Source organism: Pleurodeles waltl, chromosome 11 (genome assembly GCF_031143425.1).
Source record: "Pleurodeles waltl isolate 20211129_DDA chromosome 11, aPleWal1.hap1.20221129, whole genome shotgun sequence".
Lineage (NCBI taxonomy): Eukaryota > Metazoa > Chordata > Amphibia > Caudata > Salamandridae > Pleurodeles > Pleurodeles waltl.
This window is the reverse complement of record NC_090450.1, coordinates 252,813,426-252,884,985: the sequence shown is the minus strand read 5'-3', so window position 1 is coordinate 252,884,985 and position 71,560 is coordinate 252,813,426.

Here is a 71,560-nt window from a genome sequence, read left to right as displayed (position 1 = left end):
TACCTCACTTGTATGGGTAGGCCTAGCGCCCGCGACAGGAAACGCCCCAAAGCGCAACGTGGACACATCCAAATTTTTGGAAGAAAACAGAGGTTTTTTTTGCGAAATGCCTACCTGTAGATTTTGGCCTCTAGCTCAGCCGGCACCTAGGGAAACCTACCAAACCTGTGCATTTCTGAAAACTAGAGACCTAGGGGAATCCAAGGAGGGGTGACTTGCGGGGCTCGGGCCAGGATCTGTTACCCAGAATCCTTTGCAAACCTCAAAATTTGGCTAAAAAAACTCATGGTCCTCACATTTCTGTGGCAGAAAGTTCTGGAATCTGAGAGGAGCCACAAATTTCCTTCCACCCAGCGTTCCCCCAAGTCTCCCAATAAAAATGATACCTCACTTGTGTGGGTAGGCCTAGCGCCAGCAACAGGAAACGCCCCAAAGCGCAACGTGGACACATCCAAATTTTTGGAAGAAAACAGAGGTTTTTTTTGCGAAATGCCTACCTGTAGATTTTGGCCTCTAGCTCAGCCGGCACCTAGGGAAACCTACGAAACCTGTGCATTTCTGAAAACTAGAGACCTAGGGGAATCCAAGGAGGGGTGACTTGCGGGGCTCGGACCAGGTTCTGTTACCCAGAATCCTTTGCAAACCTCAAAATTTGGCTAAATAAACACATGTTCCTCGCATTTCTGTGACAGAAAGTTCTGGAATCTGAGAGGAGCCACAAATTTCCTTCCACCCAGCGTTCCCCCAAGTCTCCCGATAAAAATGATACCTCACTTGTGTGGGTAGGCCTAGCGCCCGCGACAGGAAACGCCCCAAAGCGCAACATGGACACATCCAAATTTTTGGAAGAAAACAGAGGTGTTTTTTGCGAAGTGCCTACCTGTAGATTTTGGCCTCTAGCTCAGCCGGCACCTAGGGAAACCTACCAAACCTGTGCATTTCTGAAAACTAGAGACCTAGGGGAATCCAAGGAGGGGTGACTTGCGGGGCTCGGACCAGGTTCTGTTACCCAGAATCCTTTGCAAACCTCAAAATTTGGCTAAAAAAACACATGTTCCTCGCATTTCTGTGGCAGAAAGTTCTGGAATCTGAGAGGAGCCACAAATTTCCTTCCACCCAGCGTTCCCCCAAGTCTCCCGATAAAAATGATACCTCACTTGTGTGGGTAGGCCTAGCGCCCGCGACAGGAAACGCCCCAAAGCGCAACGTGGACACATCCAAATTTTTGGAAGAAAACAGAGGTGTTTTTTGCGAAGTGCCTACCTGTAGATTTTGGCCTCTAGCTCAGCCGGCACCTAGGGAAACCTACCAAACCTGTGCATTTCTGAAAACTAGAGACCTAGGGGAATCCAAGGAGTGGTGACTTGCAGGGCTCGGACCAGGTTCTGTTACCCAGAATCCTTTGCAAACCTCAAAATTTGGCTAAAAAAACTCATGGTCCTCGCATTTCTGTGGCAGAAAGTTCTGGAATCTGAGAGGAGCCACAAATTTCCTTCCACCCAGCGTTCCCCCAAGTCTCCCGATAAAAATGATACCTCACTTGTGTGGGTAGGCCTAGCGGCCGCGACAGGAGACGCCCCAAAGCGCAACGTGGACACATCCAAATTTTTGGAAGAAAGCAGAGGTGTTTTTTGCGAAGTGCCTACCTGTAGATTTTGGCCTCTAGCTCAGCCGGCACCTAGGGAAACCTACCAAACCTGTGCATTTCTGAAGACTAGAGACCTAGGGGAATCCAAGGAGGGGTGACTTGCGGGGCTCGGACCAGGTTCTGTTACCCAGAATCCTTTGCAAACCTTAAAATTTGGCTAAAAAAACACATGTTCCTCGCATTTCTGTGACAGAAAATTCTGGAATCTGAGAGGAGCCACAAATTTCCTTCCACCCAGCGTTCCCCCAAGTCTCCCGATAAAAATGATACCTCACTTGTGTGGGTAGGCCTAGCGCCCGCGACAGGAAACGCCCCAAAGCGCAACGTGGACACTTCCAAATTTTTGGACGAAAACAGAGGTGTTTTTTGCAAAGTGCCTACCTGTAGATTTTGGCCTCTAGCTCAGCCGGCACCTAGGGAAACCTACCAAACCTGTGCATTTCTGAAAACTAGCGACCTAGGGGAATCCAAGGAGGGGTGACTTGCGGGGCTCGGACCAGGTTCTGTTACCCAGAATCCTTTGCAAACCTCAAAATTTGGCTAAAAAAACTCATGGTCCTCGCATTTCTGTGGCAGAAAGTTCTGGAATCTGAGAGGAGCCACAAATTTCCTTCCACCCAGCGTTCCCCCAAGACTCCCGATAAAAATGATACCTCACTTGTATGGGTAGGCCTAGCGCCCGCGACAGGAAACGCCCCAAAGCGCAACGTGGACACATCCAAATTTTTGGAAGAAAACAGAGGTTTTTTTTGCGAAATGCCTACCTGTAGATTTTGGCCTCTAGCTCAGCCGGCACCTAGGGAAACCTACCAAACCTGTGCATTTCTGAAAACTAGAGACCTAGGGGAATCCAAGGAGGGGTGACTTGCGGGGCTCGGACCAGGTTCTGTTACCCAGAATCCTTTGCAAACCTCAAAATTTGGCTAAATAAACACATGTTCCTCGCATTTCTGTGACAGAAAGTTCTGGAATCTGAGAGGAGCCACAAATTTCCTTCCACCCAGCGTTCCCCCAAGTCTCCCGATAAAAATGATACCTCACTTGTGTGGGTAGGCCTAGCGCCCGCGACAGGAAACGCCCCAAAGCGCAACATGGACACATCCAAATTTTTGGAAGAAAACAGAGGTGTTTTTTGCGAAGTGCCTACCTGTAGATTTTGGCCTCTAGCTCAGCCGGCACCTAGGGAAACCTACCAAACCTGTGCATTTCTGAAAACTAGAGACCTAGGGGAATCCAAGGAGGGGTGACTTGCGGGGCTCGGACCAGGTTCTGTTACCCAGAATCCTTTGCAAACCTCAAAATTTGGCTAAAAAAACACATGTTCCTCGCATTTCTGTGGCAGAAAGTTCTGGAATCTGAGAGGAGCCACAAATTTCCTTCCACCCAGCGTTCCCCCAAGTCTCCCGATAAAAATGATACCTCACTTGTGTGGGTAGGCCTAGCGCCCGCGACAGGAAACGCCCCAAAGCGCAACGTGGACACATCCAAATTTTTGGAAGAAAACAGAGGTGTTTTTTGCGAAGTGCCTACCTGTAGATTTTGGCCTCTAGCTCAGCCGGCACCTAGGGAAACCTACCAAACCTGTGCATTTCTGAAAACTAGAGACCTAGGGGAATCCAAGGAGTGGTGACTTGCAGGGCTCGGACCAGGTTCTGTTACCCAGAATCCTTTGCAAACCTCAAAATTTGGCTAAAAAAACTCATGGTCCTTGCATTTCTGTGGCAGTAAGTTCTGGAATCTGAGAGGAGCCACAAATTTCCTTCCACCCAGCGTTCCCCCAAGTCTCCCGATAAAAATGATACCTCACTTGTGTGGGTAGGCCTAGCGGCCGCGACAGGAGACGCCCCAAAGCGCAACGTGGACACATCCAAATTTTTGGAAGAAAGCAGAGGTGTTTTTTGCGAAGTGCCTACCTGTAGATTTTGGCCTCTAGCTCAGCCGGCACCTAGGGAAACCTACCAAACCTGTGCATTTCTGAAGACTAGAGACCTAGGGGAATCCAAGGAGGGGTGACTTGCGGGGCTCGGACCAGGTTCTGTTACCCAGAATCCTTTGCAAACCTTAAAATTTGGCTAAAAAAACACATGTTCCTCGCATTTCTGTGACAGAAAATTCTGGAATCTGAGAGGAGCCACAAATTTCCTTCCACCCAGCGTTCCCCCAAGTCTCCCGATAAAAATGATCCCTCACTTGTGTGGGTAGGCCTAGCGCCCGCGACAGGAAACGCCCCAAAGCGCAACGTGGACACTTCCAAATTTTTGGAAGAAAACAGAGGTGTTTTTTGCAAAGTGCCTACCTGTAGATTTTGGCCTCTAGCTCAGCCGGCACCTAGGGAAACCTACCAAACCTGTGCATTTCTGAAAACTAGCGACCTAGGGGAATCCAAGGAGGGGTGACTTGCGGGGCTCGGACCAGGTTCTGTTACCCAGAATCCTTTGCAAACCTCAAAATTTGGCTAAAAAAACTCATGGTCCTCGCATTTCTGTGGCAGAAAGTTCTGGAATCTGAGAGGAGCCACAAATTTCCTTCCACCCAGCGTTCCCCCAAGACTCCCGATAAAAATGATACCTCACTTGTATGGGTAGGCCTAGCGCCCGCGACAGGAAACGCCCCAAAGCGCAACGTGGACACATCCAAATTTTTGGAAGAAAACAGAGGTGTTTTTTGCGAAGTGCCTACCTGTAGATTTTGGCCTCTAGCTCAGCCGGCACCTAGGGAAACCTACCAAACCTGTGCATTTCTGAAAACTAGAGACCTAGGGGAATCCAAGGAGGGGTGACTTGCTGGGCTCGGACCAGGTTCTGTTACCCAGAATCCTTTGCAAACCTCAAAATTTGACTAAAAAAACACATGTTCCTCGCATTTCTGTGACAGAAAGTTCTGGAATCTGAGAGGAGCCACAAATTTCCTTCCACCCAGCGCTCCTCCAAGTCTCCCGATAAAAATGATACCTCACTTGTGTGGGTAGGCCTAGCGGCCGCGACAGGAAACGCCCCAAAGCGCAACATGGACACATCCAAATTTTTGGAAGAAAACAGAGGTGTTTTTTGCGAAGTGCCTACCTGTAGATTTTGGCCTCTAGCTCAGCCGGCACATAGGGAAACCTACCAAACCTGTGCATTTCTGAAAACTAGAGACCTAGGGGAATCCAAGGAGGGGTGACTTGCGGGGCTCGGACCAGGTTCTGTTACCCAGAATCCTTTGCAAACCTCAAAATTTGGCTAAATAAACACATGTTCCTCGCATTTCTGTGACAGAAAGTTCTGGAATCTGAGAGGAGCCACAAATTTCCTTCCACCCAGCGTTCCCCCAAGTCTCCCGATAAAAATGATACCTCACTTGTGTGGGTAGGCCTAGCGCCCGCGACAGGAAACGCCCCAAAGCGCAACATGGACACATCCAAATTTTTGGAAGAAAACAGAGGTGTTTTTTGCGAAGTGCCTACCTGTAGATTTTGGCCTCTAGCTCAGCCGGCACCTAGGGAAACCTACCAAACCTGTGCATTTCTGAAAACTAGAGACCTAGGGGAATCCAAGGAGTGGTGACTTGCAGGGCTCGGACCAGGTTCTGTTACCCAGAATCCTTTGCAAACCTCAAAATTTGGCTAAAAAAACTCATGGTCCTCGCATTTCTGTGGCAGAAAGTTCTGGAATCTGAGAGGAGCCACAAATTTCCTTCCACCCAGCGTTCCCCCAAGTCTCTCGATAAAAGTGATACCTCACTTGTGTGGGTAGGCCTAGCGCCCGCGACAGGAAACACCCCAAAGCGCAACGTGGACACATCCAAATTTTTGGAAGAAAACAGAGGTGTTTTTTGCGAAGTGCCTACCTGTAGATTTTGGCCTCTAGCTCAGCCGGCACCTAGGGAAACCTACCAAACCTGTGCATTTCTGAAAACTAGAGACCTAGGGGAATCCAAGGAGGGGTGACTTGCTGGGCTCGGACCAGGTTCTGTTACCCAGAATCCTTTGCAAACCTCAAAATTTGACTAAAAAAACACATGTTCCTCGCATTTCTGTGACAGAAAGTTCTGGAATCTGAGAGGAGCCACAAATTTCCTTCCACCCAGCGCTCCTCCAAGTCTCCCGATAAAAATGATACCTCACTTGTGTGGGTAGGCCTAGCGGCCGCGACAGGAAACGCCCCAAAGCGCAACATGGACACATCCAAATTTTTGGAAGAAAACAGAGGTGTTTTTTGCGAAGTGCCTACCTGTAGATTTTGGCCTCTAGCTCAGCCGGCACATAGGGAAACCTACCAAACCTGTGCATTTCTGAAAACTAGAGACCTAGGGGAATCCAAGGAGGGGTGACTTGCGGGGCTCGGACCAGGTTCTGTTACCCAGAATCCTTTGCAAACCTCAAAATTTGGCTAAATAAACACATGTTCCTCGCATTTCTGTGACAGAAAGTTCTGGAATCTGAGAGGAGCCACAAATTTCCTTCCACCCAGCGTTCCCCCAAGTCTCCCGATAAAAATGATACCTCACTTGTGTGGGTAGGCCTAGCGCCCGCGACAGGAAACGCCCCAAAGCGCAACATGGACACATCCAAATTTTTGGAAGAAAACAGAGGTGTTTTTTGCGAAGTGCCTACCTGTAGATTTTGGCCTCTAGCTCAGCCGGCACCTAGGGAAACCTACCAAACCTGTGCATTTCTGAAAACTAGAGACCTAGGGGAATCCAAGGAGGGGTGACTTGCGGGGCTCGGACCAGGTTCTGTTACCCAGAATCCTTTGCAAACCTCAAAATTTGGCTAAAAAAACACATGTTCCTCGCATTTCTGTGGCAGAAAGTTCTGGAATCTGAGAGGAGCCACAAATTTCCTTCCACCCAGCGTTCCCCCAAGTCTCCCGATAAAAATGATACCTCACTTGTGTGGGTAGGCCTAGCGCCCGCGACAGGAAACGCCCCAAAGCGCAACGTGGACACATCCAAATTTTTGGAAGAAAACAGAGGTGTTTTTTGCGAAGTGCCTACCTGTAGATTTTGGCCTCTAGCTCAGCCGGCACCTAGGGAAACCTACCAAACCTGTGCATTTCTGAAAACTAGAGACCTAGGGGAATCCAAGGAGTGGTGACTTGCAGGGCTCGGACCAGGTTCTGTTACCCAGAATCCTTTGCAAACCTCAAAATTTGGCTAAAAAAACTCATGGTCCTCGCATTTCTGTGGCAGAAAGTTCTGGAATCTGAGAGGAGCCACAAATTTCCTTCCACCCAGCGTTCCCCCAAGTCTCCCGATAAAAATGATACCTCACTTGTGTGGGTAGGCCTAGCGGCCGCGACAGGAGACGCCCCAAAGCGCAACGTGGACACATCCAAATTTTTGGAAGAAAGCAGAGGTGTTTTTTGCGAAGTGCCTACCTGTAGATTTTGGCCTCTAGCTCAGCCGGCACCTAGGGAAACCTACCAAACCTGTGCATTTCTGAAGACTAGAGACCTAGGGGAATCCAAGGAGGGGTGACTTGCGGGGCTCGGACCAGGTTCTGTTACCCAGAATCCTTTGCAAACCTTAAAATTTGGCTAAAAAAACACATGTTCCTCGCATTTCTGTGACAGAAAATTCTGGAATCTGAGAGGAGCCACAAATTTCCTTCCACCCAGCGTTCCCCCAAGTCTCCCGATAAAAATGATACCTCACTTGTGTGGGTAGGCCTAGCGCCCGCGACAGGAAACGCCCCAAAGCGCAATGTGGACACTTCCAAATTTTTGGAAGAAAACAGAGGTGTTTTTTGCAAAGTGCCTATCTGTAGATTTTGGCCTCTAGCTCAGCCGGCACCTAGGGAAACCTACCAAACCTGTGCATTTCTGAAAACTAGCGACCTAGGGGAATCCAAGGAGGGGTGACTTGCGGGGCTCGGACCAGGTTCTGTTACCCAGAATCCTTTGCAAACCTCAAAATTTGGCTAAAAAAACTCATGGTCCTCGCATTTCTGTGGCAGAAAGTTCTGGAATCTGAGAGGAGCCACAAATTTCCTTCCACCCAGCGTTCCCCCAAGACTCCCGATAAAAATGATACCTCACTTGTATGGGTAGGCCTAGCGCCCGCGACAGGAAACGCCCCAAAGCGCAACGTGGACACATCCAAATTTTTGGAAGAAAACAGAGGTGTTTTTTGCGAAGTGCCTACCTGTAGATTTTGGCCTCTAGCTCAGCCGGCACCTAGGGAAACCTACCAAACCTGTGCATTTCTGAAAACTAGAGACCTAGGGGAATCCAAGGAGGGGTGACTTGCTGGGCTCGGACCAGGTTCTGTTACCCAGAATCCTTTGCAAACCTCAAAATTTGACTAAAAAAACAAATGTTCCTCGCATTTCTGTGACAGAAAGTTCTGGAATCTGAGAGGAGCCAAAAATTTCCTTTCACCCAGCGCTCCTCCAAGTCTCCCGATAAAAATGATACCTCACTTGTGTGGGTAGGCCTAGCGGCCGCGACAGGAAACGCCCCAAGGCGCAACATGGACACATCCAAATTTTTGGAAGAAAACAGAGGTGTTTTTTGCGAAGTGCCTACCTGTAGATTTTGGCCTCTAGCTCAGCCGGCACATAGGGAAACCTACCAAACCTGTGCATTTCTGAAAACTAGAGACCTAGGGGAATCCAAGGAGGGGTGACTTGCGGGGCTCGGACCAGGTTCTGTTACCCAGAATCCTTTGCAAACCTCAAAATTTGGCTAAAAAAACACATGTTCCTCGCATTTCTGTGGCAGAAAGTTCTGGAATCTGAGAGGAGCCACAAATTTCCTTCCACCCAGCGTTCCCCCAAGTCTCCCGATAAAAATGATACCTCACTTGTGTGGGTAGGCCTAGCGGCCGCGACAGGAGACGCCCCAAAGCGCAACGTGGACACATCCAAATTTTTGGAAGAAAGCAGAGGTGTTTTTTGCGAAGTGCCTACCTGTAGATTTTGGCCTCTAGCTCAGCCGGCACCTAGGGAAACCTACCAAACCTGTGCATTTCTGAAGACTAGAGACCTAGGGGAATCCAAGGAGGGGTGACTTGCGGGGCTCGGACCAGGTTCTGTTACCCAGAATCCTTTGCAAACCTTAAAATTTGGCTAAAAAAACACATGTTCCTCGCATTTCTGTGACAGAAAATTCTGGAATCTGAGAGGAGCCACAAATTTCCTTCCACCCAGCGTTCCCCCAAGTCTCCCGATAAAAATGATACCTCACTTGTGTGGGTAGGCCTAGCGCCCGCGACAGGAAACGCCCCAAAGCGCAACGTGGACACTTCCAAATTTTTGGAAGAAAACAGAGGTGTTTTTTGCAAAGTGCCTACCTGTAGATTTTGGCCTCTAGCTCAGCCGGCACCTAGGGAAACCAACCAAACCTGTGCATTTCTGAAAACTAGCGACCTAGGGGAATCCAAGGAGGGGTGACTTGCGGGGCTCGGACCAGGTTCTGTTACCCAGAATCCTTTGCAAACCTCAAAATTTGGCTAAAAAAACTCATGGTCCTCGCATTTCTGTGGCAGAAAGTTCTGGAATCTGAGAGGAGCCACAAATTTCCTTCCACCCAGCGTTCCCCCAAGACTCCCGATAAAAATGATACCTCACTTGTATGGGTAGGCCTAGCGCCCGCGACAGGAAACGCCCCAAAGCGCAACGTGGACACATCCAAATTTTTGGAAGAAAACAGAGGTTTTTTTTGCGAAATGCCTACCTGTAGATTTTGGCCTCTAGCTCAGCCGGCACCTAGGGAAACCTACCAAACCTGTGCATTTCTGAAAACTAGAGACCTAGGGGAATCCAAGGAGGGGTGACTTGCGGGGCTCGGACCAGGTTCTGTTACCCAGAATCCTTTGCAAACCTCAAAATTTGGCTAAATAAACACATGTTCCTCGCATTTCTGTGACAGAAAGTTCTGGAATCTGAGAGGAGCCACAAATTTCCTTCCACCCAGCGTTCCCCCAAGTCTCCCGATAAAAATGATACCTCACTTGTGTGGGTAGGCCTAGCGCCCGCGACAGGAAACGCCCCAAAGCGCAACATGGACACATCCAAATTTTTGGAAGAAAACAGAGGTGTTTTTTGCGAAGTGCCTACCTGTAGATTTTGGCCTCTAGCTCAGCCGGCACCTAGGGAAACCTACCAAACCTGTGCATTTCTGAAAACTAGAGACCTAGGGGAATCCAAGGAGGGGTGACTTGCGGGGCTCGGACCAGGTTCTGTTACCCAGAATCCTTTGCAAACCTCAAAATTTGGCTAAAAAAACACATGTTCCTCGCATTTCTGTGGCAGAAAGTTCTGGAATCTGAGAGGAGCCACAAATTTCCTTCCACCCAGCGTTCCCCCAAGTCTCCCGATAAAAATGATACCTCACTTGTGTGGGTAGGCCTAGCGCCCGCGACAGGAAACGCCCCAAAGCGCAACGTGGACACATCCAAATTTTTGGAAGAAAACAGAGGTGTTTTTTGCGAAGTGCCTACCTGTAGATTTTGGCCTCTAGCTCAGCCGGCACCTAGGGAAACCTACCAAACCTGTGCATTTCTGAAAACTAGAGACCTAGGGGAATCCAAGGAGTGGTGACTTGCAGGGCTCGGACCAGGTTCTGTTACCCAGAATCCTTTGCAAACCTCAAAATTTGGCTAAAAAAACTCATGGTCCTCGCATTTCTGTGGCAGAAAGTTCTGGAATCTGAGAGGAGCCACAAATTTCCTTCCACCCAGCGTTCCCCCAAGTCTCCCGATAAAAATGATACCTCACTTGTGTGGGTAGGCCTAGCGGCCGCGACAGGAGACGCCCCAAAGCGCAACGTGGACACATCCAAATTTTTGGAAGAAAGCAGAGGTGTTTTTTGCGAAGTGCCTACCTGTAGATTTTGGCCTCTAGCTCAGCCGGCACCTAGGGAAACCTACCAAACCTGTGCATTTCTGAAGACTAGAGACCTAGGGGAATCCAAGGAGGGGTGACTTGCGGGGCTCGGACCAGGTTCTGTTACCCAGAATCCTTTGCAAACCTTAAAATTTGGCTAAAAAAACACATGTTCCTCGCATTTCTGTGACAGAAAATTCTGGAATCTGAGAGGAGCCACAAATTTCCTTCCACCCAGCGTTCCCCCAAGTCTCCCGATAAAAATGATACCTCACTTGTGTGGGTAGGCCTAGCGCCCGCGACAGGAAACGCCCCAAAGCGCAACGTGGACACTTCCAAATTTTTGGAAGAAAACAGAGGTGTTTTTTGCAAAGTGCCTATCTGTAGATTTTGGCCTCTAGCTCAGCCGGCACCTAGGGAAACCTACCAAACCTGTGCATTTCTGAAAACTAGCGACCTAGGGGAATCCAAGGAGGGGTGACTTGCGGGGCTCGGACCAGGTTCTGTTACCCAGAATCCTTTGCAAACCTCAAAATTTGGCTAAAAAAACTCATGGTCCTCGCATTTCTGTGGCAGAAAGTTCTGGAATCTGAGAGGAGCCACAAATTTCCTTCCACCCAGCGTTCCCCCAAGACTCCCGATAAAAATGATACCTCACTTGTATGGGTAGGCCTAGCGCCCGCGACAGGAAACGCCCCAAAGCGCAACGTGGACACATCCAAATTTTTGGAAGAAAACAGAGGTGTTTTTTGCGAAGTGCCTACCTGTAGATTTTGGCCTCTAGCTCAGCCGGCACCTAGGGAAACCTACCAAACCTGTGCATTTCTGAAAACTAGAGACCTAGGGGAATCCAAGGAGGGGTGACTTGCTGGGCTCGGACCAGGTTCTGTTACCCAGAATCCTTTGCAAACCTCAAAATTTGACTAAAAAAACAAATGTTCCTCGCATTTCTGTGACAGAAAGTTCTGGAATCTGAGAGGAGCCAAAAATTTCCTTCCACCCAGCGCTCCTCCAAGTCTCCCGATAAAAATGATACCTCACTTGTGTGGGTAGGCCTAGCGGCCGCGACAGGAAACGCCCCAAGGCGCAACATGGACACATCCAAATTTTTGGAAGAAAACAGAGGTGTTTTTTGCGAAGTGCCTACCTGTAGATTTTGGCCTCTAGCTCAGCCGGCACATAGGGAAACCTACCAAACCTGTGCATTTCTGAAAACTAGAGACCTAGGGGAATCCAAGGAGGGGTGACTTGCGGGGCTCGGACCAGGTTCTGTTACCCAGAATCCTTTGCAAACCTCAAAATTTGGCTAAAAAAACACATGTTCCTCGCATTTCTGTGGCAGAAAGTTCTGGAATCTGAGAGGAGCCACAAATTTCCTTCCACCCAGCGTTCCCCCAAGTCTCCCGATAAAAATGATACCTCACTTGTGTGGGTAGGCCTAGCGGCCGCGACAGGAGACGCCCCAAAGCGCAACGTGGACACATCCAAATTTTTGGAAGAAAGCAGAGGTGTTTTTTGCGAAGTGCCTACCTGTAGATTTTGGCCTCTAGCTCAGCCGGCACCTAGGGAAACCTACCAAACCTGTGCATTTCTGAAGACTAGAGACCTAGGGGAATCCAAGGAGGGGTGACTTGCGGGGCTCGGACCAGGTTCTGTTACCCAGAATCCTTTGCAAACCTTAAAATTTGGCTAAAAAAACACATGTTCCTCGCATTTCTGTGACAGAAAATTCTGGAATCTGAGAGGAGCCACAAATTTCCTTCCACCCAGCGTTCCCCCAAGTCTCCCGATAAAAATGATACCTCACTTGTGTGGGTAGGCCTAGCGCCCGCGACAGGAAACGCCCCAAAGCGCAACGTGGACACTTCCAAATTTTTGGAAGAAAACAGAGGTGTTTTTTGCAAAGTGCCTACCTGTAGATTTTGGCCTCTAGCTCAGCCGGCACCTAGGGAAACCAACCAAACCTGTGCATTTCTGAAAACTAGCGACCTAGGGGAATCCAAGGAGGGGTGACTTGCGGGGCTCGGACCAGGTTCTGTTACCCAGAATCCTTTGCAAACCTCAAAATTTGGCTAAAAAAACTCATGGTCCTCGCATTTCTGTGGCAGAAAGTTCTGGAATCTGAGAGGAGCCACAAATTTCCTTCCACCCAGCGTTCCCCCAAGACTCCCGATAAAAATGATACCTCACTTGTATGGGTAGGCCTAGCGCCCGCGACAGGAAACGCCCCAAAGCGCAACGTGGACACATCCAAATTTTTGGAAGAAAACAGAGGTGTTTTTTGCGAAGTGCCTACCTGTAGATTTTGGCCTCTAGCTCAGCCGGCACCTAGGGAAACCTACCAAACCTGTGCATTTCTGAAAACTAGAGACCTAGGGGAATCCAAGGAGTGGTGACTTGCAGGGCTCGGACCAGGTTCTGTTACCCAGAATCCTTTGCAAACCTCAAAATTTGGCTAAAAAAACTCATGGTCCTCGCATTTCTGTGGCAGAAAGTTCTGGAATCTGAGAGGAGCCACAAATTTCCTTCCACCCAGCGTTCCCCCAAGTCTCTCGATAAAAGTGATACCTCACTTGTGTGGGTAGGCCTAGCGCCCGCGACAGGAAACACCCCAAAGCGCAACGTGGACACATCCAAATTTTTGGAAGAAAACAGAGGTGTTTTTTGCAAAGTGCCTACCTGTAGATTTTGGCCTCTAGCTCAGCCGGCACCTTGGGAAACCTACCAAACCTGTGCATTTCTGAAAACTAGAGACCTAGGGGAATCCAAGGAGGGGTGACTTGCGGGGCTCGGGCCAGGTTCTGTTACCCAGAATCCTTTGCAAACCTCAAAATTTGGCTAAAAAACTCATGGTCCTCACATTTCTGTGGCAGAAAGTTCTGGAATCTGAGAGGAGCCACAAATTTCCTTCCACCCAGCGTTCCCCCAAGTCTCCCAATAAAAATGATACCTCACTTGTGTGGGTAGGCCTAGCGCCAGCGACAGGAAACGCCCCAAAGCGCAACGTGGACACATCCAAATTTTTGGAAGAAAACAGAGGTGTTTTTTGCGAAGTGCCTACCTGTAGATTTTGGCTTCTAGCTCAGCCGGCACCTAGGGAAACCTACCAAACCTGTGCATTTCTGAAACTAGAGACCTAGGGGAATCCAAGGAGGGGTGACTTGCGGGGCTCGGACCAGGTTCTGTTACCCAGAATCCTTTGCAAACCTCAAAATGTGGCTAAAAAAACACATGTTCCTCGCATTTCTGTGGCAGAAAGTTCTGGAATCTGAGAGGAGCCACAAATTTCCTTCCACCCAGCGTTCCCCCAAGTCTCCCGATAAAAATGATACCTCACTTGTGTGGGTAGGCCTAGCGGCCGCGACAGGTGACACCCCAAAGCGCAACGTGGACACATCCAAATTTTTGGAAGAAAACAGAGGTGTTTTTTGCGAAGTGCCTACCTGTAGATTTTGGCCTCTAGCTCAGCCGGCACCTAGGGAAACCTACCAAACCTGTACATTTCTGAAGACTAGAGGCCTAGGGTAATCCAGGGAGGGGTGACTTGCGGGGCTCGGACCAGGTTCTGTTACCCAGAATCCTTTGCAAACCTCAAAATTTGGCTAAAAAAACACATGTTCCTCGCATTTCTGTGGCAGAAAGTTCTGGAATCTGAGAGGAGCCACAAATTTCCTTCCACCCAGCGTTCCCCCAAGTCTCCCAATAAAAATGATACCTCACTTGTGTGGGTAGGCCTAGCGCCAGCAACAGGAAACGCCCCAAAGCGCAACGTGGACACATCCAAATTTTTGGAAGAAAACAGAGGTTTTTTTTGCGAAATGCCTACCTGTAGATTTTGGCCTCTAGCTCAGCCGGCACCTAGGGAAACCTACCAAACCTGTGCATTTCTGAAACTAGAGACCTAGGGGAATCCAAGGAGGGGTGACTTGCGGGGCTCGGGCCAGGATATGTTACCCAGAATCCTTTGCAAACCTCAAAATGTGGCTAAAAAAACACATGTTCCTCGCATTTCTGTGGCAGAAAGTTCTGGAATCTGAGAGGAGCCACAAATTTCCTTCCACCCAGCGTTCCCCCAAGTCTCCCGATAAAAATGATACCTCACTTGTGTGGGTAGGCCTAGCGGCCGCGACAGGAGACGCCCCAAAGCGCAACGTGGACACATCCAAATTTTTGGAAGAAAGCAGAGGTGTTTTTTGCGAAGTGCCTACCTGTAGATTTTGGCCTCTAGCTCAGCCGGCACCTAGGGAAACCTACCAAACCTGTGCATTTCTGAAGACTAGAGACCTAGGGGAATCCAAGGAGGGGTGACTTGCGGGGCTCGGACCAGGTTCTGTTACCCAGAATCCTTTGCAAACCTTAAAATTTGGCTAAAAAAACACATGTTCCTTGCATTTCTGTGACAGAAAATTCTGGAATCTGAGAGGAGCCACAAATTTCCTTCCACCCAGCGTTCCCCCAAGTCTCCCGATAAAAATTATACCTCACTTGTGTGGGTAGGCCTAGCGCCCGCGACAGGAAACGCCCCAAAGCGCAACGTGGACACTTCCAAATTTTTGGAAGAAAACAGAGGTGTTTTTTGCAAAGTGCCTACCTGTAGATTTTGGCCTCTAGCTCAGCCGGCACCTAGGGAAACCTACCAAACCTGTGCATTTCTGAAAACTAGCGACCTAGGGGAATCCAAGGAGGGGTGACTTGCGGGGCTCGGACCAGGTTCTGTTACCCAGAATCCTTTGCAAACCTCAAAATTTGGCTAAAAAAACTCATGGTCCTCGCATTTCTGTGGCAGAAAGTTCTGGAATCTGAGAGGAGCCACAAATTTCCTTCCACCCAGCGTTCCCCCAAGACTCCCGATAAAAATGATACCTCACTTGTATGGGTAGGCCTAGCGCCCGCAACAGGAAACGCCCCAAAGCGCAACGTGGACACATCCAAATTTTTGGAAGAAAACAGAGGTGTTTTTTGCGAAGTGCCTACCTGTAGATTTTGGCCTCTAGCTCAGCCGGCACCTAGGGAAACCTACCAAACCTGTGCATTTCTGAAAACTAGAGACCTAGGGGAATCCAAGGAGGGGTGACTTGCGGGGCTCGGACCAGGTTCTGTTACCCAGAATCCTTTGCAAACCTCAAAATTTGACTAAAAAAACACATGTTCCTCGCATTTCTGTGACAGAAAGTTCTGGAATCTGAGAGGAGCCACAAATTTCCTTCCACCCAGCGCTCCTCCAAGTCTCCCGATAAAAATGGTACCTCACTTGTGTGGGTAGGCCTAGCGGCCGCGACAGGAAACGCCCCAAAGCGCAACATGGACACATCCAAATTTTTGGAAGAAAACAGAGGTGTTTTTTGCGAAGTGCCTACCTGTAGATTTTGGCCTCTAGCTCAGCCGGCACCTAAGGAAACCTACCAAACCTGTGCATTTCTGAAAACTAGAGACCTAGGGGAATCCAAGGAGGGGTGACTTGCGGGGCTCGGACCAGGTTCTGTTACCCAGAATCCTTTGCAAACCTCAAAATTTGGCTAAATAAACACATGTTCCTCGCATTTCTGTGACAGAAAGTTCTGGAATCTGAGAGGAGCCACAAATTTCCTTCCACCCAGCGTTTCCCCAAGTCTCCCAATAAAAATGATACCTCACTTGTGTGGGTAGGCCTAGCGCCCGCGACAGGAAACGCCCCAAAGCGCAACATGGACACATCCAAATTTTTGGAAGAAAACAGAGGTGTTTTTTGCGAAGTGCCTACCTGTAGATTTTGGCCTCTAGCTCAGCCGGCACCTAGGGAAACCTACCAAACCTGTGCATTTCTGAAAACTAGAGACCTAGGGGAATCCAAGGAGGTGTGACTTGCGGGGCTCGGACCAGGTTCTGTTACCCAGAATCCTTTGCAAACCTCAAAATTTGGCTAAAAAAACACATGTTCCTCGCATTTCTGTGGCAGAAAGTTCTGGAATCTGAGAGGAGCCACAAATTTCCTTCCACCCAGCGTTCCCCCAAGTCTCCCGATAAAAATGATACCTCACTTGTGTGGGTAGGCCTAGCGCCCGCGAAAGGAAACGCCCCAAAGCGCAACGTGGACACATCCAAATTTTTGGAAGAAAACAGAGGTGTTTTTTGCGAAGTGCCTAACTGCAGATTTTGGCCTCTAGCTCAGCCGGCACCTAGGGAAACCTACCAAACCTGTGCATTTCTGAAAACTAGAGACCTAGGGGAATCCAAGGAGTGGTGACTTGCAGGGCTCGGACCAGGTTCTGTTACCCAGAATCCTTTGCAAACCTCAAAATTTGGCTAAAAAAACTCATGGTCCTCGCATTTCTGTGACAGAAAGTTCTGGAATCTGAGAGGAGCCACAAATTTCCTTCCACCCAGCGTTTCCCCAAGTCTCCCAATAAAAAATGATACCTCACTTGTGTGGGTAGGCCTAGCGCCCGCGACAGGAAACGCCCCAAAGCGCAACATGGACACATCCAAATTTTTGGAAGAAAACAGAGGTGTTTTTTGCGAAGTGCCTAACTGCAGATTTTGGCCTCTAGCTCAGCCGGCACCTAGGGAAACCTACCAAACCTGTGCATTTCTGAAAACTAGAGACCTAGGGGAATCCAAGGAGTGGTGACTTGCAGGGCTCGGACCAGGTTCTGTTACCCAGAATCCTTTGCAAACCTCAAAATTTGGCTAAAAAAAACTCATGGTCCTCGCATTTCTGTGGCAGAAAGTTCTGGAATCTGAGAGGAGCCACAAATTTCCTTCCACCCAGCGTTCCCCCAAGTCTCTCGATAAAAGTGATACCTCACTTGTGTGGGTAGGCCTAGCGCCCGCGACAGGAAACACCCCAAAGCGCAACGTGGACACATCCAAATTTTTGGAAGAAAACAGAGGTGTTTTTTGCGAAGTGCCTACCTTTAGATTTTGGCCTCTAGCTCAGCCGGCACCTAGGGAAACCTACCAAACCTGTGCATTTCTGAAAACTAGAGACCTAGGGGAATCCAAGGAGGGGTGACTTGCGGGGCTCGGGCCAGGTTCTGTTACCCAGAATCCTTTGCAAACCTCAAAATTTGGCTAAAAAACTCATGGTCCTCACATTTCTGTGGCAGAAAGTTCTGGAATCTGAGAGGAGCCACAAATTTCCTTCCACCCAGCGTTCCCCCAAGTCTCCCGATAAAAATGATACCTCACTTCTGTGGGTAGGCCTAGCGGCCGCGACAGGTAACACCCCAAAGCGCAACGTGGACACATCCAAATTTTTGGAAGAAAACAGAGGTGTTTTTTGCGAAGTGCCTACCTGTAGATTTTGGCCTCTAGCTCAGCCGGCACCTAGGGAAACCTACCGAGCCTGTGCATTTCTGAAACTAGAGACGTAGGGGAATCCAAGGAGGGGTGACTTGCGGGGCTCGGACCAGGTTCTGTTACCCAGAATCCTTTGCAAACCTCAAAATGTGGCAAAAAAAACACATGTTCCTCGCATTTCTGTGGCAGAAAGTTCTGGAATCTGAGAGGAGCCACAAATTTCCTTCCACCCAGCGTTCCCCCAAGTCTCCCGATAAAAATGATACCTCACTTCTGTGGGTAGGCCTAGCGGCCGCGACAGGTAACGCCCCAAAGCGCAACGTGGACACATCCAAATTTTTGGAAGAAAACAGAGGTGTTTTTTGCGAAGTGCCTACCTGTAGATTTTGACCTCTAGCTCAGCGGGCACCTAGGGAAACCTACCAAACTTGTACATTTCTGAAGACTAGAGGCCTAGGGGAATCCAGGGAGGGGTGACTTGCGGGGCTCGGACCAGGTTCTGTTACCCAGAATCCTTTGCAAACCTCAAAATTTGGCTAAAAAAACACATGTTCCTCGCATTTCTGTGGCAGAAAGTTCTGGAATCTGAGAGGAGCCACATATTTCCTTCCACCCAGCATCCCCCCAAGTCTCCCAATAAAAATGATACCTCACTTGTGTGGGTAGGCCTAGCCCCCGCGACAGGAAACACCCCAAAGCGCAACGTGGACACATCCACATTTTTGGAAGAAAACAGAGGTGTTTTTTGCAAAGTGCCTACCTGTAGATTTTGGCCTCTAGCTCAGCCGGCACCTTGGGAAACCTACCAAACTTGTGCATTTCTGAAAACTAGAGACCTAGGGGAATCCAAGGAGGGGTGACTTGCGGGGCTCGGGCCAGGTTCTGTTACCCAGAATCCTTTGCAAACCTCAAAATTTGGCTAAAAAACTCATGGTCCTCACATTTCTGTGGCAGAAAGTTCTGGAATCTGAGAGGAGCCACAAATTTCCTTCCACCCAGCGTTCCCCCAAGTCTCCCAATAAAAATGATACCTCACTTGTGTGGGTAGGCCTAGCGCCAGCGACAGGAAACGCCCCAAAGCGCAACGTGGACACATCCAAATTTTTGGAAGAAAACAGAGGTGTTTTTTGCGAAGTGCCTACCTGTAGATTTTGGCCTCTAGCTCAGCCGGCACCTAGGGAAACCTACCAAACCTGTGCATTTCTGAAACTAGAGACCTAGGGGAATCCAAGGAGGGGTGACTTGCGGGGCTCGGACCAGGTTCTGTTACCCAGAATCCTTTGCAAACCTCAAAATGTGGCTAAAAAAACACATGTTCCTCGCATTTCTGTGGCAGAAAGTTCTGGAATCTGAGAGGAGCCACAAATTTCCTTCCACCCAGCGTTCCCCCAAGTCTCCCGATAAAAATGATACCTCACTTGTGTGGGTAGGCCTAGCGGCCGCGACAGGTAACACCCCAAAGCGCAACGTGGACACATCCAAATTTTTGGAAGAAAACAGAGGTGTTTTTTGCGAAGTGCCTACCTGTAGATTTTGGCCTCTAGCTCAGCCGGCACCTAGGGAAACCTACCAAACCTGTACATTTCTGAAGACTAGAGGCCTAGGGGAATCCAGGGAGGGGTGACTTGCGGGGCTCGGACCAGGTTCTGTTACCCAGAATCCTTTGCAAACCTCAAAATTTGGCTAAAAAAACACATGTTCCTCGCATTTCTGTGGCAGAAAGTTCTGGAATCTGAGAGGAGCCACAAATTTCCTTCCACCCAGCATCCCCCCAAGTCTCCCAATAAAAATGATACCTCACTTGTGTGGGTAGGCCTAGCCCCGCGACAGGAAACACCCCAAAGCGCAACGTGGACACATCCAAATTTTTGGAAGAAAACAGAGGTGTTTTTTGCGAAGTGCCTACCTGTAGATTTTGGCCTCTAGCTCAGCCGGCACCTAGGGAAACCTACCAAACCTGTACATTTCTGAAGACTAGAGGCCTAGGGGAATCCAGGGAGGGGTGACTTGCGGGGCTCGGACCAGGTTCTGTTACCCAGAATCCTTTGCAAACCTCAAAATTTGACTAAAAAAACACATGTTCCTCGCATTTCTGTGACAGAAAGTTCTGGAATCTGAGAGGAGCCACAAATTTCCTTCCACCCAGCGCTCCTCCAAGTCTCCCGATAAAAATGATACCTCACTTGTGTGGGTAGGCCTAGCGGCCGCGACAGGAACCGCCCCAAAGCGCAACATGGACACATCCAAATTTTTGGAAGAAAACAGAGGTGTTTTTTGCGAAGTGCCTACCTGTAGATTTTGGCCTCTAGCTCAGCCGGCACATAGGGAAACCTACCAAACCTGTGCATTTCTGAAAACTAGAGACCTAGGGGAATCCAAGGAGGGGTGACTTGCGGGGCTCGGACCAGGTTCTGTTACCCAGAATCCTTTGCAAACCTCAAAATTTGGCTAAATAAACACATGTTCCTCGCATTTCTGTGACAGAAAGTTCTGGAATCTGAGAGGAGCCACAAATTTCCTTCCACCCAGCGTTCCCCCAAGTCTCCCGATAAAAATGATACCTCACTTGTGTGGGTAGGCCTAGCGCCCGCGACAGGAAACGCCCCAAAGCGCAACATGGACACATCCAAATTTTTGGAAGAAAACAGAGGTGTTTTTTGCGAAGTGCCTACCTGTAGATTTTGGCCTCTAGCTCAGCCGGCACCTAGGGAAACCTACCAAACCTGTGCATTTCTGAAAACTAGAGACCTAGGGGAATCCAAGGAGTGGTGACTTGCAGGGCTCGGACCAGGTTCTGTTACCCAGAATCCTTTGCAAACCTCAAAATTTGGCTAAAAAAACTCATGGTCCTCGCATTTCTGTGGCAGAAAGTTCTGGAATCTGAGAGGAGCCACAAATTTCCTTCCACCCAGCGTTCCATCAAGTCTCCCGATAAAAATGATACCTCACTTGTGTGGGTAGGCCTAGCGGCCGCGACAGGAGACGCCCCAAAGCGCAACGTGGACACATCCAAATTTTTGGAAGAAAGCAGAGGTGTTTTTTGCGAAGTGCCTACCTGTAGATTTTGGCCTCTAGCTCAGCCGGCACCTAGGGAAACCTACCAAACCTGTGCATTTCTGAAGACTAGAGACCTAGGGGAATCCAAGGAGGGGTGACTTGCGGGGCTCGGACCAGGTTCTGTTACCCAGAATCCTTTGCAAACCTTAAAATTTGGCTAAAAAAACACATGTTCCTCGCATTTCTGTGACAGAAAATTCTGGAATCTGAGAGGAGCCACAAATTTCCTTCCACCCAGCGTTCCCCCAAGTCTCCCGATAAAAATGATACCTCACTTGTGTGGGTAGGCCTAGCGCCCGCGACAGGAAACGCCCCAAAGCGCAACGTGGACACTTCCAAATTTTTGGAAGAAAACAGGTGTTTTTTGCGAAGTGCCTACCTGTAGATTTTGGCCTCTAGCTCAGCCGGCACCTAGGGAAACCTACCAAACCTGTGCATTTCTGAAAACTAGAGACCTAGGGGAATCCAAGGAGGGGTGACTTGCGGGGCTCGGGCCAGGATCTGTTACCCAGAATCCTTTGCAAACCTCAAAATTTGGCTAAAAAAACTCATGGTCCTCACATTTCTGTGGCAGAAAGTTCTGGAATCTGAGAGGAGCCACAAATTTCCTTCCACCCAGCGTTCCCCCAAGTCTCCCAATAAAAATGATACCTCACTTGTGTGGGTAGGCCTAGCGCCAGCAACAGGAAACGCCCCAAAGCGCAACGTGGACACATCCAAATTTTTGGAAGAAAACAGAGTTTTTTTTTGCAAAATGCCTACCTGTAGATTTTGGCCTCTAGCTCAGCCGGCACCTAGGGAAACCTACAAAACCTGTGCATTTCTGAAAACTAGAGACCTAGGGGAATCCAAGGAGGGGTGACTTGCGGGGCTCGGACCAGGTTCTGTTACCCAGAATCCTTTACAAACCTCAAAATTTGGCTAAATAAACACATGTTCCTCGCATTTCTGTGACAGAAAGTTCTGGAATCTGAGAGGAGCCACAAATTTCCTTCCACCCAGCGTTCCCCCAAGTCTCCCGATAAAAATGATACCTCACTTGTGTGGGTAGGCCTAGCGCCCGCGACAGGAAACGCCCCAAAGCGCAACATGGACACATCCAAATTTTTGGAAGAAAACAGAGGTGTTTTTTGCGAAGTGCCTACCTGTAGATTTTGGCCTCTAGCTCAGCCGGCACCTAGGGAAACCTACCAAACCTGTGCATTTCTGAAAACTAGAGACCTAGGGGAATCCAAGGAGGGGTGACTTGCGGGGCTCGGACCAGGTTCTGTTACCCAGAATCCTTTGCAAACCTCAAAATTTGGCTAAAAAAACACATGTTCCTCGCATTTCTGTGGCAGAAAGTTCTGGAATCTGAGAGGAGCCACAAATTTCCTTCCACCCAGCGTTCCCCCAAGTCTCCCGATAAAAATGATACCTCACTTGTGTGGGTAGGCCTAGCGCCCGCGACAGGAAACGCCCCAAAGCGCAACGTGGACACATCCAAATTTTTGGAAGAAAACAGAGGTGTTTTTTGCGAAGTGCCTACCTGTAGATTTTGGCCTCTAGCTCAGCCGGCACCTAGGGAAACCTACCAAACCTGTGCATTTCTGAAAACTAGAGACCTAGGGGAATCCAAGGAGTGGTGACTTGCAGGGCTCGGACCAGGTTCTGTTACCCAGAATCCTTTGCAAACCTCAAAATTTGGCTAAAAAAACTCATGGTCCTCGCATTTCTGTGGCAGAAAGTTCTGGAATCTGAGAGGAGCCACAAATTTCCTTCCACCCAGCGTTCCCCCAGGTCTCCCGATACAAATGATACCTCACTTGTGTGGGTAGGCCTAGCGGCCGCGACAGGATACGCCCCAAAGCGCAACGTGGACACATCCAAATTTTTGGAAGAAAGCAGAGGTGTTTTTTGCGAAGTGCCTACCTGTAGATTTTGGCCTCTAGCTCAGCCGGCACCTAGGGAAACCTACCAAACCTGTGCATTTCTGAAGACTAGAGACCTAGGGGAATCCAAGGAGGGGTGACTTGCGGGGCTCGGACCAGGTTCTGTTACCCAGAATCCTTTGCAAACCTTAAAATTTGGCTAAAAAAACACATGTTCCTCGCATTTCTGTGACAGAAAATTCTGGAATCTGAGAGGAGCCACAAATTTCCTTCCACCCAGCGTTCCCCCAAGTCTCCCGATAAAAATGATACCTCACTTGTGTGGGTAGGCCTAGCGCCCGCGACAGGACACGCCCCAAAGCGCAACGTGGACACTTCCAAATTTTTGGAAGAAAACAGAGGTGTTTTTTGCAAAGTGCCTACCTGTAGATTTTGGCCTCTAGCTCAGCCGGCACCTAGGGAAACCTACCAAACCTGTGCATTTCTGAAAACTAGCGACCTAGGGGAATCCAAGGAGGGGTGACTTGCGGGGCTCGGACCAGGTTCTGTTACCCAGAATCCTTTGCAAACCTCAAAATTTGGCTAAAAAAACTCATGGTCCTCGCATTTCTGTGGCAGAAAGTTCTGGAATCTGAGAGGAGCCACAAATTTCCTTCCACCCAGCGTTCCCCCAAGACTCCCGATAAAAATGATACCTCACTTGTATGGGTAGGCCTAGCGCCCGCGACAGGAAACGCCCCAAAGCGCAACGTGGACACATCCAAATTTTTGGAAGAAAACAGAGGTTTTTTTTGCGAAATGCCTACCTGTAGATTTTGGCCTCTAGCTCAGCCGGCACCTAGGGAAACCTACGAAACCTGTGCATTTCTGAAAACTAGAGACCTAGGGGAATCCAAGGAGGGGTGACTTGCGGGGCTCGGACCAGGTTCTGTTACCCAGAATCCTTTGCAAACCTCAAAATTTGGCTAAATAAACACATGTTCCTCGCATTTCTGTGACAGAAAGTTCTGGAATCTGAGAGGAGCCACAAATATCCTTCCACCCAGCGTTCCCCCAAGTCTCCCGATAAAAATGATACCTCACTTGTGTGGGTAGGCCTAGCGCCCGCGACAGGAAACGCCCCAAAGCGCAACATGGACACATCCAAATTTTTGGAAGAAAACAGAGGTGTTTTTTGCGAAGTGCCTACCTGTAGATTTTGGCCTCTAGCTCAGCCGGCACCTAGGGAAACCTACCAAACCTGTGCATTTCTGAAAACTAGAGACCTAGGGGAATCCAAGGAGGGGTGACTTGCGGGGCTCGGACCAGGTTCTGTTACCCAGAATCCTTTGCAAACCTCAAAATTTGGCTAAAAAAACACATGTTCCTCGCATTTCTGTGGCAGAAAGTTCTGGAATCTGAGAGGAGCCACAAATTTCCTTCCACCCAGCGTTCCCCCAAGTCTCCCGATAAAAATGATACCTCACTTGTGTGGGTAGGCCTAGCGCCCGCGACAGGAAACGCCCCAAAGCGCAACGTGGACACATCCAAATTTTTGGAAGAAAACAGAGGTGTTTTTTGCGAAGTGCCTACCTGTAGATTTTGGCCTCTAGCTCAGCCGGCACCTAGGGAAACCTACCAAACCTGTGCATTTCTGAAAACTAGAGACCTAGGGGAATCCAAGGAGTGGTGACTTGCAGGGCTCGGACCAGGTTCTGTTACCCAGAATCCTTTGCAAACCTCAAAATTTGGCTAAAAAAACTCATGGTCCTCGCATTTCTGTGGCAGAAAGTTCTGGAATCTGAGAGGAGCCACAAATTTCCTTCCACCCAGCGTTCCCCCAAGTCTCCCGATAAAAATGATACCTCACTTGTGTGGGTAGGCCTAGCGGCCGCGACAGGAGACGCCCCAAAGCGCAACGTGGACACATCCAAATTTTTGGAAGAAAGCAGAGGTGTTTTTTGCGAAGTGCCTACCTGTAGATTTTGGCCTCTAGCTCAGCCGGCACCTAGGGAAACCTACCAAACCTGTGCATTTCTGAAGACTAGAGACCTAGGGGAATCCAAGGAGGGGTGACTTGCGGGGCTCGGACCAGGTTCTGTTACCCAGAATCCTTTGCAAACCTTAAAATTTGGCTAAAAAAACACATGTTCCTCGCATTTCTGTGACAGAAAATTCTGGAATCTGAGAGGAGCCACAAATTTCCTTCCACCCAGCGTTCCCCCAAGTCTCCCGATAAAAATGATCCCTCACTTGTGTGGGTAGGCCTAGCGCCCGCGACAGGAAACGCCCCAAAGCGCAACGTGGACACTTCCAAATTTTTGGAAGAAAACAGAGGTGTTTTTTGCAAAGTGCCTACCTGTAGATTTTGGCCTCTAGCTCAGCCGGCACCTAGGGAAACCTACCAAACCTGTGCATTTCTGAAAACTAGCGACCTAGGGGAATCCAAGGAGGGGTGACTTGCGGGGCTCGGACCAGGTTCTGTTACCCAGAATCCTTTGCAAACCTCAAAATTTGGCTAAAAAAACTCATGGTCCTCGCATTTCTGTGGCAGAAAGTTCTGGAATCTGAGAGGAGCCACAAATTTCCTTCCACCCAGCGTTCCCCCAAGACTCCCGATAAAAATGATACCTCACTTGTATGGGTAGGCCTAGCGCCCGCGACAGGAAACGCCCCAAAGCGCAACGTGGACACATCCAAATTTTTGGAAGAAAACAGAGGTGTTTTTTGCGAAGTGCCTACCTGTAGATTTTGGCCTCTAGCTCAGCCGGCACCTAGGGAAACCTACCAAACCTGTGCATTTCTGAAAACTAGAGACCTAGGGGAATCCAAGGAGGGGTGACTTGCTGGGCTCGGACCAGGTTCTGTTACCCAGAATCCTTTGCAAACCTCAAAATTTGACTAAAAAAACACATGTTCCTCGCATTTCTGTGACAGAAAGTTCTGGAATCTGAGAGGAGCCACAAATTTCCTTCCACCCAGCGCTCCTCCAAGTCTCCCGATAAAAATGATACCTCACTTGTGTGGGTAGGCCTAGCGGCCGCGACAGGAAACGCCCCAAAGCGCAACATGGACACATCCAAATTTTTGGAAGAAAACAGAGGTGTTTTTTGCGAAGTGCCTACCTGTAGATTTTGGCCTCTAGCTCAGCCGGCACATAGGGAAACCTACCAAACCTGTGCATTTCTGAAAACTAGAGACCTAGGGGAATCCAAGGAGGGGTGACTTGCTGGGCTCGGACCAGGTTCTGTTACCCAGAATCCTTTGCAAACCTCAAAATTTGACTAAAAAAACACATGTTCCTCGCATTTCTGTGACAGAAAGTTCTGGAATCTGAGAGGAGCCACAAATTTCCTTCCACCCAGCGCTCCTCCAAGTCTCCCGATAAAAATGATACCTCACTTGTGTGGGTAGGCCTAGCGGCCGCGACAGGAAACGCCCCAAAGCGCAACATGGACACATCCAAATTTTTGGAAGAAAACAGAGGTGTTTTTTGCGAAGTGCCTACCTGTAGATTTTGGCCTCTAGCTCAGCCGGCACATAGGGAAACCTACCAAACCTGTGCATTTCTGAAAACTAGAGACCTAGGGGAATCCAAGGAGGGGTGACTTGCGGGGCTCGGACCAGGTTCTGTTACCCAGAATCCTTTGCAAACCTCAAAATTTGGCTAAATAAACACATGTTCCTCGCATTTCTGTGACAGAAAGTTCTGGAATCTGAGAGGAGCCACAAATTTCCTTCCACCCAGCGTTCCCCCAAGTCTCCCGATAAAAATGATACCTCACTTGTGTGGGTAGGCCTAGCGCCCGCGACAGGAAACGCCCCAAAGCGCAACATGGACACATCCAAATTTTTGGAAGAAAACAGAGGTGTTTTTTGCGAAGTGCCTACCTGTAGATTTTGGCCTCTAGCTCAGCCGGCACCTAGGGAAACCTACCAAACCTGTGCATTTCTGAAAACTAGAGACCTAGGGGAATCCAAGGAGTGGTGACTTGCAGGGCTCGGACCAGGTTCTGTTACCCAGAATCCTTTGCAAACCTCAAAATTTGGCTAAAAAAACTCATGGTCCTCGCATTTCTGTGGCAGAAAGTTCTGGAATCTGAGAGGAGCCACAAATTTCCTTCCACCCAGCGTTCCCCCAAGTCTCTCGATAAAAGTGATACCTCACTTGTGTGGGTAGGCCTAGCGCCCGCGACAGGAAACACCCCAAAGCGCAACGTGGACACATCCAAATTTTTGGAAGAAAACAGAGGTGTTTTTTGCAAAGTGCCTACCATTAGATTTTGGCCTCTAGCTCAGCCGGCACCTTGGGAAACCTACCAAACCTGTGCATTTCTGAAAACTAGAGACCTAGGGGAATCCAAGGAGGGGTGACTTGCGGGGCTCGGGCCAGGTTCTGTTACCCAGAATCCTTTGCAAACCTCAAAATTTGGCTAAAAAACTCATGGTCCTCACATTTCTGTGGCAGAAAGTTCTGGAATCTGAGAGGAGCCACAAATTTCCTTCCACCCAGCGTTCCCCCAAGTCTCCCAATAAAAATGATACCTCACTTGTGTGGGTAGGCCTAGCGCCAGCGACAGGAAACGCCCCAAAGCGCAACGTGGACACATCCAAATTTTTGGAAGAAAACAGAGGTGTTTTTTGCGAAGTGCCTACCTGTAGATTTTGGCCTCTAGCTCAGCCGGCACCTAGGGAAACCTACCAAACCTGTGCATTTCTGAAACTAGAGACCTAGGGGAATCCAAGGAGGGGTGACTTGCGGGGCTCGGACCAGGTTCTGTTACACAGAATCCTTTGCAAACCTCAAAATGTGGCTAAAAAAACACATGTTCCTCGCATTTCTGTGGCAGAAAGTTCTGGAATCTGAGAGGAGCCACAAATTTCCTTCCACCCAGCGTTCCCCCAAGTCTCCCGATAAAAATGATACCTCACTTGTGTGGGTAGGCCTAGCGGCCGCGACAGGTAACACCCCAAAGCGCAACGTGGACACATCCAAATTTTTGGAAGAAAACAGAGGTGTTTTTTGCGAAGTGCCTACCTGTAGATTTTGGCCTCTAGCTCAGCCGGCACCTAGGGAAACCTATCAAACCTGTACATTTCTGAAGACTAGAGGCCTAGGGGAATCCAGGGAGGGGTGACTTGCGGGGCTCGGACCAGGTTCTGTTACCCAGAATCCTTTGCAAACCTCAAAATTTGGCTAAAAAAACACATGTTCCTCGCATTTCTGTGGCAGAAAGTTCTGGAATCTGAGAGGAGCCACAAATTTCCTTCCACCCAGCATCCCCCCAAGTCTCCCAATAAAAATGATACCTCACTTGTGTGGGTAGGCCTAGCCCCGCGACAGGAAACACCCCAAAGCGCAACGTGGACACATCCAAATTTTTGGAAGAAAACAGAGGTGTTTTTTGCGAAGTGCCTACCTGTAGATTTTGGCCTCTAGCTCAGCCGGCACCTAGGGAAACCTACCAAACCTGTGCATTTCTGAAAACTAGAGACCTAGGGGAATCCAAGGAGGGGTGACTTGCGGGGCTCGGGCCAGGATCTGTTACCCAGAATCCTTTGCAAACCTCAAAATTTGGCAAAAAAAACTCATGGTCCTCACATTTCTGTGGCAGAAAGTTCTGGAATCTGAGAGGAGCCACAAATTTCCTTCCACCCAGCGTTCCCCCAAGTCTCCCAATAAAAATGATACCTCACTTGTGTGGGTAGGCCTAGCGCCAGCAACAGGAAACGCCCCAAAGCGCAACGTGGACACATCCAAATTTTTGGAAGAAAACAGAGGTTTTTTTTGCGAAATGCCTACCTGTAGATTTTGGCCTCTAGCTCAGCCGGCACCTAGGGAAACCTACCAAACCTGTGCATTTCTGAAACTAGAGACCTAGGGGAATCCAAGGAGGGGTGACTTGCGGGGCTCGGGCCAGGATATGTTACCCAGAATCCTTTGCAAACCTCAAAATGTGGCTAAAAAAACACATGTTCCTCGCATTTCTGTGGCAGAAAGTTCTGGAATCTGAGAGGAGCCACAAATTTCCTTCCACCCAGCGTTCCCCCAAGTCTCCCGATAAAAATGATACCTCACTTGTGTGGGTAGGCCTAGCGGCCGCGACAGGAGACGCCCCAAAGCGCAACGTGGACACATCCAAATTTTTGGAAGAAAGCAGAGGTGTTTTTTGCGAAGTGCCTACCTGTAGATTTTGGCCTCTAGCTCAGCCGGCACCTAGGGAAACCTACCAAACCTGTGCATTTCTGAAGACTAGAGACCTAGGGGAATCCAAGGAGGGGTGACTTGCGGGGCTCGGACCAGGTTCTGTTACCCAGAATCCTTTGCAAACCTTAAAATTTGGCTAAAAAAACACATGTTCCTTGCATTTCTGTGACAGAAAATTCTGGAATCTGAGAGGAGCCACAAATTTCCTTCCACCCAGCGTTCCCCCAAGTCTCCCGATAAAAATTATACCTCACTTGTGTGGGTAGGCCTAGCGCCCGCGACAGGAAACGCCCCAAAGCGCAACGTGGACACTTCCAAATTTTTGGAAGAAAACAGAGGTGTTTTTTGCAAAGTGCCTACCTGTAGATTTTGGCCTCTAGCTCAGCCGGCACCTAGGGAAACCTACCAAACCTGTGCATTTCTGAAAACTAGCGACCTAGGGGAATCCAAGGAGGTGTGACTTGCGGGGCTCGGACCAGGTTCTGTTACCCAGAATCCTTTGCAAACCTCAAAATTTGGCTAAAAAAACACATGTTCCTCGCATTTCTGTGGCAGAAAGTTCTGGAATCTGAGAGGAGCCACAAATTTCCTTCCACCCAGCGTTCCCCCAAGTCTCCCGATAAAAATGATACCTCACTTGTGTGGGTAGGCCTAGCGCCCGCGACAGGAAACGCCCCAAAGCGCAACGTGGACACATCCAAATTTTTGGAAGAAAACAGAGGTGTTTTTTGCGAAGTGCCTAACTGCAGATTTTGGCCTCTAGCTCAGCCGGCACCTAGGGAAACCTACCAAACCTGTGCATTTCTGAAAACTAGAGACCTAGGGGAATCCAAGGAGTGGTGACTTGCAGGGCTCGGACCAGGTTCTGTTACCCAGAATCCTTTGCAAACCTCAAAATTTGGCTAAAAAAACTCATGGTCCTCGCATTTCTGTGGCAGAAAGTTCTGGAATCTGAGAGGAGCCACAAATTTCCTTCCACCCAGCGTTCCCCCAAGTCTCTCGATAAAAGTGATACCTCACTTGTGTGGGTAGGCCTAGCGCCCGCGACAGGAAACACCCCAAAGCGCAACGTGGACTCATCCAAATTTTTGGAAGAAAACAGAGGTGTTTTTTGCGAAGTGCCTACCTTTAGATTTTGGCCTCTAGCTCAGCCGGCACCTAGGGAAACCTACCAAACCTGTGCATTTCTGAAAACTAGAGACCTAGGGGAATCCAAGGAGGGGTGACTTGCGGGGCTCGGGCCAGGTTCTGTTACCCAGAATCCTTTGCAAACCTCAAAATTTGGCTAAAAAACTCATGGTCCTCACATTTCTGTGGCAGAAAGTTCTGGAATCTGAGAGGAGCCACAAATTTCCTTCCACCCAGCGTTCCCCCAAGTCTCCCGATAAAAATGATACCTCACTTCTGTGGGTAGGCCTAGCGGCCGCGACAGGTAACACCCCAAAGCGCAACGTGGACACATCCAAATTTTTGGAAGAAAACAGAGGTGTTTTTTGCGAAGTGCCTACCTGTAGATTTTGGCCTCTAGCTCAGCCGGCACCTAGGGAAACCTACCGAGCCTGTGCATTTCTGAAACTAGAGACGTAGGGGAATCCAAGGAGGGGTGACTTGCGGGGCTCGGACCAGGTTCTGTTACCCAGAATCCTTTGCAAACCTCAAAATGTGGCAAAAAAAACACATGTTCCTCGCATTTCTGTGGCAGAAAGTTCTGGAATCTGAGAGGAGCCACAAATTTCCTTCCACCCAGCGTTCCCCCAAGTCTCCCGATAAAAATGATACCTCACTTCTGTGGGTAGGCCTAGCGGCCGCGACAGGTAACGCCCCAAAGCGCAACGTGGACACATCCAAATTTTTGGAAGAAAACAGAGGTGTTTTTTGCGAAGTGCCTACCTGTAGATTTTGACCTCTAGCTCAGCCGGCACCTAGGGAAACCTACCAAACTTGTACATTTCTGAAGACTAGAGGCCTAGGGGAATCCAGGGAGGGGTGACTTGCGGGGCTCGGACCAGGTTCTGTTACCCAGAATCCTTTGCAAACCTCAAAATTTGGCTAAAAAAACACATGTTCCTCGCATTTCTGTGGCAGAAAGTTCTGGAATCTGAGAGGAGCCACATATTTCCTTCCACCCAGCATCCCCCCAAGTCTCCCAATAAAAATGATACCTCACTTGTGTGGGTAGGCCTAGCCCCCGCGACAGGAAACACCCCAAAGCGCAACGTGGACACATCCACATTTTTGGAAGAAAACAGAGGTGTTTTTTGCAAAGTGCCTACCTGTAGATTTTGGCCTCTAGCTCAGCCGGCACCTTGGGAAACCTACCAAACCTGTGCATTTCTGAAAACTAGAGACCTAGGGGAATCCAAGGAGGTGTGACTTGCGGGGCTCGGACCAGGTTCTGTTACCCAGAATCCTTTGCAAACCTCAAAATTTGGCTAAAAAAACACATGTTCCTCGCATTTCTGTGGCAGAAAGTTCTGGAATCTGAGAGGAGCCACAAATTTCCTTCCACCCAGCGTTCCCCCAAGTCTCCCGATAAAAATGATACCTCACTTGTGTGGGTAGGCCTAGCGCCCGCGACAGGAAACGCCCCAAAGCGCAACGTGGACACATCCAAATTTTTGGAAGAAAACAGAGGTGTTTTTTGCGAAGTGCCTAACTGCAGATTTTGGCCTCTAGCTCAGCCGGCACCTAGGGAAACCTACCAAACCTGTGCATTTCTGAAAACTAGAGACCTAGGGGAATCCAAGGAGTGGTGACTTGCAGGGCTCGGACCAGGTTCTGTTACCCAGAATCCTTTGCAAACCTCAAAATTTGGCTAAAAAAACTCATGGTCCTCGCATTTCTGTGGCAGAAAGTTCTGGAATCTGAGAGGAGCCACAAATTTCCTTCCACCCAGCGTTCCCCCAAGTCTCCCGATAAAAATGATACCTCACTTGTGTGGGTAGGCCTAGCGGCCGCGACAGGAGACGCCCCAAAGCGCAACGTGGACACATCCAAATTTTTGGAAGAAAGCAGAGGTGTTTTTTGCGAAGTGCCTACCTGTAGATTTTGGCCTCTAGCTCAGCCGGCACCTAGGGAAACCTACCAAACCTGTGCATTTCTGAAGACTAGAGACCTAGGGGAATCCAAGGAGGGGTGACTTGCGGGGCTCGGACCAGGTTCTGTTACCCAGAATCCTTTGCAAACCTTAAAATTTGGCTAAAAAAACACATGTTCCTTGCATTTCTGTGACAGAAAATTCTGGAATCTGAGAGGAGCCACAAATTTCCTTCCACCCAGCGTTCCCCCAAGTCTCCCGATAAAAATTATACCTCACTTGTGTGGGTAGGCCTAGCGCCCGCGACAGGAAACGCCCCAAAGCGCAACGTGGACACTTCCAAATTTTTGGAAGAAAACAGAGGTGTTTTTTGCAAAGTGCCTACCTGTAGATTTTGGCCTCTAGCTCAGCCGGCACCTAGGGAAACCTACCAAACCTGTGCATTTCTGAAAACTAGCGACCTAGGGGAATCCAAGGAGGTGTGACTTGCGGGGCTCGGACCAGGTTCTGTTACCCAGAATCCTTTGCAAACCTCAAAATTTGGCTAAAAAAACACATGTTCCTCGCATTTCTGTGGCAGAAAGTTCTGGAATCTGAGAGGAGCCACAAATTTCCTTCCACCCAGCGTTCCCCCAAGTCTCCCGATAAAAATGATACCTCACTTGTGTGGGTAGGCCTAGCGCCCGCGACAGGAAACGCCCCAAAGCGCAACGTGGACACATCCAAATTTTTGGAAGAAAACAGAGGTGTTTTTTGCGAAGTGCCTAACTGCAGATTTTGGCCTCTAGCTCAGCCGGCACCTAGGGAAACCTACCAAACCTGTGCATTTCTGAAAACTAGAGACCTAGGGGAATCCAAGGAGTGGTGACTTGCAGGGCTCGGACCAGGTTCTGTTACCCAGAATCCTTTGCAAACCTCAAAATTTGGCTAAAAAAACTCATGGTCCTCGCATTTCTGTGGCAGAAAGTTCTGGAATCTGAGAGGAGCCACAAATTTCCTTCCACCCAGCGTTCCCCCAAGTCTCTCGATAAAAGTGATACCTCACTTGTGTGGGTAGGCCTAGCGCCCGCGACAGGAAACACCCCAAAGCGCAACGTGGACTCATCCAAATTTTTGGAAGAAAACAGAGGTGTTTTTTGCGAAGTGCCTACCTTTAGATTTTGGCCTCTAGCTCAGCCGGCACCTAGGGAAACCTACCAAACCTGTGCATTTCTGAAAACTAGAGACCTAGGGGAATCCAAGGAGGGGTGACTTGCGGGGCTCGGGCCAGGTTCTGTTACCCAGAATCCTTTGCAAACCTCAAAATTTGGCTAAAAAACTCATGGTCCTCACATTTCTGTGGCAGAAAGTTCTGGAATCTGAGAGGAGCCACAAATTTCCTTCCACCCAGCGTTCCCCCAAGTCTCCCGATAAAAATGATACCTCACTTCTGTGGGTAGGCCTAGCGGCCGCGACAGGTAACACCCCAAAGCGCAACGTGGACACATCCAAATTTTTGGAAGAAAACAGAGGTGTTTTTTGCGAAGTGCCTACCTGTAGATTTTGGCCTCTAGCTCAGCCGGCACCTAGGGAAACCTACCGAGCCTGTGCATTTCTGAAACTAGAGACGTAGGGGAATCCAAGGAGGGGTGACTTGCGGGGCTCGGACCAGGTTCTGTTACCCAGAATCCTTTGCAAACCTCAAAATGTGGCAAAAAAAACACATGTTCCTCGCATTTCTGTGGCAGAAAGTTCTGGAATCTGAGAGGAGCCACAAATTTCCTTCCACCCAGCGTTCCCCCAAGTCTCCCGATAAAAATGATACCTCACTTCTGTGGGTAGGCCTAGCGGCCGCGACAGGTAACGCCCCAAAGCGCAACGTGGACACATCCAAATTTTTGGAAGAAAACAGAGGTGTTTTTTGCGAAGTGCCTACCTGTAGATTTTGACCTCTAGCTCAGCCGGCACCTAGGGAAACCTACCAAACTTGTACATTTCTGAAGACTAGAGGCCTAGGGGAATCCAGGGAGGGGTGACTTGCGGGGCTCGGACCAGGTTCTGTTACCCAGAATCCTTTGCAAACCTCAAAATTTGGCTAAAAAAACACATGTTCCTCGCATTTCTGTGGCAGAAAGTTCTGGAATCTGAGAGGAGCCACATATTTCCTTCCACCCAGCATCCCCCCAAGTCTCCCAATAAAAATGATACCTCACTTGTGTGGGTAGGCCTAGCCCCCGCGACAGGAAACACCCCAAAGCGCAACGTGGACACATCCACATTTTTGGAAGAAAACAGAGGTGTTTTTTGCAAAGTGCCTACCTGTAGATTTTGGCCTCTAGCTCAGCCGGCACCTTGGGAAACCTACCAAACCTGTGCATTTCTGAAAACTAGAGACCTAGGGGAATCCAAGGAGGTGTGACTTGCGGGGCTCGGACCAGGTTCTGTTACCCAGAATCCTTTGCAAACCTCAAAATTTGGCTAAAAAAACACATGTTCCTCGCATTTCTGTGGCAGAAAGTTCTGGAATCTGAGAGGAGCCACAAATTTCCTTCCACCCAGCGTTCCCCCAAGTCTCCCGATAAAAATGATACCTCACTTGTGTGGGTAGGCCTAGCGCCCGCGACAGGAAACGCCCCAAAGCGCAACGTGGACACATCCAAATTTTTGGAAGAAAACAGAGGTGTTTTTTGCGAAGTGCCTAACTGCAGATTTTGGCCTCTAGCTCAGCCGGCACCTAGGGAAACCTACCAAACCTGTGCATTTCTGAAAACTAGAGACCTAGGGGAATCCAAGGAGTGGTGACTTGCAGGGCTCGGACCAGGTTCTGTTACCCAGAATCCTTTGCAAACCTCAAAATTTGGCTAAAAAAACTCATGGTCCTCGCATTTCTGTGGCAGAAAGTTCTGGAATCTGAGAGGAGCCACAAATTTCCTTCCACCCAGCGTTCCCCCAAGTCTCTCGATAAAAGTGATACCTCACTTGTGTGGGTAGGCCTAGCGCCCGCGACAGGAAACACCCCAAAGCGCAACGTGGACTCATCCAAATTTTTGGAAGAAAACAGAGGTGTTTTTTGCGAAGTGCCTACCTTTAGATTTTGGCCTCTAGCTCAGCCGGCACCTAGGGAAACCTACCAAACCTGTGCATTTCTGAAAACTAGAGACCTAGGGGAATCCAAGGAGGGGTGACTTGCGGGGCTCGGGCCAGGTTCTGTTACCCAGAATCCTTTGCAAACCTCAAAATTTGGCTAAAAAACTCATGGTCCTCACATTTCTGTGGCAGAAAGTTCTGGAATCTGAGAGGAGCCACAAATTTCCTTCCACCCAGCGTTCCCCCAAGTCTCCCGATAAAAATGATACCTCACTTCTGTGGGTAGGCCTAGCGGCCGCGACAGGTAACACCCCAAAGCGCAACGTGGACACATCCACATTTTTGGAAGAAAACAGAGGTGTTTTTTGCGAAGTGCCTACCTGTAGATTTTGGCCTCTAGCTCAGCCGGCACCTAGGGAAACCTACCGAGCCTGTGCATTTCTGAAACTAGAGACGTAGGGGAATCCAAGGAGGGGTGACTTGCGGGGCTCGGACCAGGTTCTGTTACCCAGAATCCTTTGCAAACCTCAAAATGTGGCAAAAAAAACACATGTTCCTCGCATTTCTGTGGCAGAAAGTTCTGGAATCTGAGAGGAGCCACAAATTTCCTTCCATCCAGCGTTCCCCCAAGTCTCCCGATAAAAATGATACCTCACTTCTGTGGGTAGGCCTAGCGGCCGCGACAGGTAACGCCCCAAAGCGCAACGTGGACACATCCAAATTTTTGGAAGAAAACAGAGGTGTTTTTTGCGAAGTGCCTACCTGTAGATTTTGACCTCTAGCTCAGCCGGCACCTAGGGAAACCTACCAAACTTGTACATTTCTGAAGACTAGAGGCCTAGGGGAATCCAGGGAGGGGTGACTTGCGGGGCTCGGACCAGGTTCTGTTACCCAGAATCCTTTGCAAACCTCAAAATTTGGCTAAAAAAACACATGTTCCTCGCATTTCTGTGGCAGAAAGTTCTGGAATCTGAGAGGAGCCACATATTTCCTTCCACCCAGCATCCCCCCAAGTCTCCCAATAAAAATGATACCTCACTTGTGTGGGTAGGCCTAGCCCCCGCGACAGGAAACACCCCAAAGCGCAACGTGGACACATCCACATTTTTGGAAGAAAACAGAGGTGTTTTTTGCAAAGTGCCTACCTGTAGATTTTGGCCTCTAGCTCAGCCGGCACCTTGGGAAACCTACCAAACTTGTGCATTTCTGAAAACTAGAGACCTAGGGGAATCCAAGGAGGGGTGACTTGCGGGGCTCGGGCCAGGTTCTGTTACCCAGAATCCTTTGCAAACCTCAAAATTTGGCTAAAAAACTCATGGTCCTCACATTTCTGTGGCAGAAAGTTCTGGAATCTGAGAGGAGCCACAAATTTCCTTCCACCCAGCGTTCCCCCAAGTCTCCCAATAAAAATGATACCTCACTTGTGTGGGTAGGCCTAGCGCCAGCGACAGGAAACGCCCCAAAGCGCAACGTGGACACATCCAAATTTTTGGAAGAAAACAGAGGTGTTTTTTGCGAAGTGCCTACCTGTAGATTTTGGCCTCTAGCTCAGCCGGCACCTAGGGAAACCTACCAAACCTGTGCATTTCTGAAACTAGAGACCTAGGGGAATCCAAGGAGGGGTGACTTGCGGGGCTCGGACCAGGTTCTGTTACCCAGAATCCTTTGCAAACCTCAAAATGTGGCTAAAAAAACACATGTTCCTCGCATTTCTGTGGCAGAAAGTTCTGGAATCTGAGAGGAGCCACAAATTTCCTTCCACCCAGCGTTCCCCCAAGTCTCCCGATAAAAATGATACCTCACTTGTGTGGGTAGGCCTAGCGGCCGCGACAGGTAGCACCCCAAAGCGCAACGTGGACACATCCAAATTTTTGGAAGAAAACAGAGGTGTTTTTTGCGAAGTGCCTACCTGTAGATTTTGGCCTCTAGCTCAGCCGGCACCTAGGGAAACCTACCAAACCTGTACATTTCTGAAGACTAGAGGCCTAGGGGAATCCAGGGAGGGGTGACTTGCGGGGCTCGGACCAGGTTCTGTTACCCAGAATCCTTTGCAAACCTCAAAATTTGGCTAAAAAAACACATGTTCCTCGCATTTCTGTGGCAGAAAGTTCTGGAATCTGAGAGGAGCCACAAATTTCCTTCCACCCAGCATCCCCCCAAGTCTCCCAATAAAAATGATACCTCACTTGTGTGGGTAGGCCTAGCCCCGCGACAGGAAACACCCCAAAGCGCAACGTGGACACATCCAAATTTTTGGATGAAAACAGAGGTGTTTTTTGCGAAGTGCCTACCTGTAGATTTTGGCCTCTAGCTCAGCCGGCACCTAGGGAAACCTACCAAACCTGTGCATTTCTGAAAACTAGAGACCTAGGGGAATCCAAGGAGTGGTGACTTGCAGGGCTCGGACCAGGTTCTGTTACCCAGAATCCTTTGCAAACCTCAAAATTTGGCAAAAAAAACTCATGGTCCTCACATTTCTGTGGCAGAAAGTTCTGGAATCTGAGAGGAGCCACAAATTTCCTTCCACCCAGCGTTCCCCCAAGTCTCCCAATAAAAATGATACCTCACTTGTGTGGGTAGGCCTAGCGCCCGCGACAGGAAACACCCCAAAGCGCAACGTGGACACATCCAAATTTTTGGAAGAAAACAGAGGTGTTTTTTGCGAAGTGCCTACCTGTAGATTTTGGCCTCTAGCTCAGCCGGCACCTAGGGAAACCTACCAAACCTGTGCATTTCTGAAAACTAGAGACCTAGGGGAATCCAAGGAGGGGTGACTTGCGGGGCTCGGGCGAGGATCTGTTACCCAGAATCCTTTGCAAACCTCAAAATTTGGCTAAAAAAACTCATGGTCCTCACATTTCTGTGGCAGAAAGTTCTGGAATCTGAGAGGAGCCACAAATTTCCTTCCACCCAGCGTTCCCCCAAGTCTCCCAATAAAAATGATACCTCACTTGTGTGGGTAGGCCTAGCACCAGCAACAGGAAACGCCCCAAAGCGCAACGTGGACACATCCACATTTTTGGAAGAAAACAGAGGTTTTTTTTGCGAAATGCCTACCTGTAGATTTTGGCCTCTAGCTCAGCCGGCACCTAGGGAAACCTACCAAACCTGTGCATTTCTGAAACTAGAGACCTAGGGGAATCCAAGGAGGGGTGACTTGTGGGGCTCGGGCCAGGATCTGTTACCCAGAATCCTTTGCAAACCTCAAAATGTGGCTAAAAAAACACATGTTCCTCGCATTTCTGTGGCAGAAAGTTCTGGAATCTGAGAGGAGCCACAAATTTCCTTCCACCCAGCGTTCCCCCAAGTCTCCCTATAAAAATGATACCTCACTTGTGTGGGTAGGCCTAGCGGCCGCGACAGGAACCACCCCAAAGCGCAACGTGGACACATCCACATTTTTGGGAAAAAACAGAGGTGTTTTTTGCGAAGTGCCTACCTGTAGATTTTGGCCTCTAGCTCAGCCGGCACGTAGGGAAACCTACCAAACCTGTGCATTTCTGAAGACTAGAGGCCTAGGGGAATCCAAGGAGGGGTGACTTGCGGGGCTCGGACCAGGTTCTGTTACCCAGAATCCTTTGCAAACCTCAAAATTTGGCTAAAAAAACACATGTTCCTCGCATTTCTGTGGCAGAAAGTTCTGGAATCTGAGAGGAGCCACAAATTTCCTTCCACCCAGCGTTCCCCCAAGTCTCCCGATAAAAATGATACCTCACTTGTGTGGGTAGGCCTAGCGCGCGCGACAGGAAACGGCCCAAAGTGCAACTTGGACACATCCACATTTTTGGAAGAAAACAGAGGTGTTTTTTGCGAAGTGCCTACCTGTAGATTTTGGCCTCTATCTCAGCCGGCACCGAGTGAAACCTACCAAACCTGTGCATTTCTGAAAACTAGAGACCTAGGGGAATCCAAGGAGGGGTGACTTGCAGGGCTCGGACCAGGTTCTGTTACCCAGAATCCTTTGTAAACCTCAAAATTTGGCTAAAAAAACTCATGGTCCTCGCATTTCTGTGGCAGAAAGTTCTGGAATCTGAGAGGAGCCACAAATTTCCTTCCACCCAGCATTCCCCCAAGTCTCTCGATAAAAGTGATACCTCACTTGTGTGGGTAGGCCTAGCGCCCGCGACAGGAAACACCCCAAAGCGCAACGTGGACACATCCACAATTTTGGAAGAAAACAGAGGTGTTTTTTGCGAAGTTTCTACCTGTAGATTTTGGCCTCTAGCTCAGCCGACACCTAGGGAAACCTACCAAACCTGTGCATTTCTGAAAACTAGAGACCTAGGGGAATCCAAGGAGGGGTGACTTGCGGGGCTCGGACCAGGTTCTGTTACCCAGAATCCTTTGCAAACCTCAAAATTTGGCTGAAAAAACTCATGGTCCTCGCATTTCTGTGGCAGAAAGTTCTGGAATCTGAGAGGAGCCACAAATTTCCTTCCACCCAGCGTTCCCCCAAGTCTCCCAATAAAAATTATACCTCACTTGTGTGGGTAGGCCTAGCGCCAGCGACAGGAAACGCCCCAAAGCGCAACGTGGACACATCCAAATTTTTGGAAGAAAACAGAGGTGTTTTTTGCGAAGTGCCTACCTGTAGATTTTGGCCTCTAGCTCAGCCGGCACCTAGGGAAACCTACCAAACCTGTGCATTTCTGAAAACTAGAGACCTAGGGGAATCCAAGGAGTGGTGACTTGCAGGGCTCGGACCAGGTTCTGTTACCCAGAATCCTTTGCAAACCTCAAAATTTGGCTAAAAAAACTCATGGTCCTCGCATTTCTGTGGCAGAAAGTTCTGGAATCTGAGAGGAGCAACAAATTTCCTTCCACCCAGCGTTCCCCCAAGTCTCTCGATAAAAGTGATACCTCACTTGTGTGGGTAGGCCTAGCGCCCGCGACAGGAAACACCCCAAAGCGCAACGTGGACACATCCAAATTTTTGGAAGAAAACAGAGGGTTTTTTTGCGAAATGCCTACCTGTAGATTTTGGCCTCTAGCTCAGCCGGCACCTAGGGAAACCTACCAAACCTGTGCATTTCTGAAAACTAGAGACCTAGGGGAATCCAAGGAGGGGTGACTTGCAGGGCTCGGACCAGGTTCTGTTACCCAGAATCCTTTGTAAACCTCAAAATTTGGCTAAAAAAACTCATGGTCCTCGCATTTCTGTGGCAGAAAGTTCTGGAATCTGAGAGGAGCCACAAATTTCCTTCCACCCAGCATTCCCCCAAGTCTCTCGATAAAAGTGATACCTCACTTGTGTGGGTAGGCCTAGCGCCCGCGACAGGAAACACCCCAAAGCGCAACGTGGACACATCCACAATTTTGGAAGAAAACAGAGGTGTTTTTTGCGAAGTTTCTACCTGTAGATTTTGGCCTCTAGCTCAGCCGACACCTAGGGAAACCTACCAAACCTGTGCATTTCTGAAAACTAGAGACCTAGGGGAATCCAAGGAGGGGTGACTTGCGGGGCTCGGACCAGGTTCTGTTACCCAGAATCCTTTGCAAACCTCAAAATTTGGCTGAAAAAACTCATGGTCCTCGCATTTCTGTGGCAGAAAGTTCTGGAATCTGAGAGGAGCCACAAATTTCCTTCCACCCAGCGTTCCCCCAAGTCTCCCAATAAAAATTATACCTCACTTGTGTGGGTAGGCCTAGCGCCAGCGACAGGAAACGCCCCAAAGCGCAACGTGGACACATCCAAATTTTTGGAAGAAAACAGAGGTGTTTTTTGCGAAGTGCCTACCTGTAGATTTTGGCCTCTAGCTCAGCCGGCACCTAGGGAAACCTACCAAACCTGTGCATTTCTGAAAACTAGAGACCTAGGGGAATCCAAGGAGTGGTGACTTGCAGGGCTCGGACCAGGTTCTGTTACCCAGAATCCTTTGCAAACCTCAAAATTTGGCTAAAAAAACTCATGGTCCTCGCATTTCTGTGGCAGAAAGTTCTGGAATCTGAGAGGAGCAACAAATTTCCTTCCACCCAGCGTTCCCCCAAGTCTCTCGATAAAAGTGATACCTCACTTGTGTGGGTAGGCCTAGCGCCTGCGACAGGAAACACCCGAAAGCGCAACGTGGACACATCCAAATTTTTGGAAGAAAACAGAGTTTTTTTTTGCGAAATGCCTACCTGTAGATTTTGGCCTCTAGCTCAGCCGGCACCTAGTGAAACCTACCAAACCTGTGCATTTCTGAAACTAGAGACCTAGGGGAATCCAAGGAGGGGTGACTTGCGGGGCTCGGGCCAGGATATGTTACCCAGAATCCTTTGCAAACCTCAAAATGTGGCTAAAAAAACACATGTTCCTCGCATTTCTGTGGCAGAAAGTTCTGGAATCTGAGAGGAGCCACAAATTTCCTTCCACCCAGCGTTCCCCCAAGTCTCCCGATAAAAATGATACCTCACTTGTGTGGGTAGGCCTAGCGGCCGCGACAGGAAACGCCCCAAAGCGCAACGTGGACACGTCCAAATTTTTGGAAGAAAGCAGAGGTGTTTTTTGCGAAGTGCCTACCTGTAGATTTTGGCCTCTAGCTCAGCCGGCACCTAGGGAAACCTACCAAACCTGTGCATTTCTGAAGACTAGAGACCTAGGGGAATCCAAGGAGGGGTGACTTGCGGGGCTCGGACCAGGTTCTGTTACCCAGAATCCTTTGCAAACCTTAAAATTTGGCTAAAAAAACACATGTTCCTCGCATTTCTGTGACAGAAAATTCTGGAATCTGAGAGGAGCCACAAATTTCCTTCCACCCAGCGTTCCCCCAAGTCTCCCGATAAAAATGATACCTCACTTGTGTGGGTAGCCCTAGCGCCCGCGACAGGAAACGCCCCAAAGCGCAACGTGGACACTTCCAAATTTTTGGAAGAAAACAGAGGTGTTTTTTGCAAAGTGCCTACCTGTAGATTTTGGCCTCTAGCTCAGCCGGCACCTAGGGAAACCTACCAAACCTGTGCATTTCTGAAAACTAGCGACCTAGGGGAATCCAAGGAGGGGTGACTTGCGGGGCTCGGACCAGGTTCTGTTACCCAGAATCCTTTGCAAACCTCAAAATTTGGCTAAAAAAACTCATGGTCCTCGCATTTCTGTGGCAGAAAGTTCTGGAATCTGAGAGGAGCCACAAATTTCCTTCTACCCAGCGTTCCCCCAAGACTCCCGATAAAAATGATACCTCACTTGTATGGGTAGGCCTAGCGCCCGCGACAGGAAACGCCCCAAAGCGCAACATGGACACATCCAAATTTTTGGAAGAAAACAGAGGTGTTTTTTGCGAAGTGCCTACCTGTAGATTTTGGCCTCTAGCTCAGCCGGCACCTAGGGAAACCTACCAAACCTGTGCATTTCTGACAACTAGAGACCTAGGGGAATCCAAGGAGGGGTGACTTGCGGGGCTCGGACCAGGTTCTGTTACCCAGAATCCTTTGCAAACCTCAAAATTTGACTAAAAAAACACATGTTCCTCGCATTTCTGTGACAGAAAGTTCTGGAATCTGAGAGGAGCCACAAATTTCCTTCCACCCAGCGCTCCTCCAAGTCTCCCGATAAAAATGATACCTCACTTGTGTGGGTAGGCCTATCGGCCGCGACAGGAAACGCCCCAAAGCGCAACATGGACACATCCAAATTTTTGGAAGAAAACAGAGGTGTTTTTTGCGAAGTGCCTACCTGTAGATTTTGGCCTCTAGCTCAGCCGGCACCTAGGGAAACCTACCAAACCTGTGCATTTCTGAAAACTAGAGACCTAGGGGAATCCAAGGAGGGGTGACTTGCGGGGCTCGGACCAGGTTCTGTTACCCAGAATCCTTTGCAAACCTCAAAATTTGGCTAAATAAACACATGTTCCTCGCATTTCTGTGACAGAAAGTTCTGGAATCTGAGAGGAGCCACAAATTTCCTTCCACCCAGCGTTTCCCCAAGTCTCCCGATAAAAATGATACCTCACTTGTGTGGGTAGGCCTAGCGCCCGCGACAGGAAACGCCCCAAAGCGCAACATGGACACATCCAAATTTTTGGAAGAAAACAGAGGTGTTTTTTGCGATGTGCCTACCTGTAGATTTTGGCCTCTAGCTCAGCCGGCACCTAGGGAAACCTACCAAACCTGTGCATTTCTGAAAACTAGAGACCTAGGGGAATCCAAGGAGGGGTGACTTGCGGGGCTCGGACCAGGTTCTGTTACCCAGAAGCCTTTGGAAACCTCAAAATTTGGCTAAAAAAACACATGTTCCTCGCATTTCTGTGGCAGAAAGTTCTGGAATCTGAGAGGAGCTACAAATTTCCTTCCACCCAGCGTTCCCCCAAGTCTCCCGATAAAAATGATACCTCACTTGCGTGGGTAGGCCTAGCGCCTGCGACAGGAAACACCCCAAAGCGCAACGTGGACACATCCACAATTTTGGGAGAAAACAGTGCCTACCTGCGGATTTTGGCCTGTAGCTCACCCGGCGCCTAGGGAAACCTACCAAACCAGTGCATTTCTGAAAACTAGAGACCTAGGGGAATCCAAGGAGGGGTGACTTGCGGGGCTCGGACCAGGTTCTGTTACCCAGAATCCTTTGCAAACCTCAAAATTTGGCTGAAAAAACTCATGGTCCTCGCATTTCTGTGGCAGAAAGTTCTGGAATCTGAGAGGAGCCACAAATTTCCTTCCACCCAGCGTTCCCCCAAGTCTCCCAATAAAAATTATACCTCACTTGTGTGGGTAGGCCTAGCGCCAGCGTCAGGAAACGCCCCAAAGCGCAACGTGGACACATCCAAATTTTTGGAAGAAAACAGAGGTGTTTTTTGCGAAGTGCCTACCTGTACATTTTGGCCTCTAGCTCAGCCGGCACCTAGGGAAACCTACCAAACCTGTGCATTTCTGAAAACTAGAGACCTAGGGGAATCCAAGGAGTGGTGACTTGCAGGGCTCGGACCAGGTTCTGTTACCCAGAATCCTTTGCAAACCTCAAAATTTGGCTAAAAAAACTCATGGTCCTCGCATTTCTGTGGCAGAAAGTTCTGGAATCTGAGAGGAGCAACAAATTTCCTTCCACCCAGCGTTCCCCCAAGTCTCTCGATAAAAGTGATACCTCACTTGTGTGGGTAGGCCTAGCGCCCGCGACAGGAAACACCCCAAAGCGCAACGTGGACACATCCAAATTTTTGGAAGAAAATAGAGGTTTTTTTTGCGAAATGCCTACCTGTAGATTTTGGCCTCTAGCTCAGCCGGCACCTAGGGAAACCTACCAAACCTGTGCATTTCTGAAGACTAGAGACCTAGGGGAATCCAAGGAGGGGTGACTTGCGGGGCTCGGACCAGGTTCTGTTACCCAGAATCCTTTGCAAACCTTAAAATTTGGCTAAAAAAACACATGTTCCTCGCATTTCTGTGACAGAAAATTCTGGAATCTGAGAGGAGCCACAAATTTCCTTCCACCCAGCGTTCCCCCAAGTCTCCCGATAAAAATGATACCTCACTTGTGTGGGTAGCCCTAGCGCCCGCGACAGGAAACGCCCCAAAGCGCAACGTGGACACTTCCAAATTTTTGGAAGAAAACAGAGGTGTTTTTTGCAAAGTGCCTACCTGTAGATTTTGGCCTCTAGCTCAGCCGGCACCTAGGGAAACCTACCAAACCTGTGCATTTCTGAAAACTAGCGACCTAGGGGAATCCAAGGAGGGGTGACTTGCGGGGCTCGGACCAGGTTCTGTTACCCAGAATCCTTTGCAAACCTCAAAATTTGGCTAAAAAAACTCATGGTCCTCGCATTTCTGTGGCAGAAAGTTCTGGAATCTGAGAGGAGCCACAAATTTCCTTCCACCCAGCGTTCCCCCAAGACTCCCGATAAAAATGATACCTCACTTGTATGGGTAGGCCTAGCGCCCGCGACAGGAAACGCCCCAAAGCGCAACGTGGACACATCCAAATTTTTGGAAGAAAACAGAGGTGTTTTTTGCGAAGTGCCTACCTGTAGATTTTGGCCTCTAGCTCAGCCGGCACCTAGGGAAACCTACCAAACCTGTGCATTTCTGAAAACTAGAGACCTAGGGGAATCCAAGGAGGGGTGACTTGCGGGGCTCGGACCAGGTTCTGTTACCCAGAATCCTTTGCAAACCTCAAAATTTGACTAAAAAAACACATGTTCCTCGCATTTCTGTGACAGAAAGTTCTGGAATCTGAGAGGAGCCACAAATTTCCTTCCACCCAGCGCTCCTCCAAGTCTCCCGATAAAAATGATACCTCACTTGTGTGGGTAGGCCTATCGGCCGCGACAGGAAACGCCCCAAAGCGCAACATGGACACATCCAAATTTTTGGAAGAAAACAGAGGTGTTTTTTGCGAAGTGCCTACCTGTAGATTTTGGCCTCTAGCTCAGCCGGCACCTAGGGAAACCTACCAAACCTGTGCATTTCTGAAAACTAGAGACCTAGGGGAATCCAAGGAGGGGTGACTTGCGGGGCTCGGACCAGGTTCTGTTACCCAGAATCCTTTGCAAACCTCAAAATTTGGCTAAATAAACACATGTTCCTCGCATTTCTGTGACAGAAAGTTCTGGAATCTGAGAGGAGGCACAAATTTCCTTCCACCCAGCGTTTCCCCAAGTCTCCCGATAAAAATGATACCTCACTTGTGTGGGTAGGCCTAGCGCCCGCGACAGGAAACGCCCCAAAGCGCAACATGGACACATCCAAATTTTTGGAAGAAAACAGAGGTGTTTTTTGCGATGTGCCTACCTGTAGATTTTGGCCTCTAGCTCAGCCGGCACCTAGGGAAACCTACCAAACCTGTGCATTTCTGAAAACTAGAGACCTAGGGGAATCGAAGGAGGGGTGACTTGCGGGGCTCGGACCAGGTTCTGTTACCCAGAATCCTTTGCAAACCTCAAAATTTGGCTAAAAAAACACATGTTCCTCGCATTTCTGTGGCAGAAAGTTCTGGAATCTGAGAGGAGCCACAAATTTCCTTCCACCCAGCGTTCCCCCAAGTCTCCCGATAAAAATGATACCTCACTTGTGTGGGTAGGCCTAGCGCCCGCGACAGGAAACGCCCCAAAGCGCAACGTGGACACATCCAAATTTTTGGAAGAAAACAGAGGTGTTTTTTGCGAAGTGCCTAACTGTAGATTTTGGCCTCTAGCTCAGCCGGCACCTAGGGAAACCTACCAAACCTGTGCATTTCTGAAAACTAGAGACCTAGGGGAATCCAAGGAGTGGTGACTTGCAGGGCTCGGACCAGGTTCTGTTACCCAGAATCCTTTGCAAACCTCAAAATTTGGCTAAATAAACTCATGGTCCTCGCATTTCTGTGGCAGAAAGTTCTGGAATCTGAGAGGAGCCACAAATTTCCTTCCACCCAGCGTTCCCCCAAGTCTCTCGATAAAAGTGATACCTCACTTGTGTGGGTAGGCCTAGCGCCCGCGACAGGAAACACCCCAAAGCGCAACGTGGACACATCCAAATTTTTGGAAGAAAACAGAGGTGTTTTTTGCGAAGTGCCTACCTTTAGATTTTGGCCTCTAGCTCAGCCGGCACCTAGGGAAACCTACCAAACCTGTGCATTTCTGAAAACTAGAGACCTAGGGGAATCCAAGGAGGGGTGACTTGCGGGGCTCGGGCCAGGTTCTGTTACCCAGAATCCTTTGCAAACCTCAAAATTTGGCTAAAAAACTCATGGTCCTCACATTTCTGTGGCAGAAAGTTCTGGAATCTGAGAGGAGCCACAAATTTCCTTCCAACCAGCGTTCCCCCAAGTCTCCCGATAAAAATAATACCTCACTTCTGTGGGTAGGCCTAGCGGCCGCGACAGTTAACTCCCCAAAGCGCAACGTGGACACATCCAAATTTTTGGAAGAAAACAGAGGTGTTTTTTGCGAAGTGCCTACCTGTAGATTTTGGCCTCTAGCTCAGCAGGCACCTAGGGAAACCTACCGAGCCTGTGCATTTCTGAAACTAGAGACGTAGGGGAATCCAAGGAGGGGTGACTTGCGGGGCTCGGACCAGGTTCTGTTACCCAGAATCCTTTGCAAACCTCAAAATGTGGCAAAAAAAACACATGTTCCTCGCATTTCTGTGGCAGAAAGTTCTGGAATCTGAGAGGAGCCACAAATTTCCTTCCACCCAGCGTTCCCCCAAGTCTCCCGATAAAAATGATACCTCACTTCTGTGGGTAGGCCTAGCGGCCGCGACAGTTAACGCCCCAAAGCGCAACGTGGACACATCCAAATTTTTGGAAGAAAACAGAGGTGTTTTTTGCGAAGTGCCTACCTGTAGATTTTGGCCTCTAGCTCAGCCGGCACCTAGGGAAACCTACCAAACCTGTACATTTCTAAAGACTAGAGGCCTAGGGGAATCCAGGGAGGGGTGACTTGCGGGGCTCGGACCAGGTTCTGTTACCCAGAATCCTTTGCATACCTCAAAATTTGGCTAAAAAAACACATGTTCCTCGCATTTCTGTGGCAGAAAGTTCTGGAATCTGAGAGGAGCCACAAATTTCCTTCCACCCAGCATCCCCCCAAGTCTCCCAATAAAAATGATACCTCACTTGTGTGGGTAGGCCTAGCCCCCGCGACAGGAAACACCCCAAAGCGCAACGTGGACACATCCACATTTTTGGAAGAAAACAGAGGTGTTTTTTGCGAAGTGCCTACCTGTAGATTTTGGCCTCTAGCTCAGCCGGCACCTTGGGAAACCTACCAAACCTGTGCATTTCTGAAAACTAGAGACCTAGGGGAATCCAAGGAGGGGTGACTTGCGGGGCTCGGGCCAGGTTCTGTTACCCAGAATCCTTTGCAAACCTCAAAATTTGGCTAAAAAACTCATGGTCCTCACATTTCTGTGGCAGAAAGTTCTGGAATCTGAGAGGAGCCACAAATTTCCTTCCACCCAGCGTTCCCCCAAGTCTCCCAATAAAAATGATACCTCACTTGTGTGGGTAGGCCTAGCGCCAGCGACAGGAAACGCCCCAAAGCGCAACGTGGACACATCCAAATTTTTGGAAGAAAACAGAGGTGTTTTTTGTGAAGTGCCTACCTGTAGATTTTGGCCTCTAGCTCAGCCGGCACCTAGGGAAACCTACCAAACCTGTGCATTTCTGAAACTAGAGACCTAGGGGAATCCAAGGAGGGGTGACTTGCGGGGCTCGGACCAGGTTCTGTTACCCAGAATCCTTTGCAAACCTCAAAATGTGGCTAAAAAAACACATGTTCCTCGCATTTCTGTGGCAGAAAGTTCTGGAATCTGAGAGGAGCCACACATTTCCTTCCACCCAGCGTTCCCCCAAGTCTCCCGATAAAAATGATACCTCACTTGTGTGGGTAGGCCTAGCGGCCGCGACAGGAAACACCCCAAAGCGCAATGTGGACACATCCACATTTTTGGAAGAAAACAGAGGTGTTTTTTGCGAAGTGCCTACCTGTAGATTTTGGCCTCTAGCTCAGCCGGCACCTAGGGAAACCTACCAAACCTGTGCATTTCTGAAAACTAGAGACCTAGGGGAATCCAAGGTGGGGTGACTTGCGGGGCTCGGACCAGGTTCTGTTACCCAGAATCCTTTGCAAACCTCAATATTTGGCTAAAAAAACACATGTTCCTCGCATTTCTGTGGCAGAAAGTTCTGGAATCTGAGAGGAGCCACAAATTTCCTTCCACCCAGCGTTCCCCCAAGTCTCCCGATAAAAATGATACCTCACTTGTGTGGGTAGGCCTAGCGCGCGCGACAGGAAACGGCCCAAAGCGCAACGTGGACACATCCACATTTTTGGAAGAAAACAGAGGTGTTTTTTGCGAAGTGCCTACCTGTAGATTTTGGCCTCTATCTCAGCCGGCACCGAGGGAAACCTACCAAACCTGTGCATTTCTGAAAACTAGAGACCTAGGGGAATCCAAGGAGGGGTGACTTGCGGGGCTCGGACCAGGTTCTGTTACCCAGAATCCTTTGCAAACCTCAAAATTTGGCTGAAAAAACTCATGGTCCTCGCATTTCTGTGGCAGAAAGTTCTGGAATCTGAGAGGAGCCACAAATTTCCTTCCACCCAGCGTTCCCCCAAGTCTCCCAATAAAAATTATACCTCACTTGTGTGGGTAGGCCTAGCGCCAGCGACAGGAAACGCCCCAAAGCGCAATGTGGACACATCCACATTTTTGGAAGAAAACAGAGGTGTTTTTTGCGAAGTGCCTACCTGTAGATTTTGGCCTCTAGCTCAGCCGGCACCTAGGGAAACCTACCAAACCTGTGCATTTCTGAAAACTAGAGACCTAGGGGAATCCAAGGAGTGGTGACTTGCAGGGCTCGGACCAGGTTCTGTTACCCAGAATCCTTTGCAAACCTCAAAATTTGGCTAAAAAAACTCATGGTCCTCGCATTTCTGTGGCAGAAAGTTCTGGAATCTGAGAGGAGCAACAAATTTCCTTCCACCCAGCGTTCCCCCAAGTCTCTCGATAAAAGTGATACCTCACTTGTGTGGGTAGGCCTAGCGCCCGCGACAGGAAACACCCCAAAGCGCAACGTGGACACATCCAAATTTTTGGAAGAAAACAGAGGTGTTTTTTGCGAAGTGCCTACCTGTAGATTTTGGCCTCTAGCTCAGCCGGCACCTAGGGAAACCTACCAAACCTGTGCATTTCTGAAAACTAAAGACCTAGGGGAATCCAAGGAGGGGTGACTTGCGGGGCTGGGACCAGGTTCTGTTACCCAGAATCCTTTGCAAACCTCAAAATTTGGCTAAAAAAACACATGTTCCTCGCATTTCTGTGGCAGAAAGTTCTGGAATCTGAGAGGAGCCACAAATTTCCTTCCACCCAGCATTCCCCCAAGTCTCCCAATAAAAATGATACCTCACTTGTGTGGGTAGGCCTAGCGCCCGCGACAGGAAACACCCCAAAGCGCAAAGTGGACACATCCCAAATTTTTGGAAGAAAACAGAGCTGTTTTTTGCGAAGTGCCTACCTGTAGATTTTGGCCTCTAGCTCAGCCGGCACCTAGGGAAACCTACCAAACCTGTGCATTTCTGAAAACTAGAGACCTAGGGGAATCCAAGGAGGGGTGACTTGCGGGGCTCGGGCCAGGTTCTGTTACCCAGAATCCTTTGCAAACCTCAAAATTTGGCTAAAAAACTCATGGTCCTCACATTTCTGTGGCAGAAAGTTCTGGAATCTGAGAGGAGCCACAAATTTCCTTCCACCCAGCGTTCCCCCAAGTCTCCCGATAAAAATGATACCTCACTTCTGTGGGTAGGCCTAGCGGCCGCGTCAGGTAACACCCCAAAGCGCAACGTGGACACATCCAAATTTTTGGAAGAAAACAGAGGTGTTTTTTGCGAAGTGCCTACCTGTAGATTTTGGCCTCTAGCTCAGCCGGCACCTAGGGAAACCTACTGAACCTGTGCATTTCTGAAACTAGAGACCTAGGGGAATCCAAGGAGGGGTGACTTGCGGGGCTCGGACCAGGTTCTGTTACCCAGAATCCTTTGCAAACCTCAAAATGTGGCAAAAAAAACACATGTTCCTCGCATTTCTGTGGCAGAAAGTTCTGGAATCTGAGAGGAGCCACAAATTTCCTTCCACCCAGCATCCCCCCAAGTCTCCCAATAAAAATGATACCTCACTTGTGTGGGTAGGCCTAGCCCCCGCGACAGGAAACACCCCAAAGCGCAACGTGGACACATCCAAATTTTTGGAAGAAAACAGAGGTGTTTTTTGCAAAGTGCCTACCTGTAGATTTTGGCCTCTAGCTCAGCCGGCACCTTGGGAAACCTACCAAACCTGTGCATTTCTGAAAACTAGAGACCTAGGGGAATCCAAGGAGGGGTGACTTGCGGGGCTCGGGCCAGGTTCTGTTACCCAGAATCCTTTGCAAACCTCAAAATTTGGCTAAAAAACTCATGGTCCTCACATTTCTGTGGCAGAAAGTTCTGGAATCTGAGAGGAGCCACAAATTTCCTTCCACCCAGCGTTCCCCCAAGTCTCCCGATAAAAATGATACCTCACTTGTGTGGGTAGGCCTAGCGGCCGCGACAGGTAACACCCCAAAGCGCAACGTGGACACATCCAAATTTTTGGAAGAAAACAGAGGTGTTTTTTGCGAAGTGCCTACCTGTAGATTTTGGCCTCTAGCTCAGCCGGCACCTAGGGAAACCTACCAAACCTGTACATTTCTGAAGACTAGAGGCCTAGGGGAATCCAGGGAGGGGTGACTTGCGGGGCTCGGACCAGGTTCTGTTACCCAGAATCCTTTGCAAACCTCAAAATGTGGCTAAAAAAACACATGTTCCTCGCATTTCTGTGGCAGAAAGTTCTGGAATCTGAGAGGAGCCACAAATTTCCTTCCACCCAGCATCCCCCCAAGTCTCCCAATAAAAATGATACCTCACTTGTGTGGGTAGGCCTAGCGCCCGCGACAGGAAACACCCCAAAGCGCAACGTGGACACATCCAAATTTTTGGAAGAAAACAGAGGTGTTTTTTGCGAAGTGCCTACCTGTAGATTTTGGCCTCTAGCTCAGCCGGCACCTAGGGAAACCTACCAAACCTGTGCATTTCTGAAAACTAGAGACCTAGGGGAATCCAAGGAGGGGTGACTTGCGGGGCTCGGGCCAGGATCTGTTACCCAGAATCCTTTGCAAACCTCAAAATTTGGCTAAAAAAACTCATGGTCCTCACATTTCTGTGGCAGAAAGTTCTGGAATCTGAGAGGAGCCACAAATTTCCTTCCACCCAGCGTTCCCCCAAGTCTCCCAATAAAAATGATACCTCACTTGTGTGGGTAGGCCTAGCGCCAGCAACAGGAAACGCCCCAAAGCGCAACGTGGACACATCCAAATTTTTGGAAGAAAACAGAGGTTTTTTTTGCGAAATGCCTACCTGTAGATTTTGGCCTCTAGCTCAGCCGGCACCTAGGGAAACCTACCAAACCTGTGCATTTCTGAAACTAGAGACCTAGGGGAATCCAAGGAGGGGTGACTTGTGGGGCTCGGGCCAGGATCTGTTACCCAGAATCCTTTGCAAACCTCAAAATGTGGCTAAAAAAACACATGTTCCTCGCATTTCTGTGGCAGAAAGTTCTGGAATCTGAGAGGAGCCACAAATTTCCTTCCACCCAGCGTTCCCCCAAGTCTCCCTATAAAAATGATACCTCACTTGTGTGGGTAGGCCTAGCGGCCGCGACAGGAAACACCCCAAAGCGCAACGTGGACACATCCACATTTTTGGAAAAAAACAGAGGTGTTTTTTGCGAAGTGCCTACCTGTAGATTTTGGCCTCTAGCTCAGCCGGCACGTAGGGAAACCTACCAAACCTGTGCATTTCTGAAGACTAGAGGCCTAGGGGAATCCAAGGAGGGGTGACTTGCGGGGCTCGGACCAGGTTCTGTTACCCAGAATCCTTTGCAAACCTCAAAATTTGGCTAAAAAAACACATGTTCCTCGCATTTCTGTGGCAGAAAGTTCTGGAATCTGAGAGGAGCCACAAATTTCCTTCCACCCAGCGTTCCCCCAAGTCTCCCGATAAAAATGATACCTCACTTGTGTGGGTAGGCCTAGCGCGCGCGACAGGAAACGGCCCAAAGCGCAACGTGGACACATCCACATTTTTGGAAGAAAACAGAGGTGTTTTTTGCGAAGTGCCTACCTGTAGATTTTGGCCTCTATCTCAGCCGGCACCGAGTGAAACCTACCAAACCTGTGCATTTCTGAAAACTAGAGACCTAGGGGAATCCAAGGAGGGGTGACTTGCAGGGCTCGGACCAGGTTCTGTTACCCAGAATCCTTTGCAAACCTCAAAATTTGGCTAAAAAAACTCATGGTCCTCGCATTTCTGTGGCAGAAAGTTCTGGAATCTGAGAGGAGCAACAAATTTCCTTCCACCCAGCGTTCCCCCAAGTCTCTCGATAAAAGTGATACCTCACTTGTGTGGGTAGGCCTAGCGCCCGCGACAGGAAACACCCCAAAGCGCAACGTGGACACATCCAAATTTTTGGAAGAAAATAGAGGTTTTTTTTGCGAAATGCCTACCTGTAGATTTTGGCCTCTAGCTCAGCCGGCACCTAGGGAAACCTACCAAACCTGTGCATTTCTGAAGACTAGAGACCTAGGGGAATCCAAGGAGGGGTGACTTGCGGGGCTCGGACCAGGTTCTGTTACCCAGAATCCTTTGCAAACCTTAAAATATGGCTAAAAAAACACATGTTCCTCGCATTTCTGTGACAGAAAATTCTGGAATCTGAGAGGAGCCACAAATTTCCTTCCACCCAGCGTTCCCCCAAGTCTCCCGATAAAAATGATACCTCACTTGTGTGGGTAGCCCTAGCGCCCGCGACAGGAAACGCCCCAAAGCGCAACGTGGACACTTCCAAATTTTTGGAAGAAAACAGAGGTGTTTTTTGCAAAGTGCCTACCTGTAGATTTTGGCCTCTAGCTCAGCCGGCACCTAGGGAAACCTACCAAACCTGTGCATTTCTGAAAACTAGCGACCTAGGGGAATCCAAGGAGGGGTGACTTGCGGGGCTCGGACCAGGTTCTGTTACCCAGAATCCTTTGCAAACCTCAAAATTTGGCTAAAAAAACTCATGGTCCTCGCATTTCTGTGGCAGAAAGTTCTGGAATCTGAGAGGAGCCACAAATTTCCTTCCACCCAGCGTTCCCCCAAGACTCCCGATAAAAATGATACCTCACTTGTATGGGTAGGCCTAGCGCCCGCGACAGGAAACGCCCCAAAGCGCAACGTGGACACATCCAAATTTTTGGAAGAAAACAGAGGTTTTTTTTGCGAAATGCCTACCTGTAGATTTTGGCCTCTAGCTCAGCCGGCACCTAGGGAAACCTACCAAACCTGTGCATTTCTGAAACTAGAGACCTAGGGGAATCCAAGGAGGGGTGACTTGTGGGGCTCGGGCCAGGATCTGTTACCCAGAATCCTTTGCAAACCTCAAAATGTGGCTAAAAAAACACATGTTCCTCGCATTTCTGTGGCAGAAAGTTCTGGAATCTGAGAGGAGCCACAAATTTCCTTCCACCCAGCGTTCCCCCAAGTCTCCCTATAAAAATGATACCTCACTTGTGTGGGTAGGCCTAGCGGCCGCGACAGGAAACACCCCAAAGCGCAACGTGGACACATCCACATTTTTGGAAAAAAACAGAGGTGTTTTTTGCGAAGTGCCTACCTGTAGATTTTGGCCTCTAGCTCAGCCGGCACGTAGGGAAACCTACCAAACCTGTGCATTTCTGAAGACTAGAGGCCTAGGGGAATCCAAGGAGGGGTAACTTGCGGGGCTCGGACCAGGTTCTGTTACCCAGAATCCTTTGCAAACCTCAAAATTTGGCTAAAAAAACACATGTTCCTCGCATTTCTGTGGCAGAAAGTTCTGGAATCTGAGAGGAGCCACAAATTTCCTTCCACCCAGCGTTCCCCCAAGTCTCCCGATAAAAATGATACCTCACTTGTGTGGGTAGGCCTAGCGCGCGCGACAGGAAACGGCCCAAAGCGCAACGTGGACACATCCACATTTTTGGAAGAAAACAGAGGTGTTTTTTGCGAAGTGCCTACCTGTAGATTTTGGCCTCTATCTCAGCCGGCACCGAGTGAAACCTACCAAACCTGTGCATTTCTGAAAACTAGAGACCTAGGGGAATCCAAGGAGGGGTGACTTGCAGGGCTCGGACCAGGTTCTGTTACCCAGAATCCTTTGCAAACCTCAAAATTTGGCTAAAAAAACTCATGGTCCTCGCATTTCTGTGGCAGAAAGTTCTGGAATCTGAGAGGAGCAACAAATTTCCTTCCACCCAGCGTTCCCCCAAGTCTCTCGATAAAAGTGATACCTCACTTGTGTGGGTAGGCCTAGCGCCCGCGACAGGAAACACCCCAAAGCGCAACGTGGACACATCCAAATTTTTGGAAGAAAATAGAGGTTTTTTTTGCGAAATGCCTACCTGTAGATTTTGGCCTCTAGCTCAGCCGGCACCTAGGGAAACCTACCAAACCTGTGCATTTCTGAAGACTAGAGACCTAGGGGAATCCAAGGAGGGGTGACTTGCGGGGCTCGGACCAGGTTCTCTTACCCAGAATCCTTTGCAAACCTTAAAATTTGGCTAAAAAAACACATGTTCCTCGCATTTCTGTGACAGAAAGTTCTGGAATCTGAGAGGAGCCACAAATTTCCTTCCACCCAGCGTTCCCCCAAGTCTCCCGATAAAAATGATACCTCACTTGTGTGGGTAGCCCTAGCGCCCGCGACAGGAAACGCCCCAAAGCGCAACGTGGACACTTCCAAATTTTTGGAAGAAAACAGAGGTGTTTTTTGCAAAGTGCCTACCTGTAGATTTTGGCCTCTAGCTCAGCCGGCACCTAGGGAAACCTACCAAACCTGTGCATTTCTGAAAACTAGCGACCTAGGGGAATCCAAGGAGGGGTGACTTGCGGGGCTCGGACCAGGTTCTGTTACCCAGAATCCTTTGCAAACCTCAAAATTTGGCTAAAAAAACTCATGGTCCTCGCATTTCTGTGGCAGAAAGTTCTGGAATCTGAGAGGAGCCACAAATTTCCTTCCACCCAGCGTTCCCCCAAGACTCCCGATAAAAATGATACCTCACTTGTATGGGTAGGCCTAGCGCCCGCGACAGGAAACGCCCCAAAGCGCAACGTGGACACATCCAAATTTTTGGAAGAAAACAGAGGTGTTTTTTGCGAAGTGCCTACCTGTAGATTTTGGCCTCTAGCTCAGCCGGCACCTAGGGAAACCTACCAAACCTGTGCATTTCTGAAAACTAGAGACCTAGGGGAATCCAAGGAGGGGTGACTTGCGGGGCTCGGGCCAGGTTCTGTTACCCAGAATCCTTTGCAAACCTCAAAATTTGGCTAAAAAACTCATGGTCCTCACATTTCTGTGGCAGAAAGTTCTGGAATCTGAGAGGAGCCACAAATTTCCTTCCACCCAGCGTTCCCCCAAGTCTCCCGATAAAAATGATACCTCACTTCTGTGGGTAGGCCTAGCGGCCGCGTCAGGTAACACCCCAAAGCGCAACGTGGACACATCCAAATTTTTGGAAGAAAACAGAGGTGTTTTTTGCGAAGTGCCTACCTGTAGATTTTGGCCTCTAGCTCAGCCGGCACCTAGGGAAACCTACTGAACCTGTGCATTTCTGAAACTAGAGACCTAGGGGAATCCAAGGAGGGGTGACTTGCTGGGCTCGGACCAGGTTCTGTTACCCAGAATCCTTTGCAAACCTCAAAATGTGGCAAAAAAAACACATGTTCCTCGCATTTCTGTGGCAGAAAGTTCTGGAATCTGAGAGGAGCCACAAATTTCCTTCCACCCAGCATCCCCCCAAGTCTCCCAATAAAAATGATACCTCACTTGTGTGGGTAGGCCTAGCCCCCGCGACAGGAAACACCCCAAAGCGCAACGTGGACACATCCAAATTTTTGGAAGAAAACAGAGGTGTTTTTTGCAAAGTGCCTACCTGTAGATTTTGGCCTCTAGCTCAGCCGGCACCTTGGGAAACCTACCAAACCTGTGCATTTCTGAAAACTAGAGACCTAGGGGAATCCAAGGAGGGGTGACTTGCGGGGCTCGGGCCAGGTTCTGTTACCCAGAATCCTTTGCAAACCTCAAAATTTGGCTAAAAAACTCATGGTCCTCACATTTCTGTGGCAGAAAGTTCTGGAATCTGAGAGGAGCCACAAATTTCCTTCCACCCAGCGTTCCCCCAAGTCTCCCGATAAAAATGATACCTCACTTGTGTGGGTAGCCCTAGCGCCCGCGACAGGAAACGCCCCAAAGCGCAACGTGGACACTTCCAAATTTTTGGAAGAAAACAGAGGTGTTTTTTGCAAAGTGCCTACCTGTAGATTTTGGCCTCTAGCTCAGCCGGCACCTAGGGAAACCTACCAAACCTGTGCATTTCTGAAAACTAGAGACCTAGGGGAATCCAAGGAGTGGTGACTTGCAGGGCTCGGACCAGGTTCTGTTACCCAGAATCCTTTGCAAACCTCAAAATTTGGCTAAAAAAACTCATGGTCCTCGCATTTCTGTGGCAGAAAGTTCTGGAATCTGAGAGGAGCAACAAATTTCCTTCCACCCAGCGTTCCCCCAAGTCTCTCGATAAAAGTGATACCTCACTTGTGTGGGTAGGCCTAGCGCCCGCGACAGGAAACACCCCAAAGCGCAACGTGGACACATCCAAATTTTTGGAAGAAAACAGAGGTGTTTTTTGCGAAGTGCCTACCTGTAGATTTTGGCCTCTAGCTCAGCCGGCACCTAGGGAAACCTACCAAACCTGTGCATTTCTGAAGACTAGGGACCTAAGGGAATCCAAGGAGGGGTGACTTGCGGGGCTCGGACCAGGTTCTGTTACCCAGAATCCTTTGTAAACCTCAAAATTTGGCTAAAAAGACTCATGGTCCTCGCATTTCTGTGGCAGAAAGTTCTGGAATCTGAGAGGAGCCACAAATTTCCTTCCACCCAGCATTCCCCCAAGTCTCTCGATAAAAGTGATACCTCACTTGTGTGGGTAGGCCTAGCGCCCGCGACAGGAAACACCCCAAAGCGCAACGTGGACACATCCACATTTTTGGAAGAAAACAGAGGTGTTTTTTGCGAAGTTCCTACCTGTAGATTTTGGCCTCTAGCTCAGCCGACACCTAGGGAAACCTACCAAACCTGTGCATTTCTGAAAACTAGAGACCTAGGGGAATCCAAGGAGGGGTGACTTGCGGGGCTCGGACCAGGTTCTGTTACCCAGAATGCTTTGCAAACCTCAAAATTTGGCTGAAAAAACTCATGGTCCTCGCATTTCTGTGGCAGAAAGTTCTGGAATCTGAGAGGAGCCACAAATTTCCTTCCACCCAGCGTTCCCCCAAGTCTCCCAATAAAAATTATACCTCACTTGTGTGGGTAGGCCTAGCGCCAGCGACAGGAAACGCCCCAAAGCGCAACGTGGACACATCCAAATTTTTGGAAGAAAACAGAGGTGTTTTTTGCGAAGTGCCTACCTGTAGATTTTGGCCTCTAGCTCAGCCGGCACCTAGGGAAACCTACCAAACCTGTGCATTTCTGAAAACTAGAGACCTAGGGGAATCCAAGGAGTGGTGACTTGCAGGGCTCGGACCAGGTTCTGTTACCCAGAATCCTTTGCAAACCTCAAAATTTGGCTAAAAAAACTCATGGTCCTCGCATTTCTGTGGCAGAAAGTTCTGGAATCTGAGAGGAGCAACAAATTTCCTTCCACCCAGCGTTCCCCCAAGTCTCTCGATAAAAGTGATACCTCACTTGTGTGGGTAGGCCTAGCGCCCGCGACAGGAAACACCCCAAAGCGCAACGTGGACACATCCAAATTTTTGGAAGAAAACAGAGGTGTTTTTTGCGAAGTGCCTACCTGTAGATTTTGGCCTCTAGCTCAGCCGGCACCTAGGGAAACCTACCAAACCTGTGCATTTCTGAAGACTAGGGACCTAAGGGAATCCAAGGAGGGGTGACTTGCGGGGCTCGGACCAGGTTCTGTTACCCAGAATCCTTTGCAAACCTCAAAATGTGGCTAAATAAACACATGTTCCTCGCATTTCTGTGACAGAAAGTTCTGGAATCTGAGAGGAGCCACATATTTCCTTCCACCCAGTGTTCCCCCAAGTCTCCCGATAAAAATGATACCTCACTTGTGTGGGTAGGCCTAGCGCCCGCGACAGGAAACGCTCCAAAGCGCAACGTGGACACATCCAAATTTTTGGAAGAAAGCAGAGGTGTTTTTTGCGAAGTGACTACCTGTAGATTTTGGCCTCTAGCTCAGCCGGCACCTAGGGAAACCTACCAAACATGTGCATTTCTGAAAACTAGAGACCTAGGGGAATCCAAGGAGGGGTGACTTGCGGGGCTCGGACTAGGTTCTGTTACCCAGAATCCTTTGCAAACCTCAAAATTTGGCTAAAAAAACACATGTTCCTCGCATTTCTGTGGCAGAAAGTTCTGGAATCTGAGAGGAGCCACAAATTTCCTTCCACCCAGCGTTCCCCCAAGTCTCCCGATAAAAATGATACCTCACTTGTGTGGGTAGGCCTAGCGCCCGCGACAGGAAACGCCCCAAAGCGCAACGTGGACACTTCCAAATTTTTGGAAGAAAACAGAGGTGTTTTTTGCAAAGTGCCTACCTGTAGATTTTGGCCTCTAGCTCAGCCGGCACCTAGGGAAACCTACCAAACCTGTGCATTTCTGAAAACTAGCGACCTAGGGGAATCCAAGGAGGGGTGACTTGCGGGGCTCGGACCAGGTTCTGTTACCCAGAATCCTTTGCAAACCTCAAAATTTGGCTAAAAAAACTCATGGTCCTCGCATTTCTGTGGCAGAAAGTTCTGGAATCTGAGAGGAGATACAAATTTCCTTCCACCCAGCGTTCCCCCAAGTCTCTCGATAAAAGTGATACCTCACTTGTATGGGTAGGCCTAGCGCCCGCGACAGGAAACGCCCCAAAGCGCAACGTGGACACTTCCAAATTTTTGGAAGAAAACAGAGGTGTTTTTGCAAAGTGCCTACCTGTAGATTTTGGCCTCTAGCTCAGCCGGCACCTAGGGAAACCTACCAAACCTGTGCATTTCTGAAGACTAGGGACCTAAGGGAATCCAAGGAGGGGTGACTTGCGGGGCTCGGACCAGGTTCTGTTACCCAGAATCCTTTGCAAACCTCAAAATGTGGCTAAATAAACACATGTTCCTCGCATTTCTGTGACAGAAAGTTCTGGAATCTGAGAGGAGCCACATATTTCCTTCCACCCAGTGTTTCCCCAAGTCTCCCGATAAAAATGATACCTCACTTGTGTGGGTAGGTCTAGCGCCCGCGACAGGAAACGCTCCAAAGCGCAACGTGGACACATCCAAATTTTTGGAAGAAAGCAGAGGTGTTTTTTGTGAAGTGACTACCTGTAGATTTTGGCCTCTAGCTCAGCCGGCACCTAGGGAAACCTACCAAACATGTGCATTTCTGAAAACTAGAGACCTAGGGGAATCCAAGGAGGGGTGACTTGCGGGGCTCGGACTAGGTTCTGTTACCCAGAATCCTTTGCAAACCTCAAAATTTGGCTAAAAAAACACATGTTCCTCGCATTTCTGTGGCAGAAAGTTCTGGAATCTGAGAGGAGCCACAAATTTCCTTCCACCCAGCGTTCCCCCAAGTCTCCCGATAAAAATGATACCTCACTTGTGTGGGTAGGCCTAGGGGCCGCGACAGGAGACGCCCCAAAGCGCAACGTGGACACATCCAAATTTTTGGAAGAAAGCAGAGGTGTTTTTTGCGAAGTGCCTACCTGTAGATTTTGGCCTCTAGCTCAGCCGGCACCTAGGGAAACCTACCAAACCTGTGCATTTCTGAAGACTAGAGACCTAGGGGAATCCAAGGAGGGGTGACTTGCGGGGCTCGGACCAGGTTCTGTTACCCAGAATCCTTTGCAAACCTTAAAATTTGGCTAAAAAAACACATGTTCCTCGCATTTCTGTGACAGAAAATTCTGGAATCTGAGAGGAGCCACAAATTTCCTTCCACCCAGCGTTCCCCCAAGTCTCCCGATAAAAATGATACCTCACTTGTGTGGGTAGGCCTAGCGCCCGCGACAGGAAACGCCCCAAAGCGCAACGTGGACACTTCCAAATTTTTGGAAGAAAACAGAGGTGTTTTTTGCAAAGTGCCTACCTGTAGATTTTGGCCTCTAGCTCAGCCGTCACCTAGGGAAACCTACCAAACCTGTGCATTTCTGAAAACTAGCGACCTAGGGGAATCCAAGGAGGGGTGACTTGCGGGGCTCGGACCAGGTTCTGTTACCCAGAATCCTTTGCAAACCTCAAAATTTGGCTAAAAAAACTCATGGTCCTCGCATTTCTGTGGCAGAAAGTTCTGGAATCTGAGAGGAGATACAAATTTCCTTCCACCCAGCGTTCCCCCAAGACTCCCGATAAAAATGATACCTCACTTGTATGGGTAGGCCTAGCGCCCGCGACAGGAAACGCCCCAAAGCGCAACGTGGACACTTCCAAATTTTTGGAAGAAAACAGAGGTGTTTTTTGCAAAGTGCCTACCTGTAGATTTTGGCCTCTAGCTCAGCCGGCACCTAGGGAAACCTACCAAACCTGTGCATTTCTGAAAACTAGCGACCTAGGGGAATCCAAGGAGGGGTGACTTGCGGGGCTCGGACCAGGTTCTGTTACCCAGAATCCTTTGCAAACCTCAAAATTTGGCTAAAAAAACTCATGGTCCTCGCATTTCTGTGGCAGAAAGTTCTGGAATCTGAGAGGAGCCACAAATTTCCTTCCACCCAGCGTTCCCCCAAGACTCCCGATAAAAATGATACCTCACTTGTATGGGTAGGCCTAGCGCCCGCGACAGGAAACGCCCCAAAGCGCAACGTGGACACATCCAAATTTTTGGAAGAAAACAGAGGTGTTTTTTGCGAAGTGCCTACCTGTAGATTTTGGCCTCTAGCTCAGCCGGCACCTAGGGAAACCTACCAAACCTGTGCATTTCTGAAAACTAGAGACCTAGGGGAATCCAAGGAGGGGTGACTTGCTGGGCTCGGACCAGGTTATGTTACCCAGAATCCTTTGCAAACCTCAAAATTTGACTAAAAAAACACATGTTCCTCGCATTTCTGTGACAGAAAGTTCTGGAATCTGAGAGGAGCCACAACTTTCCTTCCACCCAGCGCTCCTCCAAGTCTCCCGATAAAAATGATACCTCACTTGTGTGGGTAGGCCTAGAGGCCGCGACAGGAACCGCCCCAAAGCGCAACATGGACACATCCAAATTTTTGGAAGAAAACAGAGGTGTTTTTTGCGAAGTGCCTACCTGTAGATTTTGGCCTTTAGCTCAGCCGGCACATAGGGAAACCTACCAAACCTGTGCATTTCTGAAAACTAGAGACCTAGGGGAATCCAAGGAGGGGTGACTTGCGGGGCTCGGACCAGGTTCTGTTACCCAGAATCCTTTGCAAACCTCAAAATTTGGCTAAATAAACACATGTTCCTCTCATTTCTGTGACAGAAAGTTCTGGAATCTGAGAGGAGCCACAAATTTCCTTCCACCCAGCGTTCCCCCAAGTCTCCCGATAAAAATGATATCTCACTTGTGTGGGTAGGCCTAGCGCCCGCGACAGGAAACGCCCCAAAGCGCAACATGGACACATCCAAATTTTTGGAAGAAAACAGAGGTGTTTTTTGCGAAGTGCCTACCTGTAGATTTTGGCCTCTAGCTCAGCCGACACCTAGGGAAACCTACCAAACCTGTGCATTTCTGAAAACTAGAGACCTAGGGGAATCCAAGGAGGGGTGACTTGCGGGGCTCGGACCAGGTTCTGTTACCCAGAATCCTTTGCAAACCTCAAAATTTGGCTAAAAAAACACATGTTCCTCGCATTTCTGTGGCAGAAAGTTCTGGAATCTGAGAGGAGCCACAAATTTCCTTCCACCCAGCGTTCCCCCAAGTCTCCCGATAAAAATGATACCTCACTTGTGTGGGTAGGCCTAGCGGCCGCGACAGGAGACGCCCCAAAGCGCAACGTGGACACATCCAAATTTTTGGAAGAAAGCAGAGGTGTTTTTTGCGAAGTGCCTACCTGTAGATTTTGGCCTCTAGCTCAGCCGGCACCTAGGGAAACCTACCAAACCTGTGCATTTCTGAAGACTAGAGACCTAGGGGAATCCAAGGAGGGGTGACTTGCGGGGCTCGGACCAGGTTCTGTTACCCAGAATCCTTTGCAAACCTTAAAATTTGGCTAAAAAAACACATGTTCCTCGCATTTCTGTGACAGAAAATTCTGGAATCTGAGAGGAGCCACAAATTTCCTTCCACCCAGCCTTCCCCCAAGTCTCCCGATAAAAATGATACCTCACTTGTGTGGGTAGGCCTAGCGCCCGGGACAGGAAACGCCCCAAAGCGCAACGTGGACACTTCCAAATTTTTTGAAGAAAACAGAGGTGTTTTTTGCAAAGTGCCTACCTGTAGATTTTGGCCTCTAGCTCAGCCGGCACATAGGGAAACCTACCAAACCTGTGCATTTCTGAAAACTAGAGACCTAGGGGAATCCAAGGAGGGGTGACTTGCGGGGCTCGGACCAGGTTCTGTTACCCAGAATCCTTTGCAAACCTCAAAATGTGGCTAAAAAAACACATGTTCCTCGCATTTCTGTGGCAGAAAGTTCTGGAATCTGAGAGGAGCCACAAATTTCCTTCCACCCAGCGTTCCCCCAAGACTCCCGATAAAAATGATACCTCACTTGTATGGGTAGGCCTAGCGCCCGCGACAGGAAACGCCCCAAAGCGCAACGTGGACACATCCAAATTTTTGGAAGAAAACAGAGGTGTTTTTTGTGAAGTGCCTACCTGTAGATTTTGGCCTCTAGCTCAGCCGGCACCTAGGGAAACCTACCAAACCTGTGCATTTCTGAAAACTAGAGACCTAGGGGAATCCAAGGAGGGGTGACTTGCTGGGCTCGGACCAGGTTCTGTTACCCAGAATCCTTTGCAAACCTCAAAATTTGACAAAAAAAACACATGTTCCTCGCATTTCTGTGACAGAAAGTTCTGGAATCTGAGAGGAGCCACAAATTTCCTTCCACCCAGCGCTCCTCCAAGTCTCCCGATAAAAATGATACCTCACTTGTGTGGGTAGGCCTAGCGGCCGCGACAGGAGACGCCCCAAAGCGCAACATGGACACATCCAAATTTTTGGAAGAAAACAGAGGTGTTTTTTGCGAAGTGCTTACCTGTAGATTTTGGCCTCTAGCTCAGCCGGCACCTAGGGAAACCTACCAAACCTGTGCATTTCTGAAAACTAGAGACCTAGGGGAATCCAAGGAGGGGTGACTTGTGGGGCTCGGACCAGGTTCTGTTACCCAGAATCCTTTGCAAACCTCAAAATTTGGCTAAAAAAACTCATGGTCCTCGCATTTCTGTGGCAGAAAGTTCTGGAATCTGAGAGGAGCAACAAATTTCCTTCCACCCAGCATTCCCCCAAGTCTCTCGATAAAAGTGATACCTCACTTGTGTGGGTAGGCCTAGAGGCCGCGACAGGAACCGCCCCAAAGCGCAACATGGACACATCCAAATTTTTGGAAGAAAACAGAGGTGTTTTTTGCGAAGTGCCTACCTGTAGATTTTGGCCTTTAGCTCAGCCGGCACATAGGGAAACCTACCAAACCTGTGCATTTCTGAAAACTAGAGACCTAGGGGAATCCAAGGAGGGGTGACTTGCGGGGCTCGGACCAGGTTCTGTTACCCAGAATCCTTTGCAAACCTCAAAATTTGGCTAAATAAACACATGTTCCTCTCATTTCTGTGACAGAAAGTTCTGGAATCTGAGAGGAGCCACAAATTTCCTTCCACCCAGCGTTCCCCCAAGTCTCCCGATAAAAATGATATCTCACTTGTGTGGGTAGGCCTAGCGCCCGCGACAGGAAACGCCCCAAAGCGCAACATGGACACATCCAAATTTTTGGAAGAAAACAGAGGTGTTTTTTGCGAAGTGCCTACCTGTAGATTTTGGCCTCTAGCTCAGCCGGCACCTAGGGAAACCTACCAAACCTGTGCATTTCTGAAAACTAGAGACCTAGGGGAATCCAAGGAGGGGTGACTTGCGGGGCTCGGACCAGGTTCTGTTACCCAGAATCCTTTGCAAACCTCAAAATTTGGCTAAAAAAACACATGTTCCTCGCATTTCTGTGGCAGAAAGTTCTGGAATCTGAGAGGAGTCACATATTTCCTTCCACCCAGTGTTCCCCCAAGTCTCCCGATAAAAATGATACCTCACTTGTGTGGGTAGGCCTAGCGCCCGCGACAGGAAACGCTCCAAAGCGCAACGTGGACACATCCAAATTTTTGGAAGAAAGCAGAGGTGTTTTTTGCGAAGTGACTACCTGTAGATTTTGGCCTCTAGCTCAGCCGGCACCTAGGGAAACCTACCAAACATGTGCATTTCTGAAAACTAGAGACCTAGGGGAATCCAAGGAGGGGTGACTTGCGGGGCTCGGACTAGGTTCTGTTACCCAGAATCCTTTGCAAACCTCAAAATTTGGCTAAAAAAACACATGTTCCTCGCATTTCTGTGGCAGAAAGTTCTGGAATCTGAGAGGAGCCACAAATTTCCTTCCACCCAGCGTTCCCCCAAGTCTCCCGATAAAAATGATACCTCACTTGTGTGGGTAGGCCTAGGGGCCGCGACAGGAGACGCCCCAAAGCGCAACGTGGACACATCCAAATTTTTGGAAGAAAGCAGAGGTGTTTTTTGCGAAGTGCCTACCTGTAGATTTTGGCCTCTAGCTCAGCCGGCACCTAGGGAAACCTACCAAACCTGTGCATTTCTGAAGACTAGAGACCTAGGGGAATCCAAGGAGGGGTGACTTGCGGGGCTCGGACCAGGTTCTGTTACCCAGAATCCTTTGCAAACCTTAAAATTTGGCTAAAAAAACACATGTTCCTCGCATTTCTGTGACAGAAAATTCTGGAATCTGAGAGGAGCCACAAATTTCCTTCCACCCAGCGTTCCCCCAAGTCTCCCGATAAAAATGATACCTCACTTGTGTGGGTAGGCCTAGCGCCCGCGACAGGAAACGCCCCAAAGCGCAACGTGGACACTTCCAAATTTTTGGAAGAAAACAGAGGTGTTTTTTGCAAAGTGCCTACCTGTACATTTTGGCCTCTAGCTCAGCCGGCACCTAGGGAAACCTACCAAACCTGTGCATTTCTGAAAACTAGCGACCTAGGGGAATCCAAGGAGGGGTGACTTGCGGGGCTCGGACCAGGTTCTGTTACCCAGAATCCTTTGCAAACCTCAAAATTTGGCTAAAAAAACTCATGGTCCTCGCATTTCTGTGGCAGAAAGTTCTGGAATCTGAGAGGAGATACAAATTTCCTTCCACCCAGCGTTCCCCCAAGTCTCTCGATAAAAGTGATACCTCACTTGTATGGGTAGGCCTAGCGCCCGCGACAGGAAACGCCCCAAAGCGCAACGTGGACACTTCCAAATTTTTGGAAGAAAACAGAGGTGTTTTTTGCAAAGTGCCTACCTGTAGATTTTGGCCTCTAGCTCAGCCGGCACCTAGGGAAACCTACCAAACCTGTGCATTTCTGAAGACTAGGGACCTAAGGGAATCCAAGGAGGGGTGACTTGCGGGGCTCGGACCAGGTTCTGTTACCCAGAATCCTTTGCAAACCTCAAAATGTGGCTAAATAAACACATGTTCCTCGCATTTCTGTGACAGAAAGTTCTGGAATCTGAGAGGAGCCACATATTTCCTTCCACCCAGTGTTCCCCCAAGTCTCCCGATAAAAATGATACCTCACTTGTGTGGGTAGGTCTAGCGCCCGCGACAGGAAACGCTCCAAAGCGCAACGTGGACACATCCAAATTTTTGGAAGAAAGCAGAGGTGTTTTTTGCGAAGTGACTACCTGTAGATTTTGGCCTCTAGCTCAGCCGGCACCTAGGGAAACCTACCAAACATGTGCATTTCTGAAAACTAGAGACCTAGGGGAATCCAAGGAGGGGTGACTTGCGGGGCTCGGACTAGGTTCTGTTACCCAGAATCCTTTGCAAACCTCAAAATTTGGCTAAAAAAACACATGTTCCTCGCATTTCTGTGGCAGAAAGTTCTGGAATCTGAGAGGAGCCACAAATTTCCTTCCACCCAGCGTTCCCCCAAGTCTCCCGATAAAAATGATACCTCACTTGTGTGGGTAGGCCTAGCGCCCGCGACAGGAAACGCCCCAAAGCGCAACGTGGACACTTCCAAATTTTTGGAAGAAAACAGAGGTGTTTTTTGCAAAGTGCCTACCTGTAGATTTTGGCCTCTAGCTCAGCCGTCACCTAGGGAAACCTACCAAACCTGTGCATTTCTGAAAACTAGCGACCTAGGGGAATCCAAGGAGGGGTGACTTGCGGGGCTCGGACCAGGTTCTGTTACCCAGAATCCTTTGCAAACCTCAAAATTTGGCTAAAAAAACTCGTGGTCCTCGCATTTCTGTGGCAGAAAGTTCTGGAATCTGAGAGGAGATACAAATTTCCTTCCACCCAGCGTTCCCCCAAGACTCCCGATAAAAATGATACCTCACTTGTATGGGTAGGCCTAGCGCCCGCGACAGGAAACGCCCCAAAGCGCAACGTGGACACTTCCAAATTTTTGGAAGAAAACAGAGGTGTTTTTTGCAAAGTGCCTACCTGTAGATTTTGGCCTCTAGCTCAGCCGGCACCTAGGGAAACCTACCAAACCTGTGCATTTCTGAAAACTAGAGACCTAGGGGAATCCAAGGAGGGGTGACTTGCGGGGCTCGGGCCAGGATCTGTTACCCAGAATCCTTTGCAAACCTCAAAATTTGGCTAAAAAAACTCATGGTCCTCACATTTCTGTGGCAGAAAGTTCTGGAATCTGAGAGGAGCCACAAATTTCCTTCCACCCAGCGTTCCCCCAAGTCTCCCAATAAAAATGATACCTCACTTGTGTGGGTAGGCCTAGCGCCAGCAACAGGAAACGCCCCAAAGCGCAACGTGGACACATCCAAATTTTTGGAAGAAAACAGAGGTTTTTTTTGCGAAATGCCTACCTGTAGATTTTGGCCTCTAGCTCAGCCGGCACCTAGGGAAACCTACCAAACCTGTGCATTTCTGACACTAGAGACCTAGGGGAATCCAAGGAGGGGTGACTTGCGGGGCTCGGGCCAGGATATGTTACCCAGAATCCTTTGCAAACCTCAAAATGTGGCTAAAAAAACACATGTTCCTCGCATTTCTGTGGCAGAAAGTTCTGGAATCTGAGAGGAGCCACAAATTTCCTTCCACCCAGCGTTCCCCCAAGTCTCCCGATAAAAATGATACCTCACTTGTGTGGGTAGGCCTAGCGGCCGCGACAGGAGACGCCCCAAAGCGCAACGTGGACACATCCAAATTTTTGGAAGAAAGCAGAGGTGTTTTTTGCGAAGTGCCTACCTGTAGATTTTGGCCTCTAGCTCAGCAGGCACCTAGGGAAACCTACCAAACCTGTGCATTTCTGAAGACTAGAGACCTAGGGGAATCCAAGGAGGGGTGACTTGCGGGGCTCGGACCAGGTTCTGTTACCCAGAATCCTTTGCAAACCTTAAAATTTGGCTAAAAAAACACATGTTCCTCGCATTTCTGTGACAGAAAATTCTGGAATCTGAGAGGAGCCACAAATTTCCTTCCACCCAGCGTTCCCCCAAGTCTCCCGATAAAAATGATACCTCACTTGTGTGGGTAGGCCTAGCGCCCGCGACAGGAAACGCCCCAAAGCGCAACGTGGACACTTCCAAATTTTTGGAAGAAAACAGAGGTGTTTTTTGCAAAGTGCCTACCTGTAGATTTTGGCCTCTAGCTCAGCCGGCACCTAGGGAAACCTACCAAACCTGTGCATTTCTGAAAACTAGCGACCTAGGGGAATCCAAGGAGGGGTGACTTGCGGGGCTTGGACCAGGTTCTGTTACCCAGAATCCTTTGCAAACCTCAAAATTTGGCTAAAAAAACTCATGGTCCTCGCATTTTTGTGGCAGAAAGTTCTGGAATCTGAGAGGAGCCACAAATTTCCTTCCACCCAGCGTTCCCCCAAGACTCCCGATAAAAATGATACCTCACTTGTATGGGTAGGCCTAGCGCCCGCGACAGGAAACGCCCCAAAGCGCAACGTGGACACATCCAAATTTTTGGAAGAAAACAGAGGTGTTTTTTGCGAAGTGCCTACCTGTAGATTTTGGCCTCTAGCTCAGCCGGCACCTAGGGAAACCTACCAAACCTGTGCATTTCTGAAAACTAGAGACCTAGGGGAATCCAAGGAGGGGTGATTTGCGGGGCTCGGACCAGGTTCTGTTACCCAGAATCCTTTGCAAACCTCAAAATTTGACTAAAAAAACACATGTTCCTCGCATTTCTGTGACAGAAAGTTCTGGAATCTGAGAGGAGCCACAAATTTCCTTCCACCCAGCGCTCCTCCAAGTCTCCCGATAAAAATGATACCTCACTTGTGTGGGTAGGCCTAGCGGCCGCGACAGGAAACACCCCAAAGCGCAACATGGACACATCCAAATTTTTGGAAGAAAACAGAGGTGTTTTTTGCGAAGTGCCTACCTGTAGATTTTGGCCTCTAGCTCAGCCGGCACCTAGGGAAACCTACCAAACCTGTGCATTTCTGAAAACTAGAGACCTAGGGGAATCCAAGGAGGGGTGACTTGCGGGGCTCGGACCAGGTTCTGTTACCCAGAATCCTTTGCAAACCTCACAATTTGGCTAAATAAACACATGTTCCTCGCATTTCTGTGACAGAAAGTTCTGGAATCTGAGAGGAGCCACAAATTTCCTTCCACCCAGCGTTTCCCCAAGTCTCCCGATAAAAATGATACCTCACTTGTGTGGTAGGCCTAGCGCCCGCGACAGGAAACGCCCCAAAGCGCAACATGGACACATCCAAATTTTTGGAAGAAAACAGAGGTGTTTTTTGCGAAGTGCCTACCTGTTGATTTTGGCCTCTAGCTCAGCCGGCACCTAGGGAAACCTACCAAACCTGTGCATTTCTGAAAACTAGAGACCTAGGGGAATCCAAGGAGGGGTGACTTGCGGGGCTCGGACCAGGTTCTGTTACCCAGAATCCTTTGCAAACCTCAAAATTTGGCTAAAAAAACACATGTTCCTCGCATTTCTGTGGCAGAAAGTTCTGGAATCTGAGAGGAGCCACAAATTTCCTTCCACCCAGCGTTCCCCCAAGTCTCCCGATAAAAATGATACCTCACTTGTGTGGGTAGGCCTAGCGCCCGCGACAGGAAACGCCCCAAAGCGCAACGTGGACACATCCAAATTTTTGGAAGAAAACAGAGGTGTTTTTTGCGAAGTGCCTAACTGTAGATTTTGGCCTCTAGCTCAGCCGGCACCTAGGGAAACCTACCAAACCTGTGCATTTCTGAAAACTAGAGACCTAGGGGAATCCAAGGAGTGGTGACTTGCAGGGCTCGGACCAGGTTCTGTTACCCAGAATCCTTTGCAAACCTCAAAATTTGGCTAAAAAAACTCATGGTCCTCGCATTTCTGTGGCAGAAAGTTCTGGAATCTGAGAGGAGCCACAAATTTCCTTCCACCCAGCGTTCCCCCAAGTCTCTCGATAAAAGTGATACCTCACTTGTGTGGGTAGGCCTAGCGCCCGCGACAGGAAACACCCCAAAGCGCAACGTGGACACATCCAAATTTTTGGAAGAAAACAGAGGTGTTTTTTGCGAAGTGCCTACCTTTAGATTTTGGCCTCTAGCTCAGCCGGCACCTAGGGAAACCTACCAAACCTGTGCATTTCTGAAAACTAGAGACCTAGGGGAATCCAAGGAGGGGTGACTTGCGGGGCTCGGACCAGGTTCTGTTACCCAGAATCCTTTGCAAACCTCAAAAGGTGGCAAAAAAAACACATGTTCCTCGCATTTCTGTGGCAGAAAGTTCTGGAATCTGAGAGGAGCCACAAATTTCCTTCCACCCAGCGTTCCCCCAAGTCTCCCGATAAAAATGATACCTCACTTCTGTGGGTAGGCCTAGCGGCCGCGACAGGTAACGCCCCAAAGCGCAACGTGGACACATCCAAATTTTTGGAAGAAAACAGAGGTGTTTTTTGCGAAGTGCCTACCTGTAGATTTTGGCCTCTAGCTCAGCCGGCACCTAGGGAAACCTACCAAACCTGTACATTTCTGAAGACTAGAGGCCTAGGGGAATCCAGGGAGGGGTGACTTGCGGGGCTCGGACCAGGTTCTGTTACCCAGAATCCTTTGCAAACCTCAAAATTTGGCTAAAAAAACACATGTTCCTCGCATTTCTGTGGCAGAAAGTTCTGGAATCTGAGAGGAGCCACAAATTTCCTTCCACCCAGCATCCCCCCAAGTCTCCCAATAAAAATGATACCTCACTTGTGTGGGTAGGCCTAGCCCCCGCGACAGGAAACACCCCAAAGCGCAACGTGGACACATCCAAATTTTTGGAAGAAAAAAGAGGTGTTTTTTGCAAAGTGCCTACCTGTAGATTTTGGCCTCTAGCTCAGCCGGCACCTTGGGAAACCTACCAAACCTGTGCATTTCTGAAAACTAGAGACCTAGGGGAATCCAAGGAGGGGTGACTTGCGGGGCTCGGGCCAGGTTCTGTTACCCAGAATCCTTTGCAAACCTCAAAATTTGGCTAAAAAACTCATGGTCCTCACATTTCTGTGACAGAAAGTTCTGGAATCTGAGAGGAGCCACAAATTTCCTTCCACCCAGCGTTCCCCCAAGTCTCCCAATAAAAATGATACCTCACTTGTGTGGGTAGGCCTAGCGCCAGCGACAGGAAACGCCCCAAAGCGCAACGTGGACACATCCAAATTTTTGGAAGAAAACAGAGGTGTTTTTTGCGAAGTGCCTACCTGTAGATTTTGGCCTCTAGCTCAGCCGGCACCTAGGGAAACCTACCAAACCTGTGCATTTCTGAAACTAGAGACCTAGGGGAATCCAAGGAGGGGTGACTTGCGGGGCTCGGACCAGGTTCTGTTACCCAGAATCCTTTGCAAACCTCAAAATGTGGCTAAAAAAAACACATGTTCCTCGCATTTCTGTGGCAGAAAGTTCTGGAATCTGAGAGGAGCCACAAATTTCCTTCCACCCAGCGTTCCCCCAAGTCTCCCGATAA